Below are 72,089 nucleotides of genomic sequence, written 5' to 3'. Positions count from 1 at the left end.
GTGAGCATTAAAGCTACTTATTTTAAAGCTTTGTAAGTGTAAACACGCGCTGAGTCGATGTCCAAAGCTGGTGTTAGAGAGATCAGCTGAAGCTAAACAAAGGATGGGCTGTACCTTCATATAAGCCAGTCTGTACCACGAGTTGGTGAAGTGAGTCACCAGGGAAGTCATTAACATAACAAGCACAGATTAAATGCCGCCCCCGTGTTGGGAAACGTATAAAAAGTACCTTTAAGGAGCTCAGACAGCTCTTTAAAGCAGCCGAGCAGGAACTGCAAGCGCAAATATTTCAAACAAATTAGGAAAATAAATGGAGAGCTTTAAACTGGACCTACTCTGCTCTGTTATATCTATAAACTCTTAAAATGGTGAATTATTGTACCAAACATCATCTAAGTGTGAAAAAGTTTCACACAGTTCTTTCTACGCTTCATGTCACAGACACGGGATATACCTAATATGGTCATATTATAAAAGCCCCGCCCAGCTGGTGTTCAGACCAATTAGAATAAAGTCACCCTTAAAGGGGGAGGATGAACTCAGAGGCTGAACAAAGGCCCACAAAAAGATAAGGATTATTTTGAACTGTGAATCATGCAAAGCTACTCTGGTAGAGTCCAAGAATAAATAACTATGGAGCAGAATAAGTCCACTTTAAACTATCGTCCTACTCCAGTAAGGTATACAGGTGGACGCCTAACAGACTTGATGTATTTGTTTTCTGGATCGTTGATTCACTTTAACACTTCAGCCTGGTTTACCGCAGAGTCGAATGTATTTCACCAGCTGTAAATTTTCCTTTGCACCTTCTAAAAAGCTAAAGTGATCAGCGTTACATCAGCATATGCTTTTGAAAGTTATCATATGAATAAATGTAGATACCATGAAGTTATTGCTGTATTTCCAGCATCTTCACTAACCCAGTTTTCTATGTCAGTGCCATGCATGCTGAGTGGAGGATGAATACTAAAGATTTTCTACCTCCTCGTCTTCTCAAGCGCGTCTTAGCTGAGTGACAGTATCTGTTTTGTACAGACTTTTATGATTATCAGAGGATGACTCTTACTGACTCTAATGTTTCGTTGTTTCTGCTCTAATCTCACCACGAGATTCACATTTGAGGTTTTGAGGTAAAATAACTTCCATCTCAGGATGAACTGCTCAGTGTTTGATAACTTTTTGATTCTGTATTGTGATGTGACCCACTGGTTAGCAAAGTCCTGCCTCACGCTTTGCTGTTGCTATCTGAGAGAGTGGGGAGGGAGAGACTGAGGGCGGCTGTAGGCTCGTACGCTCCGTCGTCCTTCTGGACTCTGTGTGTTCACAAAAGTAGCGTCACGTTCTTTCAATGAATTTAAAACAAGCGCGTGTGGCCGTAAACTCATCGGCAAAGAGTTTGCAAAAGAGCTCGGGTGAGACAGACGTGGACTTTTACACAATCAGACGTCTTTCCACAGCCACAGGAGTCGCCCCCTACTGGACAATAAAAGGGATGCAGATTTAAGGCTTTACTTTTTGTACCCAAAAGGTACATCGATCTTTATATACAGTCTATGACTGAGTGCCACTATAGATAAATATATCCAGCACTTTGGCTTGTGCACTACTATCAGCCACGGTTCTGTTATTTTTGCAGCGATCAGGTAAGAATGCTGAGCACTGTTATCATGTTAGCACTACCTCAAAACTGCTGCACTGAAAATTTGTGGTCTTATTAAAAAAAAAAAGTAGCCCAGGGAAATTAACATGGAAGCACCACAACGTGCAGTTCCTCTAATGTCCACCAGAGGCTCCAGCAGTGAGTCAGTCCCCACAGACGCCCATGTTAAAATATCCGTTTACAGCCTGCAACAAAAACACGGTTTAGGTCTCCATGGCCAGTTTCCCCTTACAGAACAACTGTACACAAAGTGAATTTCACTTGTTTATATCACATTAAGGCCTAAAGTTTGCATTATTAGGGGTGTGGCCTCTTTGAAAAGAGCTGAAGCTGCTATCGCTAACTATCATCGCGTCAGCTAACTGGAGTTCCTGACTGGAACTCTTTGTGGTGTTGGTTCCTTTTGGCGCATTTTTGAATGCGTTTCTCTAACAAACATGACTCGCTGTGCAGTCGTACCAATCATGGTCCAGGAAGTCGGTGTTTCAGCTTTGGGGGAAATTCTTGTACTTTTTTAAGTCTGTCATTTGCATGAATTGGCAGATATCTGAATCCATCAGTTTATTGATGCACATTAAATAAAGTAGCTGTAGCTTGTCACTCCACTCTCTCATCCAGATGTGGTCACTTCTGGCTCCCAAAAAAAATAAATGGTAGAGGCCATAGTGCGCCTGAAAAAAACTGAGCTGATGGAGTTAAATAATGATGGATTTCAAGCTTGTATGTTTTCTGTTTATTCATATGATTGAACTCTGTTATTATTATTATTTTTTAATTAATTAATTTTGTCAAAGGGAAGATTCCTGTGTTCACGCTCCTGTTCGCAGGAAACGAGCCCGGCAGTCCTCCTGCTCTCTCCTGCAGCCTTTCTTTCATTAACACTGGACACAGTCTGCATGCACAGCCTGTGCTACAGCTGAGGAACTCCTCACACTGCAGCTTGTTACTGCAGCAGCACGGTGATAAACGAACTCATGATAAAATTTGCATTTAGGCTGCAAAACCAATCTTTGCTTTCAGTTTTTGTGTATTTATTTACATAATGAATAATTACAGTGTGATACAGAGATATGTTGGTGTGAGCAGGAGTCTGTGGAATTTGAAAATGTATATTCTGAAAAATTGAATTGAGGAAAACAGAATGGAGTGGATTATACCTTATTTTGTCATATTTGCTTATGTTTTTTTCTTTTGGTCGTGTGTTCTTTCTTCAAACTGATGAATGTGTTCAAAATAAAATGAGTTGCTGAGTTGTTCTTCTGAGATCTTAATGGACATTCAGCAGTTTTGTGGTTTCAGATATTCAGATTTATTCAGCGTATCGAGCACTAAAGCTAAGAGAAATGTTTTTACTCAAAGAGTGCTTAGCGCTTCCTTTTTCAACGACAAGCTTTAAAGAAATTCACATATTTGATCTCGACGGATCGATAACAAACAACTGGCAGCACCTGTTTCCTGTAAAGGCCGACAGCATACACCCTCGCCTCCTTGTTAGCACAAATATCTCTCGTGGCAGCAGCTCAAAGCATTTAGGCACGTAGACTTGATCGAGGTGACCTGCTGAAGTTTAACCTAAGCATGAGAAGGTGGTAAAAATGTGATCTAAGGGACTTTGAAAGATGGACAGACTGGTCCGAGTAGTCCCGCATAACCCACACAAAAAGAAAATATCCAGTAAGCAGCAGTTCTCTGAGAGAAAATGGCCCGTTGATGCCAGAGGTCAGAGGAGAATAGACGCACTGCTTTTAGAAAGGTAACAGTAACTCAGATGACCAAAGTGTGAACACAACACGTCAAACCTTGAAGGACTAAAGCAGCAGAAGGTTTCTGCTGTGCGTTTCAGACAGTAGGGTCAGAATTAGGTGTAAACAGCATGAAAACATGGATCCGGCCTGCCTTGTGTCAAATGTTCAGGATGCTGGTGGTGTGATGGTGTGGGGGACTTTTCTTGGCACACTTTGGGCCACTTAGTACCAACGGAGCCTTGTATAAACACCACAGGCTACCTGAGTGCTGTTGCTGGCCATATCCACCTTCTGATGACTGTTTCCAGACTAACAGTATGCCACAAATCACTCAAATGACTTCATGTTTTCAACTCGTTCTGTGTGTTTTTCTTTCTGTGGAGCATTTTGTAACTTCAGGGTCTCCACATCTGCCTCCATCTCTCCCTAGCATCTCTCTGCATGTCCGGCTTCACTACATCTGTTTTTTCTTCTCCAAGGTCTTGTCCACTATATCAACTGTCCTTCCTCTGCACAGGTCCAAACCATCGCAGCCTCTGTCTCCAGACCTGAGCCGTCTAATCTTGTCCATCCTGGTCACTCCCAGTGAAAATCTTAGCCCAGTTAGAAGTTTCCAAACCTCTAACTTTATTGTTATTGAGCCAAGTTTACCCACTTTTTAAAACCCCTTTCTCTGTTTTCTTGGCTACCAGCGTTTATTTCTGATCCTCTGTTATAAATATAAAACTGATGCACTTGGTTTCAGGGTAATTTTAACTTTAGATTGTGACTCCTGGTGTGGGTGTAAAATTGATTTAGTTGATTTTTTTACAGAAAATATCTGAAAATATCTCCTGCACTTATGAAGTCATAAAGCCTCAGAAATGTTGGTAAAAGTAATAAGCATAACATTTGAGCCACCCCTGGGGACTCTGTGGGCTTTTACTCTGAAAATATTCATAGTATGAAGATAAAATATTGCATGACTACATTAAATATAAAGAGGTTATTATACCAAATACTGAAAAGATGTAAAAATGGTGTGTGTGTCGGTCAGATGACGTGGGCACAATCAGAAGAAACATTTGTTCACAGAGTTGCTATCGTTTGGTAATTTAAAAGAAAGTTGGGACTAATTAAAGCAGCACGCCATCAGGAAGCATCATCAACAAAACAAGTGTGTTAGGAGTTAACACAGATAATTAAGGAAACAGGCTGTTATCCTGGACGGGTGCCTCTTTAACAAGATAGTCTGTACATTTAATTAGATGTTCAACTTTTTCTTTAATAGAGAACTTCTTTAACTGCCACTGCAGTGGGTTTTCACCGTGGCTCAGGGAAATGTCAGCACTTTGTTTACCTCTTGTTTGGTTTTGGCCCTCCGTATTAATTCAATTCAATTTTATTTATATAGCGCCAAATCACAACAAAAGTCGCCTCAAGGCGCTTCATGATACAGTGAAAAACCCAACAATCATATGACCCCTATGAGCAGCACTTTGGGGACAGTGGGAAGGAAAAACTCCCTTTTAACAGGAAGAAACCTCCAGCAGAACCAGGCTCAGGGAGGGGCGGGGCCATGTGCTGTGATTGGTTGGGGTGAGAGAAGGAAGACAGGATAAAGACATGCTGTGGAAGAGAGACAGAGGTTAATAACAAGTATGATTCAATGCAGAGAGGTCTGTTAATACATAGTGAGTGAGAAAGGTGACTGGAAAGGAAAAACTCAATGCATCATGAGAATCCCCCGGCAGCCTACGTCTATTGCAGAATAACTAAGGGAGGATTCAGGGTCACCTGGTCCAGCCCTAACTATATGCTTTAGCAAAAAGGAAAGTTAGAAAGTTTGAAGCCTAATCTTGAAAGTAGAGATAGTGTCTGTCTCCTAAATCCAAACTGGAAGCTGGTTCCACAGAAGAGGGGCCTGAAAACTGAAGGCTCTGCCTCCCATTCTACTTTTAAATACTCTAGGAACAACAAGTAGGCCTGCAGAGCGAGAGCGAAGTGCTCTAATAGGGTGATATGGTACTACAAGGTCATTAAGATAAGATTGGGCCTGATTATTTAAGACCTTGTATGTGAGGAGCAGGATTTTGAATTCTGGATTTAACAGGAAGCCAAAGCAGGAGAAATCTGCTCTCTTTCTAGTCCCTGTCAGGACTCTTGCTGCAGCATTTTGGATTAACTGAAGGCTTTTCAGCAAATTTTTGGACATCCTGATAATAATGTAATGAATTACACTATTAGTACATCTGTTTATTTGATACACTTCAAATACAAAGCAATTAAATCTTTTCCCAACATAATTAATTCAAGCACCAGCCATTTGTTCTATTTCCTTTTCAATAAGGCAGCTGAATTTGTGAGTCATTGTGATCTTTAGCGAGTAGTTATTGCCTCATTTAGCTCATTTCCAGCAGCCGCAGTTGGCGTGTGCAAAAAGGCAAAACAAAATAATCCAGTGAAAACCTCTCGTCATTGTCATCTGTGAGCTTTTGTCCCGTTCTTCCTCATGTTCAAAAACTGTACTCGGGACACCTTCATAGTGATCCTGTTACCTATCCAGGTGTCTCCATGGATGAGCTTCTCATTTTTTAGACACTAGCCTCCAAAAAGTATTCAGTCACTATTCTCAGCCTCTCTGTTTCTTTCACTGGCACTATTTATGTTCAGCAAGTCTTTAAGCTCAGTGTTGATGACCTGGCGATGTCCCAGACACCAAATATCTGAGCAGTTCAGAAAAGAAGCGCTCTCAGCCCGACTCAGATAAGATAAGTACGTCTCCAACAGGTAGGGCAGTCATATATGACCGCTAGCCCAACTTCACTAACCCTTCAAACATGCTGCATCGTTCAGAGCTTTAGAAATCCTTCAGTCAGATTTGGTACTGTATGGTTTTCATCTGTTGATAGATGAACCTGCAAGCTAACCTCCTGCTAACTGGGCTAAACCTCATAAATTGTCTTTTTAATGGATGCTCGAATGTTAAACTTCAGCTACACATCATTTTATTGGAAAGTTTTTAACCCTCTGTGTTTGATATTCTGAACCAAAGGAGCACCTGGACCTGGAAATGGCTAAAAATGTCACACCTAGCAAACAGCTGCAGGACAGTTCTTTTTAAAAGGGGGTTCTTCCTTCCCACAGTCACCAGGTGTTGCTCATAAGGGTTCCCTTTCAAATATTGTATGTCGCCTACATGATGTTCTTCCTGTCACAGCCTAAGAAAGGGTTTGACTTTCTGTATGTTTAATCATACATCACCATGAAGTCATCTGGTGTCCTCCCTGTTCTGCTGCAGATTGTCTCCTCTGCTGCTTCAGGCATGTCCCCAAAGACAGATACCACCTTAATGAACGCATTTAAAGGCAAAAAACGATCACGTGACTGATGACTGTCTGGGTCATTTTCTGAAAAATCTTTCGGTGCCTCCTTGAAAATATTGGCTTATAATGCTGAAAACCATTTCCCTGGTTCCATTCTTTGTGTTTTTGGTCATGTTTTGATTTATATTTCAAACTAGTTCCCACTCAGCTGAAAAAAAATTGCAGTTATGGGGATGCTGTGGTTTTCCTCCAGGGCTGGTAGGATTGGATTGATGGGTCCTGGTCCTCCCACAACAGCTGGAACAGCGAGTCCCGAAACAACACCAGCCTCTGCTTAATGCTCAGTCCTAGTGGTAGGAAAGCCCACACACGGGGGACCTTAATAATACACAGCAGGTTTCACAAACGTCATCAGTAAGTTGGCCGGTGGCCTGCAGCCAGTCAGAAAGAGAGCACATTAATGGCTCTGAGGACATTTTAGCTCGTTTTATTTTTTAACCTCTGCAGGAAGCTCCTTGTAGCTGAGGTGCAATACTGCAATATGACCAGCCGGGGGCACTACGCAGCTTCTGCAGTTTTAGCAGATCGTCTATGGCACAGAAGGAAAAAAGTGAGATATTTGACATTTGCTCTCGTTTAGCTGTATTGTCTAACTGAAAAATATGTTTACACAGTTTTCTAGTAATTTTATTCTAAAGTTAAAGAAAAAAAGTATTTCTTTTGTTCCAGCTTCATGCCTTTCCCCCCTCTTTTCACCTTTTCCCCATTAATCCTTTCGTTTCTATCTGGTAAAAGACATGTAATTTCCTTTATTCTGCTGAGATATAAATGCTGGAAAATTAACGTGCTACTGCAATCAAATCATTAGAAGAAAGCCGATGTATGATGATGACTTGCTTAAGTAAAGACGAAAATTAAAAAAAAAAAACCCCAAAAAAACCAACAACAACAAAAAGGTAAAAAATTACCCAGTAGAGAAAGATTAAGTAAAATAATGGTTCTTAATCTTAATAAAGTACAGGAAAACACTGAATATAATTGCCCATGAAGTAAATTCAAGAAAGAAAAGACTCCACAAAAATAAGATGACTTTAAAGCGTCTCAGAGTGTAAGGTGCAGTGTGCAGTGAAAGCACCAATAAAGACCTGTTCTGTATCAGTTTTTTTACTGATGGATTTATTTATTTGTTTGTTGCAGCACAAAAACAGGACATGATGCTAGTTTCTGGTTCTGTACGTACAGAATAGAAACAGTTGTGCAGATTAGCACCAGAGCTGATGCAGAACAGTCATTTCATTCAATCCCATTCAGCCTGCAGTCGGTGAAGTTCATGAAATAGTCCTAAAGTCATTTTTTGCACCTGCTGCCAGAAGAAAAAGCCCACAGAGGACTATTTTAATTACTAACTATTACAGATTTTTTTATTATTCTCATATTTACAGGTAATGTTAAAGTTATTCATTTATGTTTCTTTGACTTCAAAGTGGTGCTGCTTCCACCGCAGACATGTGGTGTGTAACAGAAAACTGAACTGAACAGATCAGTCCATTGTTACCCGTCATTACACCCAATCCAGCTCCAAACACTCAGCTTCACAGAGGTGTTTTCGACTCCGGACTCTCCTTCATGTCACAGAAATGGAATTTTCCAAATCTCAAGCACAGCCAATCAGAATAAAGCTGTCTTAGTCAAAGATCACTCAATCAATGCTGACCTTAACCCTTGAGCATCCCTTAAAATTTATACCCATCCTTTGCCCTTCGTACCCAAAATGGTCCCTTTTTTCGCTAGGGTCACACGAGGGTTAATATAATCTGGATTAAAGTGCTTTGTGTGTTTAATCTGGAGCTGCTTTTAAAAGCCACTGTATAACACTGAAGCTATGGTTAAGCAAAAATCCGACTTTACTGGAAAGAAAAGAGAGTGGCCTCACTAGATGACCTTTGTCATAATAGTTACTGAAATCATCTGAAGAGCTTACAGTTTGGGACACGCTTATCTGACTTCACATCTTATTTACAACCTTTCAAAGTTGCTGAACTCTTTGATAAAGTATTCTTGAATTTTGGAAAACATCATGAATTATCTGAACATTTTCTCTGCTGATTCATTAAGTGGGGAAGGAAGATTTTCAGCTCTCAAGAAGAAATGCAGAAGTGATGTAAGACTGGGATGAACGGTCAGGGTGGAAGATTAGGAAGCTTTATTAGGTGACTGGAAGAGTACAGCTGAAGTAGTGTGAGCTATGTTGACTTATGCTCCAGACAGAGGAGAGAAAACAAGGAGATTAGTTTTGTCCTTGTTCTGTTAAAGTACAGGAAAGCATTCAAAGAAGGGAATTAGCAAAAAAACATAGAGAGATAAAGAAAGTAGACAGGAGTATTGGGAGGCTAGGCATGCAGCAAAAGGAGAAGTGGTAAAGGAAAAGGCTTTTAGAGTGGGAAGGAAGAAGAAAATGACTTGTATCGGTTAACTAGACAAAGAAATCGAGCTGGAAAGGATGTGCAGCAGATTTGAGTGAATATGAGATGGAAGTAACAAGTAAATGAGACAATGTGGTGAGAAGATGGAAGGAGTACTTTGAGGAACTGATGAATTAAGAAAATGAGATGATAGAGGGGATAGATGGAGGACAGTTAGTGAATTAGGACATGCAGAGGGTGAATCAGGAAGACATGGGGACAGTTATCAGGAGGATGCAAAGGAGAAAGGCCGTTGGTCCAGATATCATACCTGTGGTGACGTTTAGGAGAGAGGACATCGGACTTTTTAACCAAACACAATCTTGGTCCTCGTACATATTTTGAGTTGGTTAAGCTAGGCTTGCAGAGTGAAGAGTGAGAGGTGAAGAGCGTGCAGGTGGGGGGAGTGGGTGGACATACCGTAAGTGTTTCGGATAGAAGGACAGCAGGAAGAGTGAAAGGGAAGGTTTATAAGATGATAGTTAGGACATGCGTAAATAGTTAGACCTGCTATGACGTATGATTTGGGGAATGGTGGCACTGACAAAAAGACAGGAGGTGAAGCTGGAGGTGGCAAAATGAAAGATGCTGAGATTTTAATCGGGAGTGACGAGATTAGAAATGAGTGCATCAGAGAGACGTCTCAGGGTGAGAGGGTTTGGACATGTGCAGATGATTGATAGACAAAGGATGTCGAATACGGAGAAGGAGGCAGGAGGAAAAGAGGAAGACCACAGAGAAGATTCATGGATGTAGTGAAAGAGGAGATACAGAGGGCTGGTGTGACACAGGATGATGTTGGGGTGACATGGAGGAAGATTATCTGCTATCACGACACCTAAAGGGTACAAATAAAAGAAGAAGAAGCGTGATACTGTAGGAAATAAAATCCCTCATTTAAAAAAAAAAAAAAAAAAAAAAAAAAAAAAAAAAGGAAATAAAATCCCATTCAGTCCCAGACTGTTTGTCCTGATGATAGCAGATTTATTTTCGTGAGAACGTGGAGGGTGCAGCTTTCCACGTTTGATGGCAGAAATGCCAAAGCTGCAGCATGTGAAAGACTGGAAAATTATTATTGTGTAGTTTACCATATTGGTTTCTGGGTTGCTTTGTTTTTCTCTTTGTTGTTTTTTTTTATGTATAAATAAAATCTGCTAAAAAAGGAATGAAGTGGGCTCAGAGGGGGAGGAGCTAAACATCCAGAGCCACAGGATGAAGTGAACCATACAGAGCTTCTCTTGTAGAGTCTAAGAGTTTAAATATGGAGCTGGAAACGAGCAGATCCACACTGCAAAAGTTACTTAACTTACCTGACTGTCAGTGTGCAATTAGCTCAGCCCTCCTTAATATCTTTATTTGTGCTGGCAGCACCTGAGCCTCAAAGTCCATTTCTGTTGCAGCCTCTATTTTCAGCCCTGGCCTTAATCTCAGGGTTTACTTCGGCCTTTGTTGACAATAAAATGGGCCTTAAATAGCACATTAGCATGCAAGCTTAGTACACATCACTTAATAGTAGGCTGAGTCCCTGAGGTCGGCTCTCAGTGGGGTTGTCTCTGAGGTAACGAGCCTCAGTGCTGCTCCACACAGACACCAGCGTTAATGCAAATTCCTGCCATTTATTTTCATTAAAATGTTTCAGAATCCACATAAAAATCACATTTTAATGAGGATGTTTTGCCATTTTAACATATTAGTATTATCCTCAAAAGCGTGAGCTGCTATTATACATCACATTTGACTGCGTTGTGCTGAGAATAGAACACAACAATGGTGGAGGCAGCTGATGGAAAAGTCTGCTCATGGTGATTTCTGCACGGGAAAGACGAAACAGTTTCATTTTTACGACAAACTGTTCACGAGACAGACATATGGCTTACCGGTATGCAGAGGAGGAGCCAGACATTTGAAACACCCGGGGCTTAGCCCTAAAGGGTAGTATGCATGTGGGATTTTTTTTTTTTTTTGAGGGGGGGGGGGGGGTGTAGAAATGACTGAAAGATTAATTGGCTCTGTTTTGAGTTTTGTTCAAAAAAGAATGACTTCATATAGGGAAATATATATATCACACATGCAGGACACCTTAAACTAGTTTTTTAATTGAGCAGCAAGACAGAACGAAGTCGGGGCTGTACAAGACACAGGGACTAAACCCCAATTCAACCAGGCAGAACTGATCCTGAATTAAAACAGGACTACAACAGTTCAAAAGCAGGATTACTGAGGACTTAACCAAGACAGAACCAGAATCAGAACTAGATGATAGTAGCACTAAAAATCATCATAGACCTGCACTACACTTATTTATTTAATTCTACCAAAGTACAATATTTAGATTGAGAAAACTTTATATAATTATTTAGCCTTGTTGTGCAAACAAGCCTGCAGAACTTAATAAATATAGAATTTGAAAAATAGCAAACCTAAAAAGAAACACTAGGTACGAGATACATGAGTACCTATGATACGGTGATACTTTTAGTAAGCAACCATTTGACTAACATGTGTGTCTCACCTGCTCTTGTTCATCTCTGTTCTGTCCTCATTCTCCATCTCAATCTCTGCTCCTCTCTCTCCCTCTTTGTGCTGACAATCATCAAATATACAGTTGAAACCAGATATTTACAAACTCTTGTTAAAGACTAGTAGTTAAACATATGCCATTTTATGACCAGTAGTCAATGTAGTAAATTAGCTTAACAGCTGCAGTCTTTGATTTTTTCTCACCCACGCTGCCAGGTCGCATGACCCTCAGCGCCCGCAACAACTCCTTCACCTGCTCATCAACAGTTTTCCAGTCACCCTGCATTTCTCCTCTTTCTATGTCAGATTTAAGACCCGACATATTCACACCACCACACACTTCTCACCCTTTCACTCCTTTTTTATATTTTTAATATTTTTAAATGTTTACACCACAGAGTAATACACCCAATTATGCCCGTCTATCTCCATGTGGCTCCAAATTCCCTCTTTATTCTAATTTCACACTCGTCAGGGGACAGGCACACAACAATTTCAACCACTGAAACGAGGAATTCAACCTTTTTATATTTCTTTACTAATCTAGACTCAACGTTTGTTCGCAAAATGTGTCTTGTTCTAGTCCGGAAATAAATGTGAACCCGTGATTACACGGCCGTTCCAGTGTTATTTCCGTGGCTATGCGGGGGCCCTCACCTCCCCAAGTCACCACCTCAGCACCCGGACAACGCCGGTCCTGGCCACGCGTCCACGGACAGGAGGGTCGCCACTCCTAGGGCAAATGTTCCACAGGTACACTAGGCATCAACCTTTGATCCTAAAATGTGTATTTGCTCTAATGTCCTCCTAATCAAACACATTAACCGTCAGTGTCACTGTGTTCACGCTTCACACTCCACATAAAAACACACTCAGAGCGCGCCTCACTCACACTCTCACTCAGTGCGCGCTTTACCCACAAGACAGCACCCAGAGCGCGCCTCGCAGCTTCACACACACTCTCTCACCCAGAGCGCGCTTTCACACTCACACACACAACACTTTTCCTCAGCGGGAATTTTACACAGAAACCTCTGAGCTCAACTATTAGATCTTCTGAAAGCACACTGCACCATAGACCAAAATACCCTTTTCTCTGCGCTTATGACCGCCACCACGGGGCAAAGTCGCATCATAAAAGTGATGCTTGCATCCCCGAAGTTATACCTGACATCATAAACCAGGTTTTGCTCTATGTACTTCTTGGCAAGTAAAATTTTACTTTGTTTTATGACCGCAGCCCTTAAAAAAAAACTCGACTGACGCCACAAACCACCGTCAAACCTCTGTTCAATGTACTAAAATTAGCACCAACCACTACTGCACTTCACGGCCGCATCACCGGAACACGGCCGTATCATAAACCAAACCTACGGACGTGTTTCGCTCTCGCGTTGCCAGTGTTTAACCGCACCGTGAAGCCAGCATCTGCTTTTCCTTAAATCAACTTCTATTTCATAGCCGGCAAGAGCCAGGACGTAACCGACACCATAAACAAACTTCAAACCTCGACTTCAATGTACTGAACTAATGGCCGCGTCTTCAGAAGAAATTCTAACGTATTATTGCTACAGAAGCCAGTATTAGACAAAATTAAATGTGGAAGGTAAAGTGGCTGCAACTAGCTCAACGTAGTATCTTATTAGTTTCTCGGTAGAAGCAGTTTATTTAACACACTGGAATTCAGCCTCAACTTATGTTGTTAGTATCTTGCGCCAAAAACCAGACACCGACAAATTTACTGTGAAAACACATGTGACTCAGCGAACAGATTAATTTGGAAAGCCCAATATGCACATTTGGTATAATACAACAGGCTGTGCTTACCTTTTTGTTGTTAGACCGGTCTTCCGTTCGCCTTGCCCCACGATCTCACCAAAGGTCAAATCTGCACCTCCTCAGCACACCAAAGATCCGGGTCACACGGCACCACTCTTCAGATCAAAACACAAACACTTTTTTAATTGTAACATCAAATCAGACTAAATGTTTATTTTTTTAGATTGATAAATATAAAAATATATTTGTTAACTTTAAGAGTAAAGAGAGAAACTGTCTGTGTTTTTTAATTGCAAATGGCACCAAATTGTATTCAAACTGAGCCACACTTATGGAGCTCCACGATTCTTTTCCTGGTGTTTTGGTTGACATCTCTTGATTTTCCCATGTCAAAGAAACAGGCTCTGTGTTTTGCCTTATATGCATCCACAGCTGTGCCACCAATTTACTCACATGGACTCTACTAACCTATCAGAAGCTTCTTCAGCTCAGAATGGAATCCTCTGGAGTTTTCTTATTAATTAACAATAAACTTAGTGTACATGTACTCCTAAATTTAATGAAAGTGATAAAAAATAGACAGCTCTGTCTCTCTTTATTCTGACATTTAACTAATTCAAAATATATTTCAATATTTATCTAAAACAAAAGTTTACTCTAAATTGATGTTGTACAGTAAAAATGTTTTATGTTTTCTCCCTAAAGTGTAAATATCTGGTTACAAATGTGAATATCCTGCTGTGTACTGAAATCCCTCTTGTTTTGCATAGAAATATACTGAACAACATACAAAGCATAATATATAAAATAACATTTACCTGAGTTTTTTCTTTGAAAGAAGCCTCTAATGTCCATTCTTATATTTCAGTACATAACTGAAACCGAATTAGTCGGGGAGGGTAAGAACTGAAAATATGAAATAAACACACGTAAGCTAAGACTCTAAAAAATAGCATTTGTTCGGCTTTTCATTTCGCCATTTGTTGATTCACTTGAAGAGCAAGTAAAATAATATTGGTCAAGTGATCAGTTTCATATCAATCTTTCGTGATGCACCGTCATATTTACATTATTTGTACGGTACGAATGATTTGCTTTGGTACCTGCTCAAACTTAAGCTCTCCTTAGTATGGCTGGCCCCGTCTCTCCAACAGCGCACTCACGGGCAGCAGCTCCCCCCGCCCCCTCGCTCAGTCGCTTAGTGCCTGAGCTTGGATCATACCAATATCAGGGGGGGATTCACGCACAGTCGTAAATTCCCACAGTGTGCACTATGTGCTTCGAATATTGTGTGTACTTTTTGTTTTATACAGTTGTCAGCCAGGCATCTAACTATGAAAAAATTACACTCCAAAATACCCCGGGCTTCTGACAAAACAACCCGGGCTTAAGCCCCGTAAGCCACCCCCACGCTCCGCCCCTGCCGGTATGTAGAAAACAGGGATGAGTTGTGAAAGACATTCAAGGGAATGACTAGTGTTTCTGCTAAGAAGCAGATAACTTTCTGTTGCGGTAAAAATGACTCCGTTTCACAGCATCCAGAACTGATTGGAATTCACTGTGGATAACCAGTCATTGTTTTTCCTGGGTGCAGCTCAGAGAGGCAAAACCATTTCAAAGGGCAAAAGTCAGCTTTTGTTTATAGTTTTACTGTATTATATAAACGCGGTAATGTTCTTTTGCTTCACTTTTTGCCCACTGGATCGTGTCAAAGACTATTTTTTAACCGTGAGAAACGTTCCCCTCATGCCTAATCTGTACGATCACCAGCCTTTATTCCCAAAAGAGCCTTTTTGAGCTGTCACCACATGTTAGCGCTCCGCAGTGGTCTGTTCATGTCTAACTTTGACATTTTTATGACAGTACGTCCATGTTTTTGCTTCACTTGTGAAATTATAGACCTAATTACACATCTAATTATCTAATTTCTTTTTCAAAAATATGAAAGAAACAGAACTGTGAAGTAAAAAAATAGCTAGCTAGCTATTTTTTTTAATCTTGTTAGCTAGCTTAAATTCTAGCATTTTTTAGTTCGTTAACACCAAGTGGCAGCCAGGCATCTGTGTCTGTGCACTGCACCTGTATAGTTTAAGGATACAGATAACTAAATAAGCTAGCCAGCCACTAATAACTATGCGCTTCAACCTTTCATCTAAATATGATCACTTCTGGTTCCACAAAACAAAAACATGATGGCAACCAAAAAACCAACATCTGAGCTTCAAAGCGTAGAGTCCAAAAACTTGGGTGGCATCTCTGTGACTATATGGATCTTTTATATACAGTCTCTGGTTTCAGCTTTCCTGAGGCCTTTGTGGACTTTGTATGTTATCTGTGTGGGTTTTACTGGTTTCTTTCCACAGACCACAGACATGCATACTGGATTAATCAGCCGTAGCTTGGATGTGGTTTGGATGTGCGATATATAAAGTGCACAGACTTGAGTGTTGCGCAACATGGGTGAATTTGACTCACAGTATAGAGCACTTTGATTGGTCAGTGATACTGATAAGCGTTATATAAATACAAGCATATTTTTATTCAATATGCGTTAAGACAAATTGTGAAAGTGAAATATTTTCACATTCACAAGAATTCAGTAAGTTTTAATATGTTCCTGTAACAGTTGCTGTTTTGAGGCCAAACTGCATGAGTGTGCTGGCTTGTCAGAACAGCTCTCCTCAGCGAGGAAACATCTTTGGTGCCTGAACAAACAGAAAAGTGAAAGCAAAAACTAACAAAGTGTCTCAGTGAGGCGCTTCAAAGATGAGGTCGCTGCTGGACGGATGAATGGTCAAAAACATGTTTAACAATCTGTTTGTACCCAAGGAGCTCAGTGCACAGCCAAGCTGGTTTCAGGTTGTGGATGGGAATTTCAAGCAAAAAAAAAACATTATTTGTTTTTCATGGGAAACTATTTGACAAAGGGCAGTACAGCTGTTAGCACTGTTGCCTCACAGCACAAAGATCTTGGGTTCGCTGTGGCCTCTCAGGACGGAGTTATCGTGTCCCCGTGCCCGTGAGCAGTGTTGGGAAGGTTACTTTTAAAATGTATTTCACTACAGAAAATGTATTTTTTAACGTATTCCGTTACGTTACTTGATGAGAGTAACGTATTCTGAATACTTTGGATTACTTAATGTATTATCATGCTGTTTACAACTACATAAATGTGATTTATTACTATTACTGAAGGTCCGCGGCTCTGAACCGTAGTAAAGGGACCTCTGGCTAATACGTTGGGTTCTGTGTCGGCTCATAGCCGAAAAATAGCTTTACTTTGTTGTCTGGGTCAAGTTTCAGACAGAGAGAGGCGTTGAAAGGCTGCTCCAATGGAATTTATTGTTTCGGAGGAAAACACGAACACGGTGTACAGTCGAGTCTTAATAGCTTACTTACAGCTGGGCTCGTCAGGCACTCTGTTTGGCTGCAGTGGTTATTATTATATTTACATGCTTCCAGCTCCCGTTTCTGCTCAATGACAGCTCGTAGTTTTCCACTCTCCTTTTTCTCCCTCCTCGCGCTCACAGACCCATAACGTGTATGGCAGTCCATTCTCCCTGCAGCACGGACTACACTGCCCATGATGCTACATTCTTTAGGCCTATGCCTGTAGCATTCTGCCTGTTAGCTTAGCACAACAACAACAACAAAAAGGCGTCATGGGATACAGTTACTCATATTTAGTATTTTAAATACATTACTCCCCAACACTGCCCGTGAGGGCTCACTCACTTCTTCCCCCAGTCCAAAGACGTACTTGTTAGATTAGCTGGTTATTCTAAATCAGTCATAGGTTGTCTTTCTTTCCCTGCAGCAGATGAACAGCAATGACAACTGAGATATGACCCCTCTCTGTGAAAATGCATGGATACATGCTGTTTGTATTTTGGAAAACCCTGCACTCTCCTGCTTGAAACAATCTAAATGAACTGGCATTTTTACTTTAAGTTTTCTAGTCTTACTGACTACTAAAAGAGCTTCAAACCACAGGCCACATTTACCCACACATAAATTCAGTATTTTTTCAATTTTATTTGACACACACATGACGCCAGTTTATAATCACCAGTTCACCTAACATGGATGTGGGAGGAAGACAGAGCACCCAGAGGAAACCCACTCAGGCTCGGGGAGACGATGCAAGCTCATAGCCTGTATCGGCTACGTCCAACCAAAGCTGCAGGCAGCAAGTGTCAATGTTATCTTTTTGGCTGCTGCACCAACTTGCATTATATCATTTAATTAAAAAAGCCCCAACAGCACAAACAGTACTGGGAGGTTCAGTTCAATGACCTTTTAGCTGAGGTGAAGCCTAGCAGACAGCAAGCAGCTGCAGCTGCCTGTGTCCATATGCACCGATCAAGCAAAGAGGCCACGCCCCTCGATATGCGAACCTTAAGCTCTAATACAAATTCAGCAGGTGAGTTTTTATATGCAGCTGTTATAAAGGGAAGAACTTTCTATAGAGACCAAAAGGTTTGTGCTGTGCAGGTCTGTGTCTGAACATTGTGCTGAGTTCTTCATATCCATGTTTGCATGTTCTGATTCTAAGCCTGCAGCACAAAAACAGAAAGTGTCAGATGTCCTCACGTCAGTTTATATAACTTCACTTTCGCCTCGTTGTCCTGCAGACTCATCAGGTCAGGTCGACCCTTTGGCTGCTTCACACTTTGATCTGGTGGAGACTCTGCAAGTCTTCTGCACGCTCTGCGCTAGCATGACTCATCATGTCGACTCCATCATGTGTGCATCGTGTGGTCTTGTTAAGGCTGCTGTGGAAGCAGACAGAAGGTAAAACCTCAGCGTGACCAACATCAGAATAATGCAGCGGTTTGGTGGGAACGAGTCGGGGAGCCAGCAGCGATGTGTGGTTCTGCACTGCTGACGAGACACAATGGACACGTTTACGAAAGCACTGACAGGTACGCAAAGACTGTACACAAAACATCACAGCTCCCCCCAGAAGAGAACTTCTGACAGTTTACAACAGACAAGTTAGGACGTGTAGCTTCCTTTCATCTCTGTTACACAGACGTCATATTAATCAGAGTCAGTGTTTTCAAAGACAAACCCAAATCCAAAGATTTAAACAGAATACCTCATGACTCACGTTTTCTTGACAGCAGAGTCCAGAAAACATATCAAATATGCTGTGTGTGTGTGTGTGTGTGTGTGTGTGTGTGTGTGTGTGTGTGTGTGTGTGTGTGTGTGTGTGTGTGTGTGAGAGAGAGACCTGTAGTAGAAAGTGCTCAGCTTAAGTAGAAAGAAGCTATATTAGTTCCAGTACAGTTACTTTTACTGTGCATACAGCGCTGTCATGCTGCTCATTCAGTGACATAAACAAATATGTAGATCGATAAATAAAAATCTTTTTTTTTTTTTACGAATAATTCAAAACATGAAAATTGTATCATTCTAAATGTATCAATTAAACCCAAATAAAGTATTTAAATAATTATTAATGGAAAAAATATATTTAAGTAGAAATAAATAAATAAACAGACACGAATATATTATAAATATTTTATTTATAGAATAAATACATATTTATTTATTATTTCTCTTTATATATATTGTAAACTGTGTGTGTGTGTGTGTATATAATTACATTACAGCAAAGAATAAATATCATAGTTGTAGACAAAACAAATGTGTTTGAGTCAAATGGAACTGACCACAACTGTTCTATTAATTTATACAAATTAAATTACACACACACGCACACACACACACACACACTTTAATCCTCCTTCACATATTTCACGTTTCCTCGCTCGCTGTCTGTAAGAGGAGAAATGGAGCAGTGAGTGTTTGGCTCTCAGAGTTTGTTTGATTTTATCGATTTTATTGACTTTATTGATTGGTTGAGGCTGTAGTTCAGTACCAGCAAATCCATCAGCTGTTTGGATGTGAAATAACAACACACATCACTTGTTTGTCCCGCGGTCCATCACAGCCTACATCCACCCTCTCACTCTCTCTCCATGCTCTCACTGCTATAATTGGCTCTCTGAGCCTGGCTGCTTAAAGCATTATAAAAGCTCCCCTGGCCCGGCTTATCCTCCGACAGCACTTACAGAATCACACCTCCATGTCCCCGCAACATGTCGTCTACACGCTGACACCCACAGACTTCTGCTGGCATAACGTGGTGAAAACAGACAGGAGGAAAAGTGCAGGAAAAAAAGTGAAGATAAAGGACAAAATCCATCAGGACATATCACAGGTCAGTGTGTGTGTTTTCCAGTAAAATGTGGGAGTTTATCATCATTCATCTTGGCTGCAGTTCTGAAACACTGCTTATGTCTCCATACTGGAAGCCTACTTCCAAATAACTTCCTTGGAAGTATGCTGTGGTACCAATTACACAGGAGGATTTACTCCGCTGAGTCTGCGGGGAAAAAAACAGCTGATTTCTTCAAATAAAAAAAAGCAAAAGGCTTTTGTTGTTTCCAGAGGAATCGGTCTAGTTTTACTGTTTGCCAGAATTTTATGTAATTGTTCTAATATGGCTGTTTATGTTGAAAACAGGAACCAGAGAAACAATCAGGAAAGTGCAGGTAAAGCAAAGAACAGTTTAAATCCAAGTGAGGCAAAAACAACAATTTCTCACCTAAAAACCTTCAGGCGTGTCCTTTTAGGTTTTATTCCTATTTTCATTCTGTCAATATTGAACTGAAATTACATTTCAGATGCTGATTCTGTGAGTCTCGTCATATCAGCCCAGCTTTTACCCCAAAACTTCCCATGATTCTTATATTAACACATCTTAAACAACTAAATTGAGTCTCACGAAAAATCGGAACTATATATCAACGTATTAAATGTAGAAAAACTCAGTGATGTGAAAACTAAGGCTACGTTCACACTGCAGGTCTTAATGCTCAATTCCATTTTATGATCAAATCTGATTTTTTTTGTCTGGTTGTTCACACTACAAATAAAATGTGACAGCAAAGGCGCTCTAGTGTGAACGGTTCACGGCCCTCAAAGCGGCCCGCTTGCGCAAAAGAAGACGTCACACACAACGCGCTCTGTTTACGGAATAAAAAATGGCGGCTACAGAGCGAGTAGGTGCTGTTGCAGCAGTCTATCAATTTGTGCACAGTGGTAACCGACAGAATTTTGACAAATTAATTAGAGAAAGAAGGACACTGAGACAAAGAGAGCCCGTGCTTTAACAATGGCCTTGTTTAGAGCAGTGGCTGCTACCTCCGTGCAGAGGTATATATGGACACGGAGTCGATTAGCTTGAATAGAATTGTCTTCCCATATGCTAATCAAGTCCAAAACCTCAGTTTTTGTCCATTGACTCGCTCCGTCTCCAGTTTCTGCCGCCATGCTTTCTCGTTTGTCTTCTCCGGCGCTGATAATTGGCATCTGTCTTGTGTCAGTGACGTAAAAGACGGATTTAATGCGACCTGACCGTTCAAACAGCAGTCGCTTTCTAAAACATCGGATAGGTATCGGATTCAGTACCACATACGAAAGTGACCCAGATCGGATTTGAAAATATCGGATTTGTGCCGTTTACACTGTCGTACCATGATCGGATATGGGTCGCATAGGGTCAAAAAAGTCAGATTTGATGCGCTTTCGCCTGCAGTGTGAATGTAGCCTAAGAGAGACCTAAAAATAAAGGAGCTCAGCAGGTTAAACCTCGCCCACCCCTAAGTGAATTTTTTTTTTACATAGAATAAAAATTTGTGTAAATGTTGAAATACAATAAAGTGACTTTTTGAAAGTAATGACGCTCAAACGGCTGAGTGATTGTAGTAAAGCCTGGTAAATGTCATGTGACATTACAGTGACTCAGTACCACAGAGCGTACTCTGAGCGTTAAGCGCAGCGACACTGCAGGGGCGACATAAACTACAGGAAGAGAACGAGATGGCAGATGTGATTTGCTTGGAAGTCGTATCGCATGATGTATGACAGACTTCCTGTGCTGGTGTCACGGTGGCGGAGGTGAATCATTTGCCAGGAAGTTTTCCCGCTGCTCATCCAGTAAGTGATGCAGCAGGTGGTCAGGATTATCGAGGACAGATAACAGTTTGTCCAAAGAGCTCGTGACCTCCACGGCTTCATACTCACAGCAGAAACATTCAAGCAGGGGTCATGACCCTGCAGCTCCCATCTCCAGTGGCTCCTCGTAGCTTCGACAGGAAACACAGATAAGCCTTTCAGTTATTCAGTCAATCACTGCTTCAAGTGATCCTTTGAATTCTCTACACTTTTATCCATGTTTCTCAGCTGACACCTCATCCACTTGATGTAGCTGAATGTCAACAGTCGTGGTTAGCATGGACGTAAACACGTGCACGAGAGGTCGTGAGCTCCCGAGCTATGAGGAAAATAATTCAAAAGTGCCAATTCTGCTGACATATCGATCTGCTTTATCTGCGGCTGGACTTCAGTCCCAAATCAAGTTGAAATAAGAGACTTTTTATTTGATTTTTCTGCACAGAAGAGACTTTGTCGTGTTTGGAATGTGTGGAAGTGCGCAGCCAAATGCAGACGCAGAGGGAAGCCGAGTCAAAACAAAAGCCAGCTGTTTATCTTTGGCTGATAAGTGTTCATGAACAAAAGTGAAACTCAAGCCAGAGAAACAGTAAAATAATCCTTTAACTGACAGCGAGCGCACAGCGGAGAGCAACAGTACAATGCAACCAGGACAAAGAGAGGACTGAGGCTTTGAATACGCAAAGGGCCCCACTGGGGGAAAGTGGGACAGGTGGGTAAACAAACAGGTGCAAACAATCAAGGGATAACAAGATACAGGAAGTAAAAATAAATGCAAGACACAAGCAAGAGCAAATGGGTGCAGCCACTGTGGAGCTCCACAGTGGGCAGAAACACGTGACCTCCACAGTATGGTTAGGGGTTATGGTTCTGTTTTTTGCCATTTTTATGGTTTTATTTGAAAGGGTACAGTGAAGAGTGACAGGAAAGCAGAGGGAGTGAGAGCAGGTAACACATGTGGCAAAGAGCCACGGGTCGGATTCGAATTCAGGCCGGCCACTCAGCCATGAGCATCTATATGAAGGACTCTGTCCCAGCCTTTACGATCCATTGGCGCGGTTTCCATCGTATCTACACTCAACAAAAATATAAACGCAACACCTTTGTTACTGCTCCCATTCCCCATGGGATGGACGTAGAGACCTAAAATTCATTCCAGATACACAATATAACCATCCCTCCCAAACAGTGGTCACAAATCAGTCCAAATGTGTGGTAGTGGGCACATCTGCTATATTGAGATAATCCATCCCACCTCACAGGTGTGCCACATCAGGATGCTGATCTGACATCATGAGTAGTGCACAGGTGTACCTCAGACTGCCCACAACAAAAGGCCACCCTGGAATGTGCAGTTTTGTCTCACAGCAAAATGCCACAGATGCCACAAGCAATGAGGGAGCGTGCAATTGGCATGCTGACAGCAGGAATGTCAACCAGATCTGTCGCCCGTGCATTGAATGTTCATTTCTCAACCATAAGCCGTCTCCACAGGCGTTTCAGAGAATATGGCAGCACATCCAACCGGCCTCACAACCGCAGACCTCGTGTAACCACACCAGCCCAGGACCTCCACATCCAGCAGGTTCACCTCCAAGATCGTCTGAGACCAGCCACCCAGACAGCTGCTGGAACAATTGGTTTGCACAACCAAACAATTTCTGCACAAACTGTCAGAAACCGTCTCAGGGACGCTCAACTGCATGCCCGTCGTCCTCATCGGGGTCTTGACCTGACTCCAGCTCGTCGCCGTAACAGACTTGTGTGGGAAAATGCTCACATTCGATGGCGTCTGGCACGTTGGAGAGGTGTGCGCTTCACGGATGAATCATGGTTCACATTGTTCAGGGCAGATGGCAGCTGAGAATGTCCCAGTTCTTGCATGGCCAGCATACTCACCGGACATGTCACCCATTGAGCATGTTCGGGATTTGCTTGACCGGCGTATACGACAGCGTGTACCAGTTCCCACGAATATCCAACAACCTCGAACAGCCATTGAAGTGGAGTGGACCAACATTCCACAGGCCACAATTGACAATCTGATAGACTCCATGCGACGATGTGTTGCACTGCATGAGGCAAATGGTGGTCACACCAGATACTGACCGGTTCTGGGTCCCCAGACCCCCAATAGCGCAAAAAAACTGCACATTCCAGGGTGGCCTTTTGTTGTGGGCAGTCTGAGGTACACCTGTGCACTACTCATGATGTCAGATCAGCATCCTGATGTGGCACACCTGTGAGGTGGGATGGATTATCTCAATATAGCAGATGTGCCCACTACCACACATTTGGACTGATTTGTGACCACTGTTTGGGAGGGATGGTTATATTGTGTATCTGGAATGAATTTTAGGTCTCTACGTCCATCCCATGGGGAATGGGAGCAGTAACAAAGGTGTTGCGTTTATATTTTTGTTGAGTGTATGTCACGTGTCTCCGCCTACTGTGGCTGTGACATGTCTCCGCCTACTGTGGCTGTGACCTGTCTCCGCCTACTTTAGAGGTCATGTGTTTCTGCCTACTGTGGAGCTCCACGGTGGCTGCAGCCAGACCTTTCTCGACAGAAGGCTGAAGGCCCGGACCATGATAGTCTCATAGGTGCTGTGTTTTACAGTCAGCTCAAATGCGCTAATTTGTTTTCAGTGAAAACAGCAATTTCATAAATGCAACAAAACAAAGTTAAAGTTTGAAACAATAAAAAGCCAACAAGCATAGCCATGGATGCTAAAATGATTTAAACTATTACTAATATTGATGGTCATCTCCGTAAGGCTTGGGTGTGTTTTTTGGCTCTGTTCAGATTTTATCCTGTGGTGATAAAGTTTTCGGTCTCCTCCATTAAAGGTGCACCTTCCTTTGCAGGATGAAGTCCAGATGGCTGCTGTCCGCTGTGGACAGACTTCCTACCATCAGTGAAATGCAGGAGAGCGACACAGAAGAAGGAGACCCGGACTGCTCCTCTCACACCATGGAGGAGTATGTGGACTCCATCAAAGAGCTCTCCCAGCCGGCCCCCTACCCGCTCCATGGGCCCCTCAGAGGTCACCGCCTCTGGATGGTGCGCTCATGCCCTGTGGCTCCACCTGTGGCACCGGCTCTGTTTTTAAAATCCCTGAGAAGCAGCCCACCTTGGAGTCCAGTTGACCTATCAGATGTATCACTGACCTTAACAGACCAATCAAAGTGTGAGACATCAACACATTTCAAACAAAACCTGCTGGACGTGCTGGTGGGACATTCCCTGTTTGCAGGGCTGGTGTGAGGTGAAGGTAGCGGCCGGACTGCTGACCTCTGCCCACGGCTCCCGTCAGCTCCACGATGCATGATTCATTTATGTGTAAGAAGTAATTGAGTCAGCAACGCTCCAGAAGCTATATGCATTCCCTTTGAAGTTCTAAATGAACGCAACACATGAAACAAAAGATGAAAAGCGAAAAATCAAGGGCAGAACAAACAAACGAGCAGTGCCTGCCTGGATGCCCGAGGTATAAGTGCGATAAGTGGCTGTGCTGGGCCCACTCGTCCACCAGGGGGCCCTCCAACAGACCCAAGCTGTGAACTCTCCTGATTTGAATATTTAAAGACATACTCTCTGATTTTTGCCACCAGAATCTTCTGAGGACCCCAAACTAAGGATGATTCAAGAAAGCAATGCAAACTAGGTAGATTCATTGGCTCCCACACCCCAGGAGCTCGTTGAGATGAACTACAAATATTAAATCTCTTCAGACTGTAGCTCTAAATTAAATATCCAAGCATTTGCCTTCAGACCCTTTAAAGGGCCCAGAATTAGGTAAGCTTTAACTGCCTAGAAAAGGAATACAAAGGGCTGCTTAAGCCGACGGGGGGCCTTTGAACAGCTTCGGGGTTTAAGTTGTGACTTAAAAATTTAAAGATAGTCTCCCTCATTGGCTCTAGTCTATCCCAGCTGGCACATAAATATGAACTCTGTGTAGAGTCTGGTTCAATTTTAAATATCCGAATCATTTCTGTTGGACATTTGAAGAAATTTGGATGTTCGGTCTTAATCTAAAGATCTTAATATCTTTTTGGTTCAAAGCTCTATGCTTCTTCATATCCACCAGATCTAGGGTTATGATTTTAGTCAACTCTTTTTAGACACACATAGCTTTTTTGGAAAACCAAAAACCTTTCATCTTGTTGTTCCTTTTTTTAAAAATTGGTCTTAGGCTGGTGACCTGGGAGGTGTTAGGATGAAATCATCATGTTTTTTTTAGGGTTTTTTTTCATTCAAATAAGTAAACTTCTACTGCAAGACATTTGATTTCAAATTCTCCTTCGATACAGACGCAGAGATGTGTTAGTAAATGATGAGATTTGTTTCTCTTTTTCATCACCACCAGGTAAAAAAAGAATATGGCGGTCTCTTCCTGTTGAAAAGGAGATCTTCCTTACCACTGTCTCCAAATGCTTCTCGTAGGTTATTGTCTCTCAAACAATCTAATCTATAAAGCATCTTGAGATTACTCTCATCAGTCGTGACTCATGAGCTTTATAAATAAAATGAACTGAACCCCCTTTGACCTTAAAATGTACTGCTAAGCCTAAAGCTTCTTATTCTTTTTAACCTCACAGATTTGTAATATTGGATAATTTCTCTCCCCAAATAAATCAGTTTCTTAACCACTTATTCAGTTCATAGTCTGCAGCCATTCCCAGCTGCCCGTGGGTGGACATTATACAGTGGGGCAAAAAGTATTTAGTCAGCCACCGATTGTGCAAGTTCCCCCACTTAAAATGGACAGGTGTCTTTTATACAGATGATGAGTTCAAACAGGTGCCATTCATACAGGTAACGAGTGGGGGACAGAAAAGCTTCTTACAGAAGACGTTACAGGTCTGTGAGAGCCAGAGATTTTCCTTGTTTGAGGTGACCAAATACTTATTTTCCACCCTGATTTACGAATAAATTCTTTACAAATCCTACCATGTGGATTCATGGATTTTTTTTTCACATTCTGTCTCTCACAGTTGAAGTGTACCTCTGGTGCAAATTACTGACCTCTGTCATCATTTTAAGTGGGGGAACTTGCACAATCGGTGGCTGACTAAATACTTTTTTGCCCCACTGTGAACCTCACCTGTCTATCACAAGGCTATGTAATTAAATTCAATAAATCTGTATTTTTTTTCCATTGCATTTTCCAGGAATTCCAGCTCCCTATGGCTTCCTGGCCACCCGAGCTCACTGAAAGCAATTCTCCTTTATTTCTGAGTTTTAAATATTCACTTTTCTAATTGTATTTTATTTGTTTTAATTAAGTTTAAAACTGAAACACGTTTGTGCTAAGGGTAAAGAAGCACTCACACTGTGCAGGTTTATGCAGTGCAGCCTGCAAAGTTTTGTTGACATTGGTTTGCTTTTTTCCCCCATTTGAAATAAAAGCAGTTGTAAGAAAAACATAAAACGGCTTCCCTCCTTTCTTTGCATGTAATTATCATGTCTGAACAGGAATGCGGGCGTCCTCAATGACCGTGTTGGGCACACACTTTATTTTCAACCATCAAAATTTAGTTTCTGTTTCCTTGAAGTTGTGTGACTATGAGATAAGTCGCTCCAGCTGGCTATTGGCAAGAAGTGCCTGAGTTACATCCAACAAACATGTGGTAAGAGAGAAAGAGAGAAAGGGAGGAGAGCAGAGCGACCCCCCTGGAGATGCTTCCAGAGAACAAGCCTCAGAATTTGACTCAAACTGACCCCAAATTACTCATGCACATTGTGCAACACAGACTATGTCAAGCTCACAAAGTATGAACACAAAGAGGCCCTCAGGAACATTATTTTCTTGCATTAACGTAAAAATGTGTCACAATATTCCAAAGAAATAGCTGGAACCATTTACGTACATGGTATGTGGTACGGAGATAAGAAAAGATTTATGAAGCATAACTTACGGTAAAGTGCTGCTTCAGCACCAGGTGTGTTGAAAACATAGGATTTCTTTTAAATTGGATTCGTAGTTATAGCGAGGTGCAGATATCGTCGCTTCTCCAAAACTCATTAAATTAGAAAAGGAGTGAGATACTGTAAGCAGCGAGATACACCGCAGCGTACCAGAGTGATATAAAACAGATTTGCTGTATTTGAGTCGTTTAGTTGCAATATCCCAAAGACCTGTTTGATGTGTAAACACAGAAATGTGGCATTAAATATGAAATACAGCGAGGAAAAAAAACAATAGGAGCTCTGTGAGAGAGCTCAGTGTGGAGAGGCGATATCAGGGGAATCCATCTCTCAAACTACACCCTGAAATACAATAATTGAACATAAAGACAAGCTGAGGATTATAGCTGAGAGCTGCCAGGCTCCAGTCGAGACATGCACCGCAGTCATTGATGAATAACAGGAAATGTCAGCTTTTAGTATGGATGAATTCTCATTACTGCTCACCAGCTAAAACAGTCACACAACGTTTACTTTGCTTGATCTTACTATTTCACAAGACAGAGCGCTGCACTGTTCGTGTTAATCACACCATGGCTGCCAAATTATCTGCAGATTACAGTGAAAATCAGTCTGTCTGCAGATGCCTTCAAAGCTGCGTGCAACGTTTTTGTTTTCATGTTGGATCTCTTAGTGGCAGCTTAATCTGTGCAGCGCTGTGAAAAAGTACTTGCACCATTCTTGATTTCTTACACTTTTTCTTTTCTTTTGCATACTTGTCACATTTGGCTGGAGCTCAGGAGATGGAGCAGGACATCTACTAGCTGCAAGGGCCGTAGTTTGATCCCTGGCTCCAGCAGTGAGTGAGTGAGTGTGAATGTGTGTGCATCCCAGCATGCCATGTTGTATGAAGTGCTTTGAGTGCTCATGTTATTGGATCTTTTCAGAGTTAAATGATGGATTTAAATGTAATAAAGGAAAAAAGCCATCTGAAGCTACCTGCCCCTGTGTGAAAAAGTATTTGCCCCCTAAACCTAATAACTGGTTGTGCCACTTTTGGCAACGAGAACTGCAGTTAAGTGCTTGTGATAATTGCCAGTGAATCTTTCATATCACTGTAGAGGAATTTTGGCCTGCTCGTCTTTGCAGAATTGTTGTAAATCAGCCACATTAGAGGATTTTTGAGCACGAATAGCCTGATTAAAGTAATCTCAAAGCATCTCGATCAGATGTAAGTCTGGCTTTGATTTTGTTTTTTTTGTCTTTTCAGCCATTCAGAGGTGGACTTGGGGGTGTGTTCTGGATTATTGTCCTGCTCCATAACCCCAGTGTGTTTGGGCTCCAGGGCACAAACTGACATTCTTCTTCAGGATTTTCTGGTAGGTTTGGGTAGACCCCTCCCCCAAATAAATGAAGAAGACTTAAAACCTGCATTTTGCATTTACTCGAGTTATCTTTGTCTAATATAGGCACTGAAATCTTTAAGCATGATAAAAGAAATCAGTGGAGGGGACAATACCAATAACATGGAAGCAACTCAAAACAATCAGGCCAGGGGTGCCCAACTCCAGCCCTCAAGCGCCGGTGTCTTGCAGGTTTTAGATCTCATCCTGGGTCAACACACCTGAATCAAATAATTAGTTCATTGCCAGGCCTCTGGAGAACTTCAAGCAATTTAAAACAGCTGTGTTGGATCAAAACCTGCAGGACACTGGCCCTCGAGGCCTGGAGTTGGACTCTGATTTAGGCAAACCAACCTGCCGAAATTCAAACTGGGCATCAGAATCAGAAAGAAATGTGATTTAGGTGAATTTTAACGCAGCGTGATTGTTGGTGCCAGACGGCCTGATCTGAGTATTTCAGAAACTGCTGACCTGCCGGGTTTTTTCCCACACAACCATGTCCAGGGCTTACAGAGATCAGTCCAAGAAAGAGAAAACATCCAGTGGGCGTCAGTTCTCTGGCAGAAAATGCTTTGTTGATGTAAGAGAAGATGGAGCAGGCCAGACTACTTTAAGTTGACAGGAAGTTAACTGTAAAACAAATAATCACTCGTTACAACAAAGGAGTGCAGAAGAGCATCTCTGAACCCACAGTGTGTCAAGCCTTGATGCCGATGGGCTACAGCAGAAGAAGACCACACCGGCTGGCACTCGTGTCAGCTAAGAACGGGAAACCCACTTGCTAAAGTTGGTCTGATGAGTCGGACCAATTTCTGCTGTGACATGATAGAGGATAGTGTAAACATCTGCGGCTGGTGATGTAATGGTGTGGGGGATATTTTCTTGGAACACTATGGGCCTGATTAAACATCACAGTCTGCCCGAGTATTTAGCCCTGACCAGCTCCATCCACTTTCTGACCACGGTGTAGCCATCTTCTGATGGCTGCTTCCAGCAGGGTAATGTGTCATATCACAAAGCTCGGATCAACTCAAACATTGAGTTGAGGGCACTCAGATGACCTCCACAGCCATCAGATCTCAGTCCAGCAGAGCACCTCTGGGATGCGGTGGAACGATAATCTGATCATGGACGAGCAGCCGACAGAGTCAAAATGACTTGGTTAGCCAGGGATAACCAAATTAATGTCCAGGTTAACCCTCTCAGGCTCAAATTAAGTTTTTGTTGCTAATGCACAAAAGAATACCTGCAGTGGTATTTTTAGTTTTTAACTGTTGCAAATCTGCAACGCCTGCCTTGAGAGGGTTAAAATGCACACTTTCACAACATTTATGCTCCACTTTGAAAAACGATGCTTCCCAGTGCTTTTAGATGTGACGCGAGCAGCTTTGACGAAACCATGTGACACCCTGGGACAGAGAACAGAATGTCTTTTCTTTGGTCGTTTGATGTGTTGGAAAAAGCGTCTTCACAGCTGTTTTGGTGTTTGCTGGGTTGAACTGAAAACTTACTGATGCTCAACACTGTTGTTTTCTTTTTCCATTCCTTTAAAAAAAAATCTGGTGCACATTTGTGAGATAAATGTTTATGTTTGCTGCCATGTTGCGTCCGTGCTGTTTATTCTCAGTGTATCTGCTGGACTCGCTGTGTGGCAGATTGTTGTGCTGATTACTGCCTTCACTTGGAAACACTTAGCCGCTTTTTTCTTTTTTTGAAACAGTAAAAGTGGTTTTATTCCTCCCCTCTGGTTTGCCATTGTGTTTACTGATCAAATAAATAAAGCCAGGGTAAGATAATGTGTGCATAATGGCCAACTTTCTCATCGTAAATAAGGCCGAAATGACCATTAATCATCGAGGAGTCACAGTCTTGATTTCCTTTTACTCTGAAAAAGATAAAACACCTCATCAAAGCAGCCTGTTAATAACAAACACCGGGATCATCTGTCTTATCTGCATGTTCAGGTTTGCAAGCCGCGAGTGTGATAACTTTACAGACAGAAAACAGCTCCTCATGTTTGCTTCCTCCCACAGGGCATTTTGTGATGGTTTTAATAGACACATAAAAATTGAAATGCGATGTCTTGTGCAACCGCCGGCTTGCAGTGCTGGTGTGTAATCATATCGGCTATGAAATAAAGCTGTTAATAAAAAAAGGTCCACGTGTAAATTACAGTCTGACTTTCATTGTGCTCTGTCGTCGACTAAGAAACTGCAACAAAAGAAAGAGTGAGCCAAATAATTAAAGCTGAGACACCTAATGAGGAGGTAATTTGTCACCGAGCAGGATAACAGCTTTCTATTTGCTTTTTTGGCTGTAATCACAGACGCTGCTGGACTGCAGGATGCTGCTGTGAAGACTGATTGAGCTTCCTCACCTCATCTGAAACATTCTGACTCGAGCTCAGTCGGAGCAGGAGGGGATTCGCCGTGAGACCTTATGTTTTGCTTTGCGAGTTCCCCAAATAGTCCCCTTGCTGTTAGGTGATTAACTTTTGCTGCAGAACGAAAGAGGGGGAACTTGTTGACCCATCTGTACTTGTTTACAAAGTGAGTCCACAAATGTTAAGAGCATGCAGCAGTGACCATGAACCTGCACGGTCTGTGTAAACGAGGCAGACCAGAGGGGCAGGTCGGGGTTTTTAGCATCAGGCAATAAAATGAGCTGTAACGGCATCAGGGCACGTGAGGATGACACGTCACATTCAGACACAATGAAACAGAATATTTATTAGACAGTCATACTCTGTCATTGTGCACAAAGTCATACTGGAAGCATGACAATCAGCTGGCAAGTGTCCCCAGAAATGACTCCTCGAGGCAACAAACTTCTGAGTCTGCTTTTAGGCAGACAGGGCAGGGCTACCACGAGTAAGGCAGCCTGCTGCCTAGATGATCTCCTTTATGATTTTAGAATGACCAGAATTTAAGTAATGGACTTTATGCTTAATTCAGCGGGTCAGAGATTGCTGTTCTAAGTTAGTAGCAACCATAAACTGCCAATTAGTGCCAAGGCCTTGACTAATAAACTAAAGCAGAGACGTCTTGAGTGGCCTGTACTGTGATCTGGAGGCACCAACAGCACAAATAAAGTACAGAGGGCCCCTTCAGGGACTCAAATTATCTGCAGGGAAGTTTATCTCAGAATTAGCAGCTACACCCTCTGTAGGTGTCTCAACCTCTGACATCCACCTAACTCCTGTATCTAGATGGAAAAATTATATTTAAAAAAAGGAGAAAATTAGGTTTAGAGGCTAAAACATGTTTAGTTCTGCTGTAAAGTTGGTAGTCTGTGGGGACTCGAGCAGACGTCAGCCGCAGAAGTCGCTGCTCGGAGCCAACGAGGAGAAATAAGCAGTTTTGCTGAAAAACTGAAATATGACGACGGTCGTGAACTCCAGTGCGCCTGTTACACAAATGCACTTAATGCACGTTGCAACCTATTGGTAACCTTCAATGTGTTCATTGCGTGTAATGCCAGGATATGAGCCCAATGGCAAAAAGATATATGAGTGACAGACATTTACATGTTGTGAAATGTGTTTTCTCCGCTCTGGGAAAGTGAGTTGTTCACACGGTGTGAGCTGTTCAGTCATGAGTGAGATGGTACCTGCTGTGGCATGTTTACAGACTGGTAAACATCGGAAATAGGAGTGAATCCATCGTGAGCGCTAAACTGTTATCAGCCTTGTAAGTGTTCCACTGTGTTTCATGAAACAGGTGCAGATTTGTCTTCCTCGGAGACATTCCTTTTCCCACCTCACTGCGACGCTACTCTGTGCAGTGCAATGTGCTTTCCAGTAACTCCAACAGGCCAGAAGAATGTCGAGGATGCATTAAGTTTAACCTCAAATAAAATAAGAATTTACACGGTAACAGTCATTACTCAGTATTTTACAACCCAGCTGTGCTGCTGCTAGCCCAGAGCTTGAAAACAATCACCAGCTTTTCCTCATAACCTCCAACTCTTTCAACATTCATGTGAAAAAGAAAGTGCACCCTCTTTCAAGGAGGTTTCATCAAAGCATTGTAAACAACTCATCTGGTGCTTAGCAGTTCTTACAATAAGGTCAATACAACCTCAGGTGAACAGCAACTCCTGACAAAGGGTCATCATGACACCAGGTCCTCATTTATTTACCAGGAAACTACAGAAGAACTACATACACCCATGACTCAGCAGCCTGAAGAACCAACTTTAGCAGCAATAACTTGCAGTAACTGTTTACTGTGTGACTTTATCAGTCACTCACATTGTTTTGGAGGAATGTTGGCCACTCTTCTTTACAACGGTGCCTCAGTGCACTGAGCTTTGTGGGTTTTTGTTTGTGCCCTGCTCCCCGACGGTCCACGAAATGACCGTGGACTTTCTTTTTCAGATGACTGTACAGTAGCCCGGACATGCCTGGGCAAAGCGTGATAAAAAGTATTAATCACCTCTTCCCTTTGACTCTGATTATGGTTAGTAATGAGATGTGGAATCTGTTTAATTATGTCATGATTTCATTTTTCTCCCTTTCTCTTTAAAACCAGCACAGAGCGCATTCTTTGAGCATGTCTCCTGCATGAATGTGGAAATTCCAGAGTCTAACTGACGGGAAGAGGCTCGGCCTATCGGGAAACCCACCCTGGCCTCGTTATAAAAGCAGAGGAGGCTCGCAGCAGCTCTTCACTCCTGTCTTCTCTCTTCAAGGAGGTACTGCAACCGGTTCGAACTCTCGCTTGTTCTCCTCTGAGGGATATTTTGGGGACTTTGGTTTGTCTCTCTCAACAGAACAATGGCCATTTTGCAGAGAAACTGTGCAGTCTTGTTGGTTGTTGTGGCTGCGGCTTGTGTGGAGCTCTATCAAGGTTAGTAATTTCTGCAGAATGTGTAATGCAGTAATGCTCTAAAACTTTATTGGCATGCATTTGCTTTTACTTCTTAGAGTGCATCAGTGGTAGGACTGCATTTCTTTTGCTAACCTGTCTGAAAACGTTCCCCTGCAGCTCAAACCTCGATAGGACGCTGTGCATGTCCCAAGGTCCAGGCAGTCAAAGGCAAAATATCAGATTTCCAAGTCCTTGAAAAGCGGCCCAGCTGTGATAAAACTGAGTTGATGTAAGTTTAAAAGAATATCTTTGAATATCTGCCACTTTAGAGTCTTGTCGGCTGTGCAGATTTTGATGGTAATACTTCTGTTTTCTCAGTGTAACCAGGATCAACCCCGACAACTCCACCCAGAAGCTGTGCATGTTCACTGAGGGAGTTAGAGCCAAGCGCCTCTTATCGTGCTGGGAAAGGTGAGCTACACAACATTAGCATCGGTTCACCCACAACTAACTGCTCTTTGCTTCTTCTTTAATGCTTCTGAATTTGAGAATTTAAGAACAACTAAAAACAGAATTCAAACTTTTCCATAAATGCGTTTGAGACAGGGGCGTGTCCAGAGGGGAGGGGATGGGGGGGCCCTGATCCCCTCAAATTCAGTATTTAAAGTACTTTAGTGACGCTCAGTTTTAAAACCAGGATCAATGTTTTGTTGTATTTTACACTTTGCATTTTGGATGCAGATATCTGCTGTAAGACATTAAACCATCTTCAGCTTTGACACTGATATTGCAATAACAAATCAGTAATTATAATCCAGCATGCATATCTCTTTAAAAAAGACTGCTGTTACTTTAAATAATTTATGTATATTTTGATGCTTAAACTTTTTCCAAGTAGGCAGGAGTATGACTTTTAAGTAAAAATGCTCTTCTTACTTTCCATGTAATATATCTGTATGCGAGCACAGGACTGCACAGAAGCCTAAAAAGTCATTTCTGGTGTTTTCTACATTTATTCCTAATCGAACATAGACTCTCTTGTCTCGTTCTCGCTCCCTGTTCTGTGCTACATGCACAGACTGAATGCTCCAGCAGCTGCACAGCTTTCACAGAGAGCTGGGACAGAATATCACACCACTTAAAAATGTTTGATTTGGCTTCAGAATCGATTCTTTTACAGCCAAAACACCACATGCTTCTGACTCCACAGAAAAACGAAACAGACCGAATGGCGTATAAATCGTTCCCCAGATGCAAGGAGTTTTAGAACAAATCTCAGGACACGTTAACATGTGACTCCTTGCGCAAACATCCAGATGTTTTCCATTAGTCCTTTGGCCTAATCCCAGTTTTTCTTTCCTCCCTTTCTCTTCTCAGCATAAACAAAAATGAGACACGCAAAATGGAGTGCATCGACAGACCGAAAATGGCCGGGAACAGTACCACGGAGAAATGAAACACACGAAAAGGAGAGGAAGAATGGTGAAGATAGATATTTCTCAGATCTCTGTGAAATGACGGCGAGAGCAAAGCGCGCCGAGAAGGCCAGACGAGTGAGAGCGAGCAGGAAAAGGACGGAAGAGAAAGAAGTTGTGGAGTTGTTAGGAAAGAGACAAATACAGATAAATACAAATTAATACAAGAAACAGAATATAGCAGCAAGTCTGTGTAAGAAGGGCACACACCTTTATTTTTTTGCTTGACACTGGTATTTATGTTGATATTTATTTATTCTGCTTCTTTTTTTGTACATTTTTATTGAATGTCTCTTTAAATAAAGTTAATTTTGATAGAAGTTTCTGCTTCCTGCTCATTTTTCGCCCAGTCTTTGGGCAAAAACCAGAAAAAGCTTCATTTCTTGGCACCCTGAATGTTTCCAGCTGGTTTTTGTTAACCCTCATAATGAAACCTGCGGCTCAGCACCGGTATCTCTACATCGAAACACAAACAAACAGGGTTGATCTGCACAGAAGACGCAGCTGGCACTCGAGGACGCTGAAGTGACTTTGTTGCAGGGTGAGCAAATTAATTGTTATCATACACAAACCGTGCACTCCTAGGGGAGAGTGGGGGCTTAGCACGATAACAATTAAATCATGCCCAGGAGAGCATTTTGACCACAGCTGTTTACAGCAGCAGCTGTAGGCCAGATGATGAAGCGGGGATGGATTCCTGAAGGATGTCGTGACTCTGAGTGGGCTAAAGTGAAAGTGGTTCTTTTACTTGATTCAGCAGAGCAGCAAGGAAAACAGTGTTAAAGTTGAAGAATCTGGAAACCATGGTTTCCAAAGAAAGACGGCTCAGGACTGTGAGCTAAATCTAACATCTGGACCAGACCACCAAACATCTGCCGCCACATCCAATTGCGCAACGATCCAACGATGGCAGCGATCCACATCCGACAGCTCAGATTGAAAGATTGTCACTTTCTCCCCTCCTCTGTAAATCATCAGGCCCAAATCTAGTGGCAACAGCACGAGGGAGGCTGGTTTGAGTTAAAGTTTTATATGATCTTTTTTAAACATTGTGAATGTTTGAGGCAAATGATTTCTGAAAACATGTGAACTAACTTGGACTAAAGTCGATCTTTCTAGTTCCCTGTGCTGCAAGAAAACATCTGGAGTCATATCAACAGAATAAACATGATTGCAAACTAAAGTCAACATAACCTCCCCCTCCTTCATACCACACTTGGCACATTCCTCCAGGAAGTCGACCATAAAAGGAGTGCAAAAGGGTTTGGACTGGTTTGGCAGTTTCTGGGTCCAAATCAGAGAAAGGTGGAGTACATCTTTAGTGGAGGTTAGAAAAACAGACTAATTAATCAAACGCACAGTTTCTTTATAATCTCATGTACATCAGCCACCAAACCAAACACATTTACAGGCTGTGTTTTGAAGATGTTCTCGATTGTTTGCAGCAGTTCGGAGTCGGTGCATCACGCTACCGCCAACCTTCGTAAATAATCATGAGCATCAGAATGTCGTCCTCCTCTTGGATCTGGAATCACGACCCAAGGTATAGTTCAAGCTTAATATCAGTGAAACTCACCTGATTTGGACTGCTTCAAAGAATTTTACGCTCTTTGTACACGAGAAGCAGTAAATAAAATATCACTCCCCTACATGCAAAGCTGTTTCTGCAGGCCTCCGAATCTGCTGTCAGAGATCAGACACACAAATATTTTAGTGACTTCACCACTACACTCCACTAACTCTCAACAGTCCATACTAATACAGCCATAGTTCAAGATATTTATCCTTAAACAGAAAAATCTGAAGGACTCTGATGTTTGTGTTGTAGGATAAACATCTTTTTCAGGTAGATACTGGAAATCTAAAACGGCCTCTCGTGAAAATAAATAAAAATCCTAGAAAAACATCTAAAATCACTCTGGTCTTCATCTCTTTACAGCATTTTTTAGTATTCGTTTATTTTTTTGGTGAAAAATGATGACAGAAATTTTACATGACTCATATTAAAAGCAAATTTTTCTCTTGGAAATTTCTTTCAGGCATTTCTGTGGTAGTCAGGAGAGAGTTAACTGACATGACCCTGCTCACTCCCTCTCCAGCTACGCTCCCTAATAAGTAGAAGCTAGCTGTTATGCATAAACCCAACTCAACTTCGTGCACAATGTCAGCTTGTTATGTGCACACAGCAATAACTGTATACAAAAAAAACGGACATGGCTAACAAGACACCCTTACCCACTTACTGGAAAATCTGACTCATGAAAACTGAAGCACAAACGTCTGCTACGGTCTGTAAGTACAATTAACTGCACAGTAAGCTGTTTGTCAGGTAATCAGATTAAAAATGCTCCAGAGGTCCAGTTCAGTGACTCCAATTAGCTGAGGTGAAGCCTAGTAGAAGCCAGGCAGAGCATCTGCTGCAGGACGCCTCGTCTGAAGACAGTCCTCTACGACTCTGCCTGTCCGTCAGTCAGAACAGTCAGACGCCTCTCTGGTGGCGTTGCTTCATAGGTAAGAATAGAAACACTCACAGTGACAATTTTTTTTTTCACCCAATCTGAACTATTTCTCTTCCTCAAATTTACCTGGCATCAATCCTCCTGACCGTATTAAAGGTCAGCACCAACTGTTTTCTCAATTACCTCACTTTCTCACCCCCACTAACGAAATCTCACCCCAAATCTCCTTCACCCAAAAAGAAAACCCTGCTTCTAAAATTATGTGTCTGAAAATCAGCTAAAGGCAGTGTTTTCAGTAAGGTTAATGATCTAAATGGAACAGTTGCTTTCTGTAAACAGCAGACCTGCTTTTCTCTGCCTCTTTCAATACATTAAAGCTACTTTCATCTTGTCAAATTGTTGCAGCAGAGCAAACAGATGTTTCCCAGTCAGAAGGTTGGTGGTTCCATTTCCTCCAGTCTGAATCATTAGTTGATACACGAATGTGAGTGTGAATTTTAGGCTCTAGTTCATGGACAAAAGTGCTTCCATGAATGAGATTATAGTAAAGGCTACAGAAATACCAGTCCATTTACCACCTTAATCACTGATTCTTAAAGCTTCTATGATATCAGAGGGGATTAAGGTTTTTACTTAATAAAAAAATCTCTCTCACACACACAAGAAGTGTGGTGGTGAAGATATGTTTGCAGAATTCACTCAGCTTACGATTGTTGTGAAATACCGTCAAAGGCTGAATGGGGCCTGACTCACTTTGCGAATTACCCTCAAGTGGACATTAGAGGAACTGCAGTTTCTTTCATGATCTGCGATGGCAGATGATGTGGAACTGGATTTAACAAAAGGTGAGCCTTTATTGTGGCAGATACACAAATGTAAACCAAATGAGGAAAACAACTAGAGGAGCGGCTAACATAAAATCTAAACCAGGAAAACCTAAAACACACCAAACCTGAAAACACTTGAATAACTGAACCATGGAAACACTGGGGAGATTAGCAGACGATGAACAGAGAGAGACATGACTTAAATATACAGAAGCGTAATGAGGGAAGTGGAAACACACGGGTAACACAGCTGACACAAATGAACAGGATGCCACCAACACAGAACACGAGACTGTCAAAATAAAACAGGAAACACTGAGATGTAGACTGACACATGAGCTTGACACAGGAGCCGAGGGGACACGAGCACAACACAGCAATGATGCGACACGAAAGACATGACCTTCAGGGAAACATGGCGTGACACATAGGAAGGAAAACATAGGGACGAAAGAGGGAAACAAGATACACCTCCCATAGGGGGCACTGTCACTGTAAAACAGCCTTTATCAAAGAAAACTGTGGTCAGTGCGACTCTAGGGTTAAACAATTCATTATACTTTTCACTTTAAAGGGATTTTCTTATGCATCATTTTCTACACACACACACACACACACACACACACACACACACACACACACACACACACACACACACACACACACACACACACACACACACACACACACACAGAAATCATTCCTCAGGCTGATAAAAGATGAAACATTGACTGATGAGTTAATGTAAAAAAAATGACTACAACATTTAGTGCTTATCCCAAATAAAGGCAGCACATTTATCCCCCGCCAAGTTGTCGATGAATGCTAACGCGGAGATGCTGAGTGGGTTATCGATTGACCGGGGCCCACTCTGCTTCTCGGCTTCCATTCGACTGATCAGCTGAGCCAACACGTCTTGATTTTTGACCATTAAGTTTTGCAGGCGAGATAAAGTTTGCTGGAGTATATCAGAGCCGCTTCACTCCAGGGAAATCAGAGGCGGCCCGGTCAGAGCACGGGAGTGTGGGAAAGAATAGATCCTCGATAAGCCCACTCATTCTCTGGGTCCTGAGGCTGTGCTTGGCCCATTTGGACACTCTCACATCGTCTCACACTGACACAAACACAACGAACACATGCTGAAACATAAGCTACGTGGCGCGAAGTCTCTCGGGTTAAACAGCAACGTCTCCTCCGCACTGTGTCTCTGCATGAATGTTCAGACACCCAGAAATACCACTTCACTGCTCTGCTGCACGACAACAATCAGGAAGTCCATGAGCACCAGACTGAGGCTGGAAACCTGACCCGAGCCTGCTGCTGACACACTCCTGCTTATTATTATCATTTGGTTTGGTCTAGGCTCTACAAATGAATTGATCAGATTTCTTGGTTGCTGAGTGAGCGTAACGCGCAAAAATGTGGCTACTTTGTTCTGTGTTTAATGTTTGATTCATACATTAAAGACTTTGTTTCAGATATTTTGGTCACTATACAGTGGATAACAGTGAGTAACAGCCCGGTGAGCCAGCTCATAGGTTTAGCCAGGCGTCTACTGGAAAACTACAAGCAAGCGATAACAACTGTTATGACCATTCATTGGGCTGATCCAAATCAGGCGCCCACACAAGAGGTCGGTATCTGATTGGCAGAGATTGGTGCAGAGGTTACTGGGTCACATGATAAGAACAGCCATAAATCTATTTTAAATGGAAAGATAAATAGATATTTATGGGTCTCCTTTCATCCACTACAGATGGATAGAAAAGAGGACCGTAGGTTTGAATATCTGCCTAGAATATAGTATATATTAGATCTGCAGCACGTGATCCAAAATGTGTATGAATTAACCCCCGTGTGAGGTTTTTTTCCTCCAGACTGCCTGACTCAGCTTCAGAAATGCCACAGGAAGATTACTGAGATAAGGAGATCAGATGTACTTTATTTATAACCGAATCAGGAAATTCCAGTTACAGCAGCAAGAACACTGATCACAGCTGGTAAAAAAAAAAACAGCTTAAACTCCATAAAGTAAAGCAGGAGAATATAGAAAGTAAAGTAAAAACAAACAAACAATACACACAGTAAAAGTAAAAGCAAGTACAAAGTTCAATATTTAAAAATATATATAAATAATATTTCAATATGATGCAATGATGTCATCCTATTTAGTACCTATTTGAAATCTTAGGAATAAAAAATGTGACTAACCCTGATTTAACCCTCAAATCTCTGCAAAAACATCCCCAAACTCTGAAATTTAGCAGCTGGCATCTCCTGACCTGATCGATCCTGTACCAAAGGCGTGTGTTCCACCTAATCCTGCAGGTTAATACTACAGAGTGCAGTTTTGAATTAGTGCTACATAAGTGTTCCATGTCATGCTAAGTCTCCTACACAGTGTTTCTAAAGGAAATTCTGTATTTCACTTTACTTAATATAATAATTTAAAGATATGTATCCCAGAGGTTGTAAGATTCTTCTGTTACAGCAGCTAAAAATAAAAAAAACTTAAATAAAATGAGCTGGCATTGAAACTCCTGCAGTTACCCTCTGGTTCCATTTGGAGGCGCTAATGTGTTGAGTTACTCAGCTTGTGCAGATTCTGAGCTGAAACCTCCGAATGCTCGAGTTCATTCACTGAACGCACAATGCAAATGTGCACAAGCTGGTGTTAAAAGAGACTAAATGAATTGAGGTTAGTACAGATGTTTTATTCATCCACAAATAAGACAAAAGAGCAAGAGGTGTTAAAATGCTTAAAAGATCGTTTGTGTAGCTACACACAGTACTTAGAGTAAGTCCTGTCACCCGCCCCCCCCACCCCCACTCTGCACAATAGGAGGTAGTCATTTAATCTATCAGGCTCCTTTCCTGTGGAGTCAGTTCATAGCTTGGATTCAGGAGACAGACACCCTCTCTGCTTTTAAAATTAGACTTTAAATTAATGTGTTTGAAGCCGTGGCCAAAAGGTTCACGGTGGCACAAAGTTTGCTTTCTGTGCACTGTGCTGCTTCAGTTTGCTTTACCTTGAAGTATTTCTGATATAGTGAAGAACAAGCAAGGATTTCACAAGTTTCAAAAACCTTTATTGGCAAATAAATAAATAAAAATGTAATAACAGTAGTGCCACTGCCAAAACTTGAGGCCAGAACTGTAATGTGATCGTAAGTTACAAAAGGACTCAATGTTTTATTCAGAATGACCTGAAACTTGCAACTGAGCCCATAAAGTCACAGAGAGAGAGAGAGAGCGTTTAGTAAAGTCCAAGAGCAAGGAAGTCGAGGCTGTTTTTCCACAGACCTCTGCTGAGGTTTATCATGTGACACATTGCTCTGGAGTTTTCTGCCATATTGGATGTAATTGCCTATGTTTCTTGGAGGCTGACTGAAACAAAGGTGCTGAACAAAAATCTTATAGAGATTGTTCTGGATGCTAGCAGATCGCCTGTAGGTGCCTCTAGTTTTTCTTGTTTGCGTGCAAGGTTCGCCTTCAGAATAAAGGTTGGGATTCCGCCAACCATGCTGCAGCATGCACAGCTTTTAATTTGAAGGGTAACGTTTTCCATTTCCACTTTGCTTTGTACTTTTCACAGTTTTATTGCAGCTCTGACAGCAGCTAGAAAGTGTTTGAAGACAGGTCTGTCACTTCCATTCAGACTATGACTGCAGCAGTGTGCTAGCAACCACACCAACCGGTTGGTTAATACACATTTTTCCTGGTGGTTGCCAGTTGGTTGCAGACCAGTCTGTAGGCCTGTGTGACTGGGGTGGTTTTCACTTGAGCTTACTGCCACCAAAATGTTTTTATGCTTCTCTTTTTAAATTTTGGATAATAGGAGTGTGAAGAATGTCCCTGGATTAATCTCCCCTGAAAATGCTCATTTTTTCATATTTCTTCATTTTTGTAGAAATAAATGTCCACATCTACACATCTGCTTCTTTCACTGGTTTGATGGCTGATTAAAGGTTAAAAGTTTGAAAGTGTTAGATTTAGGATCTGTGCATTCAGCATGTGAGTGATTCAATAAACGCCTCTAGACGATTAGTAGAGAAGACTGGCAACTTGTTACAAAGATATCAAATTGTTAACAAAGTTCTGCTTGTGAGTCCTTGTGCTTTTAAACAACAAATAGTTTGTAAAATTGAATCCTGACTGGGCCAATGTCATTCAAAATACATGTGAATTTTTTTATTTACTTTTTTTTTTTTTTTTTGCTGTGCTTATGTCCTGGTTTGAGATGAATTCACTGAACCTGGACCTTTGTTCAGCTCCACTTTTGTCTTTGGTTTTGTGGGTTTTACATATTGCATGACATCTTTTTCCCTTTGTGTGACTCTTAAACACTCATTGTCATTTGATGAAGATTTTTTTTTTCTTTTAGCATTTCTGTCTTTTTTAAAATGCTGCATGCTCTTTGGGACTTTAAGCCCTAAAATAACGAAGAATAAAATCAGTTTTAACACAGAAACCCTTCTGAACTCTGTTAAAAAAAAACAGCCTGTAGCGACTTCCACAGTCGCTAGAGGCCGGGGATGGAGCCTGCCTATTTGCCTGACGCGCTGTCAACTTTACGCAATAATGCGAGAGGTGGAATTGTTTGCTTGTTTATTAAAGTGCTTTGAGAGTTTACAGAGTAATGTCATCGGCTCCTGATTCAGACTCTTACAACGTCACAGGCTCTAATATAACGAAGCGAAACATGTTGTGCAGCGGTCAACAAAAACTACGGCTACCCAGCCCTCCTCTCTGTCAAAATCAAAACCAGTGAATGACAGACTGACAACGCCCATTTATGTCACCGCTAGCACCCACGTGACTCCCATAACAACCAAACAAATAAAAACCCAGTGATCATCAAAATTCAATACATTCAATTATGGCTCCTACACAGCCATTCACACACACACTTAGTCTTTCTGTCCTCTGTATACATGCCATACTCTGTATCAAGCCTGTTCTCTAGAATGAATCACCTCCTGATGTCGGCCCTTTTGGGAACCTGAAATGGTCTTTTTGTGGAGTTCTTCCTCACCAGAAGTCGAGGGTCTAACGACGGAGGATGTCACAGCTTGTAAAGACTTGCTGCGACAGAGATCTGGGAACTGACTAGATCTGAGTTTCTTTTCTGTAGCTCTGCCCTTGAGGCAAACACGAATCTGATCACAGAACGATGTTTATTAAAAACTGACGTTTATATGTCAGCATCACATACTGACATTAAAGGAAATCTGGTACGTTCCAGTAAAGCTTTCTTTAAAAATGACGAGACCATAAAGTAAACCGCAGTTTCTCACCGAGCGTAAGGGCTAAAACACTGAAGAGACCTACATGTGAGCCTATTTCATGTTGTGAGAAAAACACCATCTGTAGCCAAACTGGTTTTTGCTTTTGTGTGGAGTTTGTGTTTGTGACTTTCTGTCAAAGCTGATCATTTGGTGTTGTGAGTGATGATTGGACTCTGGCATGAGCATCCTTTGAATTTTTCATTTAAGGTCTAGTTTTTTTTAAAAGTTACATTACAATCTGTTCAGACTTGGGCAAGAAAAAGCTTGTAATACATGAAAACTGTTGTAACACCCGCCATCAGCTGGATTACTGATCCCTGTTGAAAAACACCTCCTGCCTGTTTCCCTGTACAGTAATTGCCATGTGATCTCGGGCCCGCTCTCTGCCTCAGCTTGGCGCCCGTGTTTAGCATCTTCACAGTAAAACCCCAATCGCACTACAGCCACAAACCGGCAGATGAAAGAAGGGTTACTGAGTGCTAAAAAAATCATCTTAGCTCGGGGCGAAGCGGGTGCTTGAGCGTCTCTGAGTCAAATTGCTCCCAAAGACACTGCTCTATTAGCATGTTGCAGGCCTGAGCAAACTGCTGATCAACATCGGCTCGCCTTTAATCCCGCCGTTGAACCTCCGAGCCTCCCCGTTTCTTTGACTCCACACCGAGTCTCAGGACAAGCGGTGCTCTTAAGAAGGTGTCGACTTTCTTCCTTTATCGATCAGCGAACATGATGTACAAAGGCGCTGTCATCCCGTTGCTCCGTGTTTCAGCTGTTGAGGCACTTATTACACGGCTCTCCCTGACTGTCTGGCCACTGGAAGCTCTGTGAAGTGATCTCTTGCCAACAAAGCAAACACTTCACCAAGTGTACCATCTCCACGCTATTAAAAGCATTCGATCTGGGGGGAAGCATTTCATGTTCTCACAGTTGCTGCTCATAATTTGTCAGGCGCTTTGTAAAGGCTGCGACAAGCATGTTTAAATTTTAAACATTCTGCAGCAAGCGCCAGTCCTGAAAGGAGACTCTGCATTTTATTTCCATGATATTATGTGTCGCTCTCTGTTGCTTTGAAGTTTATATATAGGCTGGCTTCGCGAGTGAAATCAGACCACTGTCTCACACAGAACGAAATGCTAAAAGAGATAAAATCAAAGGTATGCGAGAGCTGTCACTCGCTTCACTGTAGTCCGACACATCCATGCCGTGCATCAGATGGAGAGAAACTTTTTTTTTTTTTTTAAAAACACACATATTGTTCCTCCTGATATTTTATTTATGTGAATGGAAGCCGCCCAGATGCTTGTTGATGGAACTGTCAGACAAAAGGAAAATGTGCAAATTGGCCAAACATGTTTGTGTAGTGCAATATTTATGGAGAGCTGTTGGAGCAAAGGCTTTCATGTGTGCTTTCATTGCTTCAGCAGGGCCAGGTGACGAGCGTGGACACAAACATCTTATTTTATTTTATTTTTTGAAAGAGTCGAGCTGAGCAGGAGGACAGAAACATGTCGAAAGCAGCAGCAGGGAGAAAAAAAAAAGAGTTCTCACAGGATGAGAGCATGTCAGGACGTGACTGTCACTTTCATTTCAGATCCAGTTTTTTAGAGTTTGTGCAAGTCAGTGAGCATGTTTGAGCTTCTCCACACGATCAAAACCTTCTATCTTAGAATATGTTGATTTACAGCTTTGGTGGTAATAAATGTTTACCTGCTAGTTGGCAAAACTCGACCTTTAATTCAGAAAGACTGTCAGAGGGGGCCAGAAAAGGATGAAAATACATCTTTTATTTTATTATACGAGTTACACTGAGTTCAAATAAATCTGTTTTTTTCACAGAAAAATAGCATTTCCATTCAGATATGTGTTTGGAAGCAAGATATAGTGCTTTATGGTACTTGGTCCATGCACCGGTCCCTCAAATTGATTAAGTTGTCCTGTACCCAACCCCAAAGTGTAATGTTTCCACCGCCATGCTTGACTGTGGGGATGGTGTTCCATTACTGTCACAGTCCTCGGAAGGAGACTGTTCACTGTGTGAACAACGGACCCAAACACGGACACAAACCTATAATTTAACAAAAGGCGAGCCGTTTAATAAGGCTGATCAAAAGGTACAAAACAATGCACAAGACGAACCAAGATGAGAATAAACAATAACCTAGACTGGGAAAACTAAACATTAACATAAAAAACCCTAAACGTGAAACTTGGCGTGAAACAACAGACAACCTGCATGACAACAGGCCACATAAATACACGCGAGGGTGACGAGGGAAGTGGAAACACATGGGGAAACAACTGATACAAATGAACGTGATGCCACAACGGGAAACAAAACTAAACACACTGAACGTGGAACGCAAGACTGTCAAAATAAAACAGGAAGCAGACAGATGTAGACCCCATGACAGATGGGGAAGACATGGAACGAGACACAAGGGGAAACATGTAAACAAGGAAGAGTGAGGGAGCGAGGGAACACGAGGGAGACTGAGATGCACAAAGGGTGGGGGACACTTAAACACAGGACTTGCACACTGAAAACATGACACTAACCAACATCGTGGGGGAGGAACCTAAACAGGGAACTCAAAAAGACCTAACTGAAGCTTAAACTACACAAATAGAACATAATAATACAAAAAGCCATGAAACCCAACATGTTGGGTCAAAGACCCCAAACCATGACAATTACTGCGTATTGTGTTACCATTGTTCTGTTGTTCTGCATTTGTTTCCCCAAACCAAACAATTCTGCTAAATTGAATTCAAAATCCTGCTCCTCACGTATAAGGGCTTAAATAATCAGGCCCCATCTTATCTTAATGACCTTGTAGTACCATATCACCCTATTAGAGCACTTCGCTCTCGCTCTGCAGGCCTACTTGTTGTTCCTAGAGTATTTAAAAGTAGAATGGGAGGCAGAGCCTTCAGTTTTCAGGCTTCTCTTCTGTGGAACCAGCTTCCAGTTTGGATTCAGGAGACAGACACTATCTCTACTTTTAAGATTAGGCTTCAAACTTTCCTTTTTGATAAAACATATAGTTAGGGCTGGACCAGGTGACCCTGAATCCTCCCTTAGTTATGCTGCAATAGGTTTAGGCTGCCGGAGGATTCCCATGATGCATTGAGTTTTTCTTCTTCTGTCACCTTTCTCACTCATTATGTGTTAATAGACCTCTCCGCACTGAATCATATCTGTTATTAACCTCTGTCTCTCTTCCACAGCATGTCTTTATCCTGTCTTCCTTCTCTCTCCCCAACCAATCACAGCAGATGGCCCCGCCCCTCCCTGAGCCTGGTTCTGCTGGAGGTTTCTTCCTGTTAAAAGGGAGTTTTTCCTTTTCACTGTCCCCAAAGTGCTGCTCATAGGGGGTCATATGATTGTTGGGTTTTTCCTCTGAATGCATTATTGTAGGGGCTACCTTACAATATAAAGTGCCTTGAGGCGACTGTTGTTGTGATTTGGCGCTGTATAAATAAAACTGAATTGAATTGCTATGATTTTCACTGCATGCTTCCCCTGATGCCCAAATTGGCCAGACTAGGTTCATTATCTAAACCTTGCATTCTTTTTCTGCCTGACTTTCAGTCGCATTTAACATTATATGTAATCTAACATTTGAACCACTGTTTGGTAGCCAAAAAGTTAGCAATTGCTATGGCTAGCTATGTTACATTACACATAAATTCCTAATTTTGGAAGATCAAAGTCACTGAGTTTGGATAAATTTGCCTGCTATCCATCCACAACAGTATTTGGCCATGTGTACCCAAACTAGCATTAGTTAGAAGAAACAAGCAAAAAGGCAGAGTAATGAAAATGAAAGCGACAGGCACATCCTGACACGCTTTCAGTCTTTTTTCTCTGCATTTGTTCTGGTTTTGAACAGCTCTCCTGCGCTCACAGCCACCGTCTGGCCCTCCTGAAGCAGTCAAAGCACACATGAAAGCCTTTACCCCAGCAGTCAGGCCAAGGCAGAAAAGTTGAGCAAAGAGCAGTCCTGAAAAGGTGACATTTTGGAGATGGAGTTTTTCGCACAGCAGTGCAGATGTTTGCGTGGGTATGTGTGTTTGTGATGACATCCTGGGTGTGGGACAGCCTGAGGCTTTGGGGGGTCGTTGAGGAATCTGGACCTCTCTGCTAGCCCGGCTATCAGTCATGGCTGCTTCCAGCTCCATAAATAAAGGATGGTGCATCCACCCCAGCTGCTCTCTCGCTCCCTCTCTCAGTGCTGAGCGGATGCCTGGAGTCGCAGGGCCTCATACGCACTGCTTGTCATTTTAAGTGCGTAAGGGGGTAAGAAAACCCAGAGCTGGCTGCTGTGGTGATTCCACATACTTCATAACCACTGAGTAAACACCAAGCTGCTGGCCCGTGACTCCGGATGCTCAACCACATCCTGAAATGAATGATACGGCCTCACGGGACGCACAGCGCAGGAGGTATCTCCTAAGGTTGCTCTTTTTGTATTTGTTATTTTTGTCTGTGTCACGCATGGCTAAAGTTATCTGGGGCCAATCATGGCTTTCGGCTCTGCTGGCTTCCCATAAGAGCAGATTTAAAATGATTGTTTTAATTTTAATCACACTCGTAATAGCCGCTGCATTCGCTAAGCAAATAATGTCGCAATCAAATAAATTGGATTTTCTTCCACCTGATGTACCACTGGCCGACTGTGGAGCTGCACGCCGTGCTGCACGTGGCTTTGATTTACAACCGAGGGAGGGGGCAGGGTGGAGGCATGTGTGGAGCGAGAGCAGAAACACAGCCTGCCTGGGGATTGTTTCTGGTCACTGGTTCAGGTCCCAGGCTGCTGACACCCTCTGTCAAGTTGTTGAGATGCAGTGAGAGATGCAGCAAACACAGATCCTCTCTCCTTTTCACTCACACACACACACACACACACACACACACACACACACACACACACACACACACACACAAAGAGTTTTAAAGCTTCTCTCTCTAAGCCTGTCCTTTTCTCTTTATCTTGTCCTGCGTGTTGGTGCATTTGCATGTGCTGCTGCTTACCGACAAGATTACTAGGCAAGGGGAGTAGTGTGATCTTACAGTGCAGCAGTGTTCATGCTGCCTGTTTCTCTAATCCTACTCGAATACTTCCACACTGCAAAATTAGAGGTCATTAAAAAACAATGCTAAAGAAATACACACATTTTAAGACTTCACCAGGTTTACTTTGTTCTATCAAAAACTTTCATTTCATTTTCATCAATCAGATTTTCTCTATATTTATAATAATAATAATAATAATAATAATAATAATGGATTGCATTTATATAGCGCTTTTTCGAGACCCTCAAAGCGCTTTACAATTCCACTATTCATTCACTCTCACATTCACACACTGGTGGAGGCAGCTACGGTTGTAGCCACAGCTGCCCTGGGGCAGACTGACAGAAGCCAGGCTGCCATATCGCACCATTGGCCCCTCTGGCCAACACCAGTAGGCGGTAGGTGAAGTGTCTTGCCCAAGTATATATTAGTATATGTGTATATTAGTACACATTTTTGTTAAAAATCTACCTATATTGTATTCTTACTCAGGTTACCATATCTGTGTAGCTAGTTAGTTAGAAATGCATATAGGGGTGATAATCTGATGAGTCCGTTCTCTTCCACCTTTACCAGCGGTGCTTTGTGGGACAAAGTGAGCAGCTACCGCTAACTAAATAAAAGAAACATGAAGAGGATTCAAAGCAGCAGCTTGGACATTCACACCTGCTGTCACAGAGTGGGGCTGCTGGCTATGACATCCTACCAGAAAGCCCTGCTATGAGGGGTGTCTCTGGGGAAATGTTATGCACGCAGGTTATTGGCTTTGCAACTGCTGGTGCAGCCACTTGCATCACTTGCAAGTTAGAACATCCCATCCATGATCTCATATTTATTGACTCGCAAATAATAAAAGTTGGCTGTTGATCTCTCAGTACATGAACAGTGTCGCATCTTTCCTGGTCTGGATTTTCAGATTTGCAGATAAACGCAGAATAAGTCGATCATCTAAGCAGACAGTTTTCTTAGAATCTACAGTAGTGGAATTTATTTAAAAACAAAGTAACAACAGAAACTGATAGTAAAACTGCCAAAGTGCAAAAGATAAAACACTTATGTCATGTATTGAAGTTAAATGGCACACCTGGCTAAAATACATTAACCCCCTACTGCATGACTTTTTAATTTTTTGGGAAAAAAATATTTCTCCCTATTTTGGGGGAGCTTTAGGGTTTCTAATAATATATCAATCATAAAATTTGACACCCTGCCCCCCCCAAAACAGATATTGGTTTGTTGCTTCAAGGCAACACTGCGCGACAAGGGTAGTAAAATGCCAAGTTATTCTATAATAAGTTGTATTAGTACAACAACGATGAACAAATAAATAAATGGTAAAAATGGTAAATGGCCTGTATTTATATAGCGCTTTACTAGTCCCTAAGGACCCCAAAGCGCTTTACATATCCAGTCATCCACCCATTCACGCACACATTCACACACTGGTGATGGCAAGCTACATTGTAGCCACAGCCACCCTGGGGCGCACTGACAGAGGCGAGGCTGCCGGACACTGGCGCCACCGGGCCCTCTGACCACCACCAGTAGGCAACGGGTGAAGTGTCTTGCCCAAGGACACAACGACCGAGACTGTCCAAGCCGGGGCTCGAACCGGCAACCTTCCGATTACAAGGCGAACTCCCAACTCTTGAGCCACGATCGCCCCATCAACAAATAAACAACGTAAACATTTCACAGAACAATAAAACACCAAAATACATCAAACATTGACCCTACCCATCACAGGTCCCTGCCTGAAACTTACCCTAGCCCAGACTCAAGCCTTCACCCTAAAATTGAATGATTTACCTTGCAATTTGTCCCCGTAAAGTAGGCGAGACCTCACAATGGGAGTGTGTAAACAAATTTGTGCCCCCACAACAATAAGTAATACACGTCCACACACACACGCACGCACGCACGCACGCACGCACACAGAGCAAAATTGGTATGGTCCAGATCTGGCCCATACAATGTGCTTACACATGGCCCACATACCGCAAAGAATGACGGCCCTTTGGTGGCCCAGACCTGGTTTGCCAGAGGTGGCCCACACATGGGCCAGCACAAGGCCAGTTTCAGACACACTGGTGGTCCTGTGCAGGCCCATGTGTGGATTACTTCTGGCAAACCTGATCTGGGCCACCAAAGGGCCGTCATTCATTGCGGTATGTGGGCAGTCTGTAGGTGGTGTGCAGCCACGGGCCAGTTGTAGACACACTGCTGGCCCTGTGCTGGCCCAGAATGGTTTCAGCTCTAGCCCCAGATGTCAGCCTAATGTGTACCTTAATCAAGCCATGCAATAACAACATGTGCCAGAACATGCAAAAGTAACATGCCGAAACTCTGTTCAGACAGTGGCCTGTATTTATATAGCGCTTTTCTAGTCCCTAAGGACCCCAAAGCGCTTTACATATCCAGTCATCCACCCATTCACACACTGGTGATGGCAGCTACATTGTAGCCACAGCCACCTTGGGGCGCACTGACAGAGGCGAGGCTGCCGGACACTGGCGCCACCGGGCCCTCTGACCACCACCAGTAGGCAACGGGTGAAGTGTCTTGCCCAAGGACACAACGACCGAGACTGTCCAAGCCGGGGCTTGAACCGGCAACTTTCCGATTACAAGGCGAACTCCCAACTCTTGAGCCACGATCGTGTATCTATACATTTTTGCTTAACTGAGTGCTTCCTAACTACATTCATACACATTCACACTCTTGACATGCAGACTGGAGGAGGCAGGGATCGAACCGCTAACCTTCCGATCAGTTTGTAACCTGTTCTACCACCTGAGATATGGCATGCCATCGCATAAACAGTGGCGTCATTGCCAGACCTGGCACAGATCTGGTTGACATACACTCTGCCAAAACACCAGTCAGTCAGAAGTGCCAGCAAAAAAAAAAAAAAAAAAGAAGTACCAGCCTGATACCAGATCCTGGCCAGACCTGCTTGCTATGTGGGCACTAGCACACACAGTTACTTTACCAACTGACCCCTGAGCTCCTAAGTGTTCTGCAAACCTCATTCAGGGATCTACTCCTCTACTTCAAAGTCACTCCCTGAAAGCTCACTGTCCTCACTGTCTGAGGACAGAAAGTGCACATTCCCTTGGTTTCCTTCCATAAAAGGTATTTACATCCATGTCCTGTAATTATGAGTAGATTGTAAAGTAAAAAACATTGACTATGATCATATAAATGCACACAAACACATCTCTAGACTCATATGCAAATGAATTATATTGCCTGAAAAAAATTGGGCTAACTGCGCAGTGTTGCCTTGAGGCAACGAATGAAAATTAACAGTTTTACTGTATAAATAAATTTTAAAAAGTAGAACAAACAATCAAATATGCTTCTTAACATATTCATGTACATACAAGTATTTTTTAATATACATTTATTTCACTTTATAATAATAATGGATTGGATTTATATAGCGCTTTTCAAGGCACCCAAAGCGCTTTACAATTCCACTATTCATTCACTCTCACACACTGGTGGAGGCAAGCTATGGTTGTAGCTACAGCTGCCCTGGGGCAGGCTGCCATATCGCACCATTGGCCCCTCTGGCCAACACCAGTAGGGTAAAGTGTCTTGCCCAAGGACACAACGACGAGGATCGAACCGGCGACTTTCTGGTCACAGTACGCTTCCCAACCCCCTGAGCCACGGTCGCCCATTTAAACATGTAAAATAGTGATCTTTATCTTGCCTCCTAATGGAGATGTCCCTCATGTAGTGCAGCTTGCAGAAAGGGGTCCTCCCCCCAAAATGAAAGTCACACCACCTTCAACTCATCATTTTATTGGAAAGAGATGTGTCTGGTAGCATTATTTGAAAAAAAAAAAAGTAGTTTTTTTTTGAAGGGCCAGTGTAAGGCATGAAAATGTGATTTGTTGCCTCAGGGCAACGCTATGCTGTAGGGTTAAGTAAAAGGGGGATTTAATTCTGCCACTTTAATATAGTGTTTAATGCTTTGTTACCTTCGATTGGGTGTGAAGAGGAAAACGGGGTCTGGGGTGTGTGGCTGCAATTTTCCATCAGGCTCCTGAGCCTACCTGGGATCCGCCCCTGGGCAGGGCCACCTCCTCCTCCAGTTCCTCACACCTGGAGCTGATTGCAGGCAATCAAGCCAGAGTAATTTAAGCCTCACGCTGACGTTCATTTACCGCTGGTTTGTCATCAACCCATTTTGGTAGCCGGCTCTCATGTTTCAAGCTCTCTTTGCGATTGACCTTGTTAACCATAGATTTTCCTGGATTCACCTTGTCTCAAACCTCTGGCTCACGCTCCACTCTCAGACTCAGGATACCAAGCCACCATTTTGGAAATCACTCTGTGCCTCACCTGCCTGCTCTCCTGCCACTGCACTCAATCATAAACCTACGGTCAGCCTTTCCACACTGCTCAGCTCATTCATGTCACCCTCCTGTCATCGTCTTTTCCTCCTCCTGCACTGTGACTGCTACTGCCCTGTTCCAGCATCTAAGGCCCCTCTTCCCCACTCTAGATCCAAGTTCCCCTAGCCACATTACCCAGGCCACGCCACATCAAGTCCTGTGTTTCATTACTTTTTGTCCTTTCTGCACCTGAGCCCAGTTTTGGTACTGACCACTCGGTCCCATGACATTATCGTTCATATTAATTTCATTTTTCTGAATCTTATGAATGTATGTTAAATATTCTTGGAAAAACATGTATGTCTTCAAATTTTTAACTTGTTTAGTTGAAGCTCATAATTACAAACATTATATTGATGAGCAGTAATAACCAATAACAGTCTGCACAACATGTCAGGTTTTTAAACACCTCGTGTGTATATTCTTAATATGCATACATACTATACTGTATACTCTATACTGTCATCAAATTACTATAGCACAGATATTTCATTCATAGTTGGTTTACTGCATGTTTATGCTTCTCATTAGGTTCTGTTTCTACTCTCTACCCTGTTATGTACGTTTTATTTTAATATTACTTGTACATACCGCTGATAACACCAACTCTTACTTATTACTTTGTAAATTACATGTAATTTTCTCATTATGAAGTTTCACCATAAAACTAAATAATAATGATGTCCCATGTCTCTCCAGTGAAGTAAAAGGAAATTCATATTGTTAAGTCAAAATATTCAAGTGATTATTCATCAAAAAGAAAGAAAGAGAAAACTGAGAAGAGTCCAGCGTTTGTACTCTAATTAAAGATGTGTCGCTCGATGAAATCTGACATTCCCTCAGCTCTTCATTTGAGCCTCGCAGCTGCTGTTCTCCACCTCCAGGGGGCAGCGACACCCTCTCTCTCTGCTGCTGTGCCTTCATCAGCATGCTGCAGGAGCCCTGTGCACCCACCACCTCTCGCCGTGCCCACTGTAAAGGGAGACGCGGCTTACAGTGCTGAATTCATTAACCTTTTCGCCGCTCCCACTGGCAACCATTGGAAGTAACCCCTCAGCACTTGGAACAGTTTAGCGAAAAAAGGGCTGCGGAGGGGAGAAAAAGGGGGCAGGACCCCATTTGTTCTTATCTAAAAAAATGTCATTTCACATCAGGTGGTTAGTTATTCAGAGACGCAAGGCGTGTTTACGGGTGCGACGCACAATCATAGGCCGTCCGAAGGTTGACACCGCATGCTGTCAGACAGGCGGCAAATTTTGGATGAAACTTATAATTGTCTCACTCGAGACCGTCTGATTGGCTCTCTGCACTTGTGAGCGAGCTTTCAGTAGCTGTTTGTGTCAGTGTGACCAGTGTACTCGGGCGTCAAGACGAAGCTTCGAGCACAAGAAAGCTCACATTCACAGCGTCGTCCTGCTGCAGATAAAAACAGCATTTTATCCAAATTAAAGCTCAAACTGAAGAGAACTGAATATGCACTGGAATGGCTCCAAAACGAATCTATAAGGTTTCACTCAGTCTTGCCACATTGAATTTTTTTAAACGTGCAATAGGATTTTCAACCACCATGCACAACCACCAATCCCTTCATCCATCCCCATCCTCACCTCAAAAATCTTAAACTTGTCATCGTAAACCTTTTATTTCCTGCTCTTGTTCCTGGCTTCAGTAGCCTTAACTTTGACATTTAAAGATGTAAAATAGTATTTTTTAATACTTTAAAAGATTCTGATATTAACTGAAGCTATAAACCGAATGAGCAAGAGGAGCTTATTTACCACTTTCAACATCACAGCAAAGAGCCACTGAATCACAGCTAACTGCATCCACACACACGATGGATAATTAACCCATCTGTAATCATTAGTGGACAGGTAACACAGCTTTACATTTGCAGTTGCTCTCCATTTGTTTCTCAAACATTTCTTAAACAGTTTTATGTGTAATTAAAGGTAACTGTACGCTAATAAGAGGTTAGATTAGAATGTAGCGTTAAATAATCCCCGGTGCTTTGGCTCAACTTGCAACAACAATCTACTTGTTCAGTCTGATGTCATTAAACATTTCATGGTCCAAACACTCCTGTATGGGATTTCCGACTCTTTTTAGAGAACCGGCTCTTTCGGCTCTGAACCGGCTCTTCAGGTTGTTTTGTTGCTTTAATTAATTTATTATTAACAATAAAATAAAATTATGCACAAAAGGAATTACTAATGTTAAAAAAAAGTGGTTTTATTTATATATGTTTATATATAAATATATGTGGTGGCCCCTAGAGACAAAACACGTACAAACTCCACAACACATTTCTAGCATTAACTGAACTTCCAAAACAGCTACCTAGATCACTTAAACTACACAATTGAAAGCACATGTGTATTGTTTGTGTATTTATACACAAGCACTCATATATATATATATTCAATTAATTATTACCTGTTACTACCACACACGTTGGTACTTGCTGGCTTGTGTAGCCACGAGGTAACAAAAGCTCAACACTGCCCCTAGCATCCTGGAGCACTTCTGTTGTGTTTTGTACGTGCTTCGGGGTTTGTACGTGCTTCGTCTCTAGCGGCCACCGTAAATATACTTTTATTTATTCACTCCACATAAAATGTAATAAATAAATCATAAAATACAAAAAAACAACTATTCACATTTCAACTTTTTCCTTTTAAACAAATTTAAAGTGAAACAACACAAAACACTGCAAACCACAACACAATTAAATATAAATTAAAATATGAAAACAAAAAGAAGATGCATATTCTCTGTCATATGGACCTGCATGAATAAACTTTCTGAATCCTTTATCATCTGCAACTGAAAATGGTTGTGGATGATTACTACCTTTCTAATGTGACGTTGTTGTCCCTGGCTCTCTCTCTCCCTCCCGCTCTGTTCCTGTGCTACTGCGACTGTAACTACCGCCCCGCCCCCCTCTTCCCAGCACAAGACTCGCGTGCGGGGTGAAGCGGAAAAAAAGTGCGAGAGAGAGAGAGGGTGAGAGAAAGAAAACAAACAAAAAACCACAGCTCGCGATAAGGAGTCGTTCACGTCAAAGATCCGGCTCTAAGAGCCATTTCGTTCGCGACCGACACATCACTACTCCTTTAGCTTTCAAAACCAACTCTGAGAGTTTCAAACATTAAAAAGATGAATGTGGCTGTCCTCTCAAGTGTTTAACATCCAGGCATCCGTGAACAAGAGAGATTTAAATGAGATTTGTCCCAATTACAAGTTAGCATGAAGTTATTCTATTTAAAGACAATATATCACGTTCTGAGTATTTGTAAAAATCATATAGCACCTCTATCATTCTGGATGTAAACCTGGAGAGAAAACTAAACTGCAGTGATGTTTGAAGAGTTGGCGAAGAGCTACGGTATTAGCACATTAGCAGTGGGAACACAAATAGGATGAGTGTTTAACTGTTCTCGATATAAATTAATGTTGAGAGTCCTTGACAAGCAGAAACAAATGGCATCATGCAGGGAGAAGATGCTGAAACCAGACCAACTGCAGCCAAGAGAACATCTGACATGATTCATCTACAACATGAGGTCAGTCATAAACATGTTGCTGTGTTGTTTGGATTGCTCACCGTGAAACAGACCCGATGCAAAGCATAATATCCACACTAAAATCGTAGTTGGCTCATGAGTGAATCTTTTCATGGTGTCCTGGACAAATATCTGGTGTCTGGAACACTGTGAGCTCATGGGCTGTCGTGTACACTGCGAGTGTTTCAAAACTGAAGGCCTGCTACATGTAAACACTGATAATAAAAAGCTGGAGAGGCCAAGAATGGTGACTGAATGGTTGGTTGGGGGCCATGTCGAAGAAAGAACTGCAGAACTCCGTCCATTGGCTGGGGCCCCTGTTGGAGAAGCAACCACACTGCAGCCTTCCTTTGTCTCCTAATGGTAAAAAATGTAGCTAAACTATTCAAATTAATATCACTAGAAGTGCCTTTATGAGCAAATCCTTAATTATATATTTATAGCCTATATTTCTAATATAGACTAATGGGGTAGCTAAAGCTCTTTGAAATGCACAAAATGCTGCCCCCTGGTGGCGAAAGCGTAGTTAAATTCTGCAGAGGGTAATTATAAAAGAGCCTTGACACTGGGCTGTCACAGTCTCATTTCTATTTAGTTACAGACTCCAATGCTGGATTCCCAGAGGCCAGAGAACCGAAGATACACTGCAGCACAAATATTACATTAAAAGATCCACAAAGCTGACAGAATTCAGTTTCAGTGTGAAGCGACGTCTGTGTGAATCCATCCTACAGGCGCCGGAGTCTGCCAGAGAATTAAAGGGGAGACAGCCCTGAGATCAAAAGAATTAAAGCTGGTACAGGAGGATGTGAGAGTCTCCTGTGAAGGCAGGGTAATACGGGAGACGGTTAGGCAGAGAGGAGGATCAAAAAAATGAAGTGACGAAGGTGGGGTAGAAGAAGTTTGAGCTGAGAAAGTTCCAAAGGCCGGTGTGAGAACTAATGGGGAGGAACCGATGTGACAGGGAAGGTTTTAATGAGCAAGAATGAGAAGGGAGATGAAGGTGAAGTTGAGGGTAAAAGGGTAGCTGGTCAGTGTGTGAACATGACTTTAAGGTCCAGGAAATGTGTTTAAAGAAGGAGTCCCCCACCCCCCACCCCCCGACCAAAGAAAATGGAGATAAAAGTAAAAAAAAATACATTAAGGTAAAAAAATTCATATTTATTCATTGACAGAGCGTCACTGTTACTTTTGTCACTACTTGACAACAAAAATGAGACCAAAAGAAATTTTGAAGAAAGGTTGTTTTTTTGTTAACAAATAGAAGTGAGTGTTACGACAAGAAAAAATCTACATCACAAACTCATGTAACTGAAAATGCTTCCAGGACATTTCACCTAATGCAAACGGGTCAGTGTCAGGGTCTCTTAGCCCAGCGGTCCCCAACCTTTTTTGCGCCACGGACCGGTTTATGCCCGACAATATTTTCACGGACCAGCCTTTAAGGTGTCGCGGATAAATACAACAAAATAAAACTAGTACCGGTACCGAAAAAAAGAAGATTTATTCATAACACACATGAAAAGACCCAGGAAAACCACGTTAACGATAAAAACGATAACAAAATAACGCTGAAAACCGATAAAAACCCTGAAAACCACACATTTCACACCTGAGCCTCAACTCTCGCGGCCCGGTACCGGTCCGAGGCCCGGGGGTTGGGGACCGCTGTCTTAGCCAACACCATGTAGCATAAAATCACACGTGAAAAGGAGAAAAAAATCTGCAGTTCCTCAACTGGACACTAGCTGGCTCCTCATAGATTCCTCATAGATGCTTATTTTTATAGCTTGCTCTCTAAGCATCAAGCTTTCATTAGTTCAATAATCACGTGAAACTATAAGTAAGAACCAGAGTCACAGTTTTGCACTTTTAAGTTTACAATTTTAGATTTCAGAGTATATTCAGTATATATTTTTCATTTTAGTTTTTATTTCCCTGAAAAATATTTTCACTAATTTCAGTCTTTTTTTCTTTTTTCCTGTGAATCGATTTATTTGACTTTAGTTTAGTTTAAGGAGGATTCTCAGTGTTTTAAGCTTCAGCACTCTCACCTCTCCTTCAGCTCGAAGCGTATTGGGGATGCATTGCTTCGTCTTGGTGCTTGCACAGAAAATTAAGAGAAAAATATAAAATAAAGTGGAGAATAAAAACGGCCCCACACAGGAGTTGAACTAACGTCTCCTGGGTTTGAATCTTTTTGAGTATGCCTCCACTTTGCTTTTATCCCTCAAGTGAACATTTGTGAATTAATATTATTTTTATTAGAAAGGCAAACGGTAAGTAGACCAGTACTAACACAGTGCTGTTCTACTCATTTCTCATCACAAGTTTTAGTCACCCAAACACATCCACACAGTGTTTTTATTTATACCTAAGAATTAATTTCTAACATTCACGCTCAGACAGATGCATCGCAGCAACTCGGGCCCGAGGATACTTGCACAGTTGGACAGGAGGAGATCGGGATCGATTCACCAAACTTACAGTTGGTCGACGACCTGCTCCACCATCTGAGTCACAGCCACCCCCAAAAAGACAATGTGTTTTCCTCCAAAAGTAACCGAGAATGCAGTTGTGTTGTATGAAAACACAATTTATATCACACCAGCAGAGGAGCTGGCTGCCAGCATTACAGGCACTTTCTATTTCTTGGACAGCAGCAGTTTTCAGAGAGTGCTTCTTGACTGACAGGTCAACCACACCCTTAATTGGTGGAGAACTCCCCGGTGTCCAATTTAAGCAACTCCTGCTCTCTGTACTGTCTGCCATCACTGTGCAGCTCAGGTGGGAGTCTTGTCAAGGAGCTACTGATCCCTCTTCAGCACTCTGCTCAGAGTCAATCACACACATATTACAATTTTAATCCACTCCTACTACACTGTATAGAACAAGAAAAAAAAAATCTGCTGATTTGGCAGTTTTATTTTCATTTTCTCTCTTTTTTTGGCCAGAACAATATAAAACTGCAGATGTACGATGGACATTGGGCGCTGTTCAAAAATTCGAACTAACTGTGCATCAATCCAGAACCCAGAACAGCTTCATTTATAAAACTGCACAGCAGCAACAAGCATTGCTATGGTTCTGTGCAATTACTATATAAGAGACTTTAACAAGATGGCTATCAGCAATGAGCATTTGATTAATGTTGTGCCCTCAGGACTCGCAGCCTGCAGTGGATGTGGACTGAGCTGAGACTCATTGGAAGGCAGCTAACGTAGTCACTAATCAGCCCCAGAGCTGCAGAATGTGTGTGTGTGCATGTGTGTGTGTGTGATCCCGAGCACGCCGGGATCTTCTGGGCAACAAGTAGACATTTCATATTAATGGCATTCCTGGGAAGAAGTGTTAGCTAAGCCGTGGGCCCGCAGACTTAAAACACAATTAATGTGATCCTCAGCAGCAGGTCCTGGCCCGCATTTCTTTTTCTCTCAATCAGCCGGACGACACTTTATCTGTCCCGTGTCCACTAATCTAATCAGCTGCGTGATTGCTCTTTCTCCCTATCCGGGTCCAGTGAGCGATATTTAAGAAAAAAAAAAAAGGACTTAGCTGCAGGGACCAGCCCTGAGAAAATCGTGCTCTGGATCCTCAAAGACGTCCTGCTATTGTCTCCATAAGCGGGGTGCATGCGGAGGCGTGCTACCCAGCAGCTTGGCATATGACACGATAAGTATAGGTATTGTTAGAAGAAGCTTTGAACATGGCGTATAAGGACATGTGCTTAACAATACAAAAATGTATTGCTTTTTAATGCCTCATTGGCTTCAGCACCACTCAGCAACCTCATTGCTTTGAAATTGCATCAGATGAAAAGGGAGAAATATCATTTGGCTTGAAATAGGCATGCTGTATTTCACAGACAATTAGCTGCGTAGCCACCAAACTGGACTTGCTCCAATCTCACACTGGAAGTCAAAGAGTCACACCGACCACGTTTGGCCTGAACAAATTAAATCCTCTTGTAGCTATGCAACTGTGAAATTAATACTAAAAGGACCCTCTTGAAAAGTCTATTAAAGTGTCCACAGCGATTCACTCGCTGAAAGAAGCGGGGTGATGAGACTTGTGTTTTGCTACCAGTTGCGCTGCCCCTGTAGGTGACTACTTCAAAGTTCATTATCTGCTCGCTGCCATTTAGTCAATACATCAGCAAAGCTATTGTGACCAGAGGAAAACACACATATATAACACAAAATCTATTCATTATCACTGGTGAGAAAATGAAATAGCCATAGGATAAAAAGACTAAAAGCTTGGACGCACTTGTTACCAACTGTGATAATAAAAGATATAATTAAAAGAGAAAGCTACCACTCTGTATATACACATTTTGTATTACTGTGTTGATTTTTTAAAATCATTTAGAGACGTGCTGCTTCCAGTGAAAGCTGATGTCAGGAGCTGCAGTTTTCACTGCCAACAGGTGGGTGTATTATTCTGACCACCCTCCTTTAGTAAATATATTGGACAACGTGTACAGAACTCCATTATGAGTTCTTTGGTTTTCAGGACGTTCAGCTTCAGGTTATTTTCTGAGCACAAGCTGGACAAATTGTCTACCTCTGTCCTCCATCAGAGATGAGCCCAACCAAGTCTGCCGATGACACCACCCAACAGTGGTGTCATCTGGGTGGGTTGGTGTGCCGCAATGTTCCCTCTAATTTTTCATGTGTCTGAGCAAACACACAAACTCCCTGAGCGGTCCCTTGGACCACTGTGAGCGACAGCAGACGTGTGCACTGTGGTCACGCCAGCGTCGAATCCATCCAAGTTACATGGTTTATTAAAATAATCAAATTACAGCATTTACATTTCTGTTAGAATACTTTTAATTAACTGCTTTAGCCCACTTACAATGAAAATGTAAAAGAAGTCTTGTTCATGACCGGTGTAGTATGTTAACACCATTGGAAGTAAAAATAACTTGAACTCCAGCTTTGAAAACACAACTTTATTTTTTGTTTTGATTTTTATTTGCTCTGACTTGTATTATGAGTCTGTGGTCTGGGAGAGAGTCAGTAACTCTGTCTGCAAAATACAGTAAATAATGACCAATGTTGGGCAATTAATTATATAGTTACTTCTTCAAAAAAGTATCTGAGTTATGCAAACAACAAAGTTTTTTGCAGCTGTTTACCTAAAAATGTAGCCAAGGCAGTTTTTAAAATAAACATTTCAAAATATTTACAGAATAATCAGCTGTTCTGCATCGAATTTGATGCCACACAAATTATTTGTGCCACTCCAAAAAATAATTTCTGTACGGTGGCCCTGAGAGGCCAAATGGACTGCAACTTCAGAAAACACTTGCAAAAAGAAAAACGCTGCAAAAGCACACAAGACACAACGGAAATGTTTCTGGGGAGACAATAACCCGACAGACCAGTTGCACGAACCAAAACATGTATGTATGGCTGTATCCCAATTCAGGGTCTGCAGCCTTAAAGTACGCAGCCTTAACGGTCCTAAAGGGCGCGTACTCAAAGACCGCTGAGGCCGGAAGTGCGAGGCTTGTAGGCTTGTGAAATGGGGCGGTCTAGCCTCCGTCGCGCTGCCCAGGTTGCCTAGCAACCATGATACTAACAGCTGGAAACATTTCATACAGCTTTGTTTGACAGAAATGAAGGAGAACATATTTTGTACATTTGTTTCTACATGAGCTTTGTGTGATGTGATAAGTATCTGAGGCTGAGACCACAGGACTGTAAACATGATTGTTGGGCTTCATTTCTGTACTGAACAGTCATTTTAAGATTAGCTAGTAAATAACAATTAGCTCATGTTGTTCATGAGACTTAAGTCATCTCACTTTGGTAATGTAAATATAATATGGCCAATATTATAGTTATTATATTAATCATTATTAGTTATTACAGCAGTGAGTTTGAACTCTGTGTCAAATACTGAGCTTCAGTAAAGATTCAAGTTGCAGTTATTTATATTTCCTATCACCTTAAATCTTCAAAGACGAGTATCTTTGACAGTGTATATATAGATGTATTATATATAAGAGACATATTTTTCTTTTAATATGTTGGCATTACTAAATTTGGCTCAATGCTTACATATATGTGTAAAAACAAAATGTAGGAGCTGTGATAACTGTGTCTGATAGAATGAAGAGTAGACTGATATATTAAACATTCCTTTATTGGGTGAGAAAATCAGACCATGTCATAACTGCTTTAAGTCATACAGAATAGATATCAGAGCCTTAAACAGGCTGACTTCTGCTAAATGGGTCAAACTGGGCAGAAAGTCTACAAACACATAACATCCTTTTAGAATATGATGTAACACTATAGATCAACTTAGCTCAGAATATATAAAGCATATAAACAGTTACAGAAATATGATGCAACAAACACAGCAGTGCTACTGATCCAAAATACTCAAAGCTTCATAGAACTGAAACAAACATTTATTTTTACATACTTTAGGTTTCTGAACATTAAACTTGTTGCTGCCTTTCATAGTGCGTAACTTGAAGGCCCTGAGTACTTTCTCCCACACTGGAAACACTGGGATGATCACATTATTTGAACATTACCTAATAAGACTGATTCAGCACAGACAGTTATGTTAAACTTTCCTAGCAGTACTTCACAAACAGGGAACAGTCTGTCTATTCTCTCCATCTGTCAGCTGCTGCTGGCTCTTCCTCCTCCTCTTTCTCACACACTGCTGAGTTTGTCCTGGTGGATCATCAGGGGTGCAAAGCCTCACAGATGATGTGCAGCAGTGGGTCCCTCAGTCTGTCCTCACTCTGGACACTTGCAGTCGTCACACATGGAAATCAAATGTGTGATAAGCTGCAGGATTCAAACACAAGTGTGACTTATAAATACATGTTCATACTTTTATTCCACAATCAGAGAGAAAGAAACAGAGAGAGAGTGCAGGACAGACAGACAGGTGACAGTCTGGATTTACTGTTTGTGTTATTACGAGTGTAAACAAGAAGAGTCCCAGATGGTACAGTGGACACATGTGTGACTGCTGTGATTAAAGCATCTTTCTTTCAGCTTAACGAGTGAACCGTCAGCTCGTTCAAACACACGTTAAAGTCCGTTTGGCTCGACACCACCGAACAGAGGCAGCAATATAACACAGCTAACATTAACAGTGCAGTGAATCCTGCTTGTGCCGCGATATTCAGGACTGCAAACCGAGCAGCATCACTGACTTTCTGCTTGTTGTGTTTGTGGATATATGACTGACTTTAATCATCCATAAAATCATCACATTCTCTGTGAGATTAAGGTCGACTATCTAACGGCGTATAAAGTAAAAGCTTTAAAACAAAGTAAACGCTGAAAGTACAAACATCACTAATGTCACATAACTTTGCCCACGTGTGGCCAACAGTAATGTTTTAATGTTCTTCATTATTAAACATTTGCACATAAATAAGTGACATAATATTCAGTACTTACTTTTGAAAGTTTACTCTTTGGCCGCCCCGCTTCCACTTCTTTGAAGTGTCTCCCAGTCCCAGTGCACTTGTTAGCACGTTTTGGTTCATGCAACTGGTCCGTCGGGTTATTGTCTCCCCAGAAACACGTCCGTTGTGTCTTGTGTGCTTTTGCAGCATTTTTCTTTTTGCAGGCGTTTTTCTTTTTGCGGGGGGTCCTCACAGCCGGAGAGTGCTTTCGAGCGTTTTCCTTATAAGACGCGTTTTTACCCGCAGTAAATATAAACTAAGATAGTATTCAGGAAGAAAGCCAAACATTGCACATATTTTTATCATAACTCTGGTTTTACGTGGCCTATCAACACAATTTAAAAACTGTTATCATTTTTAAATTATGGTATAGTCCACACTTTTCCCGTCAATTGTTCGTCTGTCCTGCTCACATCTCCAATGGTTGTACATGTTGTCATTAACGTGGCTTCACTCCACATCAGCTGCTTTGCTCGCTAAAACACCGGTGTCAGCACATAAGGACGCTGTCATAGCCTGTCAACGACGTTGATTAGCTGCGCATATACGAATGTGAATCGCATCATTGGCTGGACTTTGGGATAAGGTAGCATTGTTCTAATCCCATACTGGAGCAGCCAGTCACTTGCTGACTAACACTGCAAAACAGAATTGTTAAAGTATGTATTTTAATTTCAATTCAGGTTAGATTTTTTTTTGTGCGCAACACAGATTTTCTGTGCGCAGAGACCGTGCCAGCAGTGCGCAATTGCGCACGCGCGCAGCTTAGAGGGAACATTGGTGTGCAGTTATCTGTGGTAAGCCTGTTGTAGAGCTCTTCATAGTTGGCATTATCCACACTGGAAATGCCTTGAACCTGCGATTTAGAGCTGTGCTTTTATGAAGGCACTCCTGCAGGGTCAGCATATCTGACAATGGCAGTTTTTACTTCCTTCACAATTAGGCAGTTTTCTATATTTTTTTCCTTGGTGTTGAGAGGCAGGATCATGGAAACTGAGGTGGTGAGGTTTCACTACATTTCAGTGTTGGAGTATTATTTAAGGGCTTAAGTGCTTCAGTTACCTCCTCTGCCATTCACACAATCTAATCAGACCAAGTGGTTGTCCTTGTTCATCCTGGGGGCCTTTTCAATTAATGCTGAGTAAACAGCAGCTTATCAGCTATGCATATTGTGATATTCTGGATTAGGCTCTTAAAAGGATCAGGACAGAAGGACGTGGATAGGTGCCTTTATTGAACAGCAGGACATCACACACTAACTTGTTGTTTCTTAGCGGTGCAGAAAACTACCCTTTTTTGTTGTTATATATTGGTCAACCAAGAACTAGCCCTGTAACAGGCACTTCTGTATTTTACCACTGGGGGGCAACAATTCACTCTATTACACATATCATATGTGGAGTTCCAGTGAGTGGGAATGTTATGAATGAGGTTGTGTTTTGGCAGATTAAGCGTCTCCTGCCTGCTCTTTGCGACTGTTGTACTGTGGTGGAAGAAAGACACATCACTTCTGGTCCTTCTGAACAGCCTGGATATCTGCTTGATTCCTGTTATTTTTTTTTCTGGTGCTAAACTTAATGTATTGGTGGCCAATTTGGGGGCTCTGATTGCACTGACAATATTTTTAACATCATCTGTTGTAACAACAATTGTGCCTGCTGGTTTGCTTGGTTTGGGACCTTTTGTGTTTTCAGAACTTGGCTTTTTTCTTTTGCTCCAGTTGGATGCGATGTAGTCCACCCTTACAGTTATGCAACTCTCACAAACCCGGAATGTCCAGCCATTAGTCTTCAGAGTGATGTCAGAAGCTCTGGATGTTGTTTACATATCGTCTGCGTACGATATGTCTGTCATCTACAAACTTATTTTTAAAAGGCTGGTATGATCTGCTGGTTAAAATGTGCAAAATGTGCATCAGAGGAATCTGCTTACTTTCGGGACCATGCTTAAGGTCGCAAGGTGGCCTCTAGAAGTTAAATACTTGGGACCCTCCATCAGCTGTTAGAACCGATGAGATCTTTCAGATGAGAGTTTGAAGAACGTTAAAAAAGAAGTCTGGTTGCCAAAGAATATTCAGTGTAAAAACCTAACCATATATTTTTCAGTGCTGTGTCCTAACCAAGTAGTACACACACACACAGCCAATATTGCTGTAGCCAGGCATCAACAACATGCATAAAATGGATGGAAAAATCGAAAGAGGCGTCTAAAAATGTGAAATGAGGACACGTCCATATAGTCTATGACTGTGTTTAAAATCACCACCTTATTCTAACACCTCCCTCCATAATGGACACTCAGCTGCGTTCAGTAAATGAGGTGCACATGCTGTGAGCGCTACTTTTTTCGTTCCAATGCTAAATTTACACACTCAGACTTCAGACGCTTTAAAATGACAGAGTGGAGTGTAGAGCGCTGTGCAGTGCAGTGATTTCAGACGCACCCTTGGACCTGAAATTTCAATCAGTAATGGCAGCATGCAATCAGCCGCTAAAGCCCAAACACCTGCTGTGACATCACTGACCAGGGTGTGGCCACAAGTGCGATCCAGCGGAGTAGATGTGCCATGTGATTCAGTGTTAAATTAACATTTAGAAGTCAGAATATAAAATAATGTTCTTAGTTATTTCTGTTGCACAAAAAAACATCAGCGCAGCTGGCTGCTTCTGGTTACAGGTTAAAGCATCAGGGGTTAACTCGTGAAAAATGGGCACCATGTTGGTTGGGACCACCCACAGACATGAAAGATGGAAGTGGCTTTTTGGGTATGAAAAGTGAAGCTAGCATGGAAGTAACTTAAACCTGCATTCTTTTCAACTGCCACCAGGGGGCGACACATGATGCTGCAAAATAAACGAGGTCCACTTCTATTTAGGTTATCCTAAACATGGTAACCAGGGTAAAGATAGTGAAGGCGAGGTTTTATGTTTGGACCATAGCACTGTCTGCTAGTTTGCAATGATATGAAAAAAGTATCGTTTCGATTTATCTGTAGCCAGTTTTGGGAGTTTGGAATTAAATCACCAGGGTTTCCACCTCTGACAGCCGTCCAATCGGAAGGAGCCAGGTGAAGTGGTTCTGTCATCTGAATGGAATGCCTCCTGACCGCCTCCTAGTTGAGGTGTTTTTAGCATGTCCAGAACTGGAGGAAGACTCTGGAGCACCCTAAAGTGTTCACATCTCTCAAATGTCCTGGTAACACCTCACTCAGCAAGAGGGGGGTCCAGGCATCTCCCCTTCCATGTGACAAGGGGTAGAAAACAGCTGAATGTCAGGCTCACCCTCAGGTAAAAAGTACTTTGTCTGGAATTGATTATGAAACATTATTTGATATGAAGAAAAGACATGATACCATCTACACTATCGCTGCACAGCTGCACAATCTACAACCAGCTGGGCTGTCCTTCTGGCTGTGTGGAGAGCCAAAACAGCCAGCACCACAGCTAGACAGAAGTCCTTGTACTGCTCAGACAAAGGTCTCAAACTCCACTCAAGTACGTGGGTCACATACAGCCCATTTTGAACGTATGTCCTTCCTTTCTTCTTAGAGAAGTTTAAATACAAATTTCACAAGCCATCCAGTTAGAAAACATCCTGAGTTATTAGAAAAATAAGTGCAATTTCAACAATTCATCTCAGTTCTTCTACATTATAAAGAAAAGCTCTATTAGTAGTATGACTCACACTTTGGAAAATAAAGGCATAATTACTGAAAAAGTACTGACAGCTCATTAAATAAATACATGTTTCCTGGTAATACACAGAAAATGTGCTTTTTAAAAAAGTGAAAATTGTACAGTGAAGAGTCAAAAACAAGGAACTTTTCAGTTTTATTTTAATAGATTCAAAATAAAATTCTTTCTTTCAGATTCTTTCTTTAATGGTTTTTCTTTTACTTTGATGTGTTGCGTCAGGCCATGGGTGATCTTTGTGTGAAATTAAGAAGGCCATAAAACTGACAAATAGTCTGAAATTTTCATTTTCATCAAGCTTTGAGATTTTCCAAAACTATCCCGTGGGCTGAATCAGACTCAGTGCTGGGGAGAGATGTGTCATTGAATCGGACGGTATTCAATGACAGTATTTAATGGGCAGAGCCGGTTTGTTCTTTTGATTACTTTTTAAAGAAGATAAATAAAAGCTTACTGTGTCTCTTATCTGGTTCAGGGTTGTTAGCGAGCACAGGGGCAGAGCGAGGGTTGCTGAACTTGTTTAAAATGAAATAAAAATCAGATACAAGATCCTGGTGGATTCACATCGTGTTGTCTTGCGGGACATCGTTGTTTCTTTTGTTAATCGGCTGCTGAAGGCCGACCACCCGGGCTGCCTCTCAAAGCACCAGGGACTCATTCATGAAAAATTGATCTCCTCTGGTGGAGCATTTACTAGGGCTCGCAGTTCAAGCCCTCTGCATTGTACAAACATCAGGTCCAGGCCTCAGGAGGGCTGAGGAAGGCGGGTGCGTGGGGTAAGAGAGACATAGCGAGGCATTCTGAGGTGAAACATTAAATCGGTCTGGCTCGCTCTGAGAACAGTGCGTTTTCAGTTATTAATTTTCCTGAAGGAGCCAAACAGAATGGAGCTAAAAGGGTTTTTTTGCATTTGGGGGACAGTCGGCTGGATGAATGGAAGATACGCTGGCTCCTCTAACGGCGGTGGTAAAATGCTGAGGGAAGATTTCATTGTTGAAACAGGGAATGAGAAATGGAACAACAATAGTGATGCACGACAATCGCCAGGAGGCTGCTTTATAGACCCTGTTTAGCCACGGGCCTGCACACATGCTTCGCAGACAATTACCTGCACCGCAACACTGTCAACGCCCCCGATCCTCATCCTCCAGCCATCGCATACACATAAAACATGCACTCTCTATGCTGGCGCTTGGTGCCATTGTTCACTGGGCAAAGAAAGATTAAATCAGTCAAGATATCACCATATCAACATGGAGTCCGTGCCTGAACTGATGCGCAGGGAGATCATTTCTAATCCATTTGTGCCCCTGGGAGGACGCTTGTTCTCACTCACATGAAAAACTTATACACCTTGAATTTTAAGCAGTGATGAATTTGTCGTGGCTTTAAAAAAAAAAAAATCAGGGGTTTTATGGATATCTGTTTCACAAAGCACAGCTGAAGTGAAAAATTTAGGCTCAATGAAGCTGTGGGTAGGATTTCTTCTTTTCTGTCCAACAAAACCTCTCCCGAGGTTCCACAGAGGATTTTCATTAAGCCCTGATACACAATGCCAACACGTTAACCAAGATCACTGTTTGCGTGTTTTTAAAACTGGAAAAAAAAATCTTTGGACTCAAAAGTTTCTTCTGATTAGAGACATTTTTAGTATGTCAGCAGCAAACCCGAGCCAAAGCGATTAACAGTGAGAGGGAGATTTGTTGGCAGCCTCTTCAGTAGCATCTGCCACAATATGTTTACATTTAATATTTTAACATTCACGACAGGACCGAAAGAAAATAATCCCAACCATCTAAACCCGCAAACATCTCATCAGAAGACAATAAAAAGACAATTTATTTTGCTCATTGGTGATTTACAGTTGTGAGACCTCAGTTTATGATGTAGTCAAACCTTTTTCAAAACACGGTGCTACCCAAGACTGATGCATGTGTGCCCGAGGCTGCCTGTGGGAGAGAAATGATGCAATAGTTGTCAACTTAAATATTTTACCTGAATACTGATTACAGAACTTCTGCAGGCTGCAAATCACACAGCCTGTCTGCATGGATGTGTTTGTGGGTTTGTTGTTTGTCTTGTTTATCTGTGTACTATTCGCCCATGATAAACCAATCACTCCTTTCAAATTACACTCCCTATCTCCTCTCAGATGTTCTTTATTTGTCATGTGGTTTAAGAGGCAAATAAACAGCACTGAGATTGTTTTTATGAACATTTCTCTTCTTGAACAAGGTGTTCTGAAAGCTTTCCAATGTGTGCTATCTATCTATCTATCTATCTATCTATCTATCTATCTAGTTGCAAACCTTAAAGCAGAAAAACCGTTCTGGCTTATTCTAGATTGGGTGGTCATACAAAGACCTCAGTAACAGTTAATTAGTCATTTTTATTTGTGAGGTTCCCAACTGAATATAGTGACGTGATGCATCTGTAGCCATAACAAATGCAAGAGGTCCCGAGTTCAGATCCTGAACAAGACCCAAATTAGATTATGGCCTCCTCCCAACAAGGTTACAGCAAGGTTTGCTGTAGTTTATTTGGTAGAAAACATCAGAGTGAGCACAGCCGAAACACCAAAGAAAACGTTATATAAAGCAAATAAAACTAACTTATCACTTTCACTCACCATGGAAATCCAAAAGCAAATACACACCTTTTACCTTCCTCCTCAGCCTAAGAGAGAGAAAATACTAAAAGAAAAATTTGTCTCACCCCTACAGTTGCATTATGACGTGCTTAGAGGTGAAATGCTTGATAATACAGTCCACAATGGATTTGATAAATAATTTCTCAAAATATATGATTATTATCAACATTTAACCATCTCAACTATTTTCTTAACTTGAAGGTAAAGAGCTGAGTAACATAAATCTTGTGTGCAGATCAAATAAATGCAAATAAAACAAAAACACTTGCAGTTATATTTAGCAGTCAGAGTTGTACTTACACTAAAGTCTAAAACCTGGCCAGGGTTATTCACTAATTGTTATTTTTTATCTGACAGTTGCTTTGATGATTAACCATGTTTATAGCATCAGCTGTTGTTTTCTGGACACAACGTTTTGGAGCATGTCTGTGAAGGTTCTCAGTCATCCAGGTCATCGTAGTCAAAGGAGCTTGCAAAGGGGGTCCTTTTGTCCCTCTGTGGGGGGATACTCCCACTAGGTTTATATCTGGGACTCCCCACCATTTGACCTTAGAACTGAAGAAGCTTCTCGGATGAGAGGTGAAACGTCTTCAAGCAACTTAAAGAAGTCCAGACGCTTTTCTTTGCAAGCTCCTTTGACAACGTTTTGGAGCCTCAGTGTTAGTATTAAGGCTACCGAGACCAATTTGTGCTTCTAGTTTTCAGCTAGCAAGTTTGGATACTAAACTATTTTCTTACACTGCACATTGGTAACACAGAGACACAGATAACTGCTAGTTAGAGTGGCAGACTAATAAAATTCTAGAAAGCAAAACTGGGGCACAGATTTATTGAAAGTGGTTGACTACAAAGCTCCAAATGCCCCAGAAGGCATCGACAGCACAGAGACTGTAGAGAGGTCTAGTTCATTGACTTCAATTAGCCGAGGTGAAGCCACTGCTAGCAGCTACAGGCGCCTGTCAATCAAAGTGGGCATGGTTCTAATTCGAAGCCTTGGCGGTATCCAGATGGATGAGTCTTAAAGGGAAGTTCACCCCCTGCAGAGTTAAAGGGGGAAACTATACATGGAGGCAAAACACATTTTTGTGCAGGCTGTAAACACGTTTATTTCTTCTGCAGAGCTGGACATTTTAACAGTTTAAAGGAACTTTTTGGAATAAGCCTCATGTGGATGCTACAGGAACTACAGCTATTAGTGCCACCATGGCTTTGTTATTCAGCCCTGGAGGTTGCTGTTTGTGACGGACACAATACAATTTAAGAAGCATCACATTGACCTGAATTTGCACATTTCCACTTATTCATGGCAGTTGAGTTCTTGAAAGAAAAGAACACATTAAAACTCTGCAGCATTTATGATTCGGTGCTCAAGGCCACAAACAGCAGGTAAGTGAGCTGAATCATTACGTGGAAAGGTCTCTGCTGGTGAGTGTGTGCGTGTATAGATCATGTCTGCATCTCTGTCTGATTGTTTGTGTGGGTGTGCGAGCAAACGTACATATGCTTGTGTGGGTGCTGGAGTGTACTGTGTGTCATAAAGGGTATAATAAAAGCTCAGGGGCGAAGGGAAATGTAACT

The 72,089-nt window shown here is 42.0% G+C and overlaps 2 protein-coding genes across 2 annotated transcripts in view; both read left to right on the top strand.

Annotated features, from left to right (window-relative positions):
• Positions 1-2,913, top strand: part of LOC308396283 (ribosomal protein S6 kinase beta-2-like) — a 13,824-nt gene extending 10,911 nt beyond the window's left edge. Inside the window, exon 16 of the mRNA XM_080881470.1 lies at positions 1-2,913. This exon is cut by the window's left edge and continues 1,289 nt beyond it. The gene's annotated coding sequence lies outside the window, so the exon portion shown is untranslated.
• Positions 2,914-33,473: 30,560 nt separating this feature from the next.
• Positions 33,474-35,410, top strand: LOC308395646 (uncharacterized protein). The gene is made up of 4 exons (XM_080880561.1): positions 33,474-33,660; positions 33,799-33,910; positions 34,000-34,092; positions 34,999-35,410. The coding sequence occupies exons 1-4, from the start codon at positions 33,588-33,590 to the stop codon at positions 35,075-35,077; spliced, it is 357 nt and encodes a 118-aa protein (XP_080736687.1). The 5' UTR covers positions 33,474-33,587; the 3' UTR covers positions 35,078-35,410.
• Positions 35,411-72,089: the final 36,679 nt, after the last annotated feature.

Source organism: Rhamphochromis sp. 'chilingali' (assembly GCF_963969265.1).
Source record: "Rhamphochromis sp. 'chilingali' genome assembly, chromosome: 4".
Classification (NCBI taxonomy): domain Eukaryota; kingdom Metazoa; phylum Chordata; class Actinopteri; order Cichliformes; family Cichlidae; genus Rhamphochromis; species Rhamphochromis sp. 'chilingali'.
Note: the sequence above shows the minus strand (reverse complement) of the source record. Positions and strands in the feature narration are given on the sequence as shown.

Bases quoted from the DNA above. Each gene is read 5' to 3' on its own strand.
- LOC308395646 (XM_080880561.1), top strand. From the start codon at position 33,588: ATGGCCATTTTGCAGAGAAACTGTGCAGTCTTGTTGGTTGTTGTGGCT. The intron at 33,661-33,798 runs GTTAGTAATTTC...GTTCCCCTGCAG, and splicing joins TTGTGTGGAGCTCTATCAAG to CTCAAACCTCGATAGGACGC. The intron at 34,093-34,998 runs GTGAGCTACACA...TTCTCTTCTCAG, and splicing joins CTCTTATCGTGCTGGGAAAG to CATAAACAAAAATGAGACAC.